Below are 62982 nucleotides of genomic sequence, written 5' to 3'. Positions count from 1 at the left end.
CTTGAAATATAGCGGATGTGACAGTTGGGTCATCTCGTCAATGACAGCTGTATTTTCCCGTGATTGACACGTGCGTCGATTCGTACACATTTTTGAATTTGAAAAGTTTTCGTATCTTATAAAAGACGATGCTTTAAACGGATGTTCAAGAAATCACCCCCAAATTACTCTATCACCATCTTCTCTATTCAATGGCTTCAAAAACGACCGAGTCCTCTTCCGCCGCTTCCATGGACGTACTACTGTGCAAATGGGGCGTGATGTCTTTCAACAATTTGGTCCATGATTATGGCATTAGGGCTGAATGGAATCCTGTGTTGCCGTCAAAAACCGACACCGCCTTTCCCCTGAAAGCAGGTAAAATCACTTTGTTTAGTGATTTTTTCAAGTTTTGCAACTTCCGGTTACCCATCACCAAATTTTTGAAATTGGTGCTTGATTTCTACCGCATCCACATTTCTCAAATACATCCTCTTGGCCTTGTGAAACTTCGACAATTTGAGTATGCCTGCGTAGCTCTTGGTCACATCCCAGAACTGATCGTCTTTAGGGCTTTCTTCGTACTTGTGTGGAAATCCCCTTTCTTTACCTTTGATCGGCGGGATACCGAAGTATCATGTCTGAGGGAGATCCCTACAAGTTCTAGAGACAAGGATTGGAAGAAAAAATTCTTCTACCTGGATGCCAGTGCTATTCCCGGGGAAATGCATTGGCAAGATAAAGGACCGAAGGATAAAGTGAAGGATGATGCTCCCCCTGCAGATTCGTACGCGTCAAATGCGCTGTATGTAAAACTGTGTGGCCGCCCCTTTGAGTGCACTATTATTCCAGAAGGGGCGCTAGTGATGGCCGGTATGAGCCTGTTATGGCCGGATATAAGGCGTTATCCCTCATTCCAACGGGAAGATGGAGGTATGTTTACATTACCACACCTGGTTAACATATTTTTAAATCCGGTATTAATTAAATCACGTATTTTGCGCAGGGGAGTGGGGGATGTTTGACTTTGTTGATCCACCACGTCACCTGGCGTTGAAACCCAACGACCGGAGACTTGATGAAGGGGAACCAGATGTGTTGAAAGTGCATCTGGAACAATTTCTTCTACCGGCGATGCCAACGGATCCCTTGGAGTATATCGCTCCCTTGTCGGGTATGGCGGCCGCTACTTCAGCATCATCAGAGAAGAAACCTATTCGGCTAAAGCTGTCTGGGAGAAAACCTGCAGCAACCACTGTCAGCGTGCCCGTGATGGAAGAGACGCCCAACGCGAGTCGTGAAGTTTCCTTAGCTTCCGACCTGACCAGTCCTGGCCGTGCTTCGAAAAAGAGGAAAATCTTTGTGGCACCTACGCTGAGCGCGTTTCAGGCGGTGCAAGCCGCATGTGCAATTTCACCAGGTATTTTATTTTAAATAACCATATGGCATACTAGTGTCCCTGCTGATAGCGTCCGTCTGGTCTTGTGGTGCAGGTACCTTTGCGGGAATATCATCCGGGGGTGTGCCATCCACTGTTGTTTCGACTATGGCGGCGTCTTGTACTGGTAGTACCAGCATGCCTACGAGTCCACAAGTTTCAGCGTCATTCGCTCCCGCTGTGAGCTGCATCATGCCCATTCCTAGTTCGACGGTATCCATAGCCGTAACTTCCGAGCCGCTGCCCTCGCTTCGATCAGGTGGTTTTGACACAACCCTTCCTGAATCGCCCAAGGACATGTTTGCTGGTTTTGACACCAATGCTGCTGCCGCGTCGACCGCGCATGAGGCAACTAGCGTGGGTGGAGGCGATAATCGTGCGTCGAGCAGCGGCATTGCTGACGATGGTGCCCGCTTGATTGATGATTTGTTTATACCTACCGTTTGTTGGGATCCTCATGCCCAGGATAAACGTTACCAGCCTCAATGGAAGATTGCTGAATCTTCCCGACTTATCTTTCCTCCAGTTGTCCAACATTGGGTTGAGAGGGCGTACCCCCCCGCTGAAGCGGCGTATGTTGAGGGGTTAAACAATGAGGATTTGATGAATTCGTCTATATCAGATTCTGTGACCCTACCTCGCCGGTTGGTAGAGATACGGCGCCGGTGGGTGCGTGATAACACCCAACTTCATGAGGCCCGGGTCATTATCCAAGAACTGAGGGATGACAAGCATCGCCTCGAAAGTCAACTGCAGACCGCTGGGTTGAAAGAGGCCCGATTTCTGTCAGAGAAGAATAAGGCCGAGGAGGATTTGCGGAGGGTAACTGAACATCTCGCTGAGGAAAGGATCTTATGGGCCCGCGATATGGCGGAAAAAGATAGGGTTTTGGCTCAAGCGAAAAATGTACAAGAGGAGTTGGAACGCAAGGCTGTGGCAGAGGCTCAGAAGGTGAGACACGAGTTATCGGCCCAATTGGAAAAATTTCGTGTTGACACTGATTTTGTGTCCCAGGTTCAGGAGCGGTACCAGGATTTGACAACCGAAGTAGAGACCTGTCATACCAAGATCCGACTGATGCAGGGAGAGTTGGAGGAGCGTGAGGCAAAATTCAAGGAGATGCAAGATCATTGTGATTCCCTTGTCACCCAAAACAATAAGCTTGCTGCATCGTCGTCTTCAAAGTTAAGGGAGGTGGAGGACGCGCTGGCACAATCCCATGCAGAGATCGATGATTTGACCAACCAGCTAGCGGCTATGCGGGGAGACAGGAATTGGTTGATAACTAATGGGCTAGTGGGGGCGTTCGAATTTCTGCGTGAGTCGTCCCACTTTACTAGCCTGATTGACCGTCTTTCCGCCGCTGCCTACCAAGCTGGTCATCATGATGGTGTACTTAAGGGCTACATGGACTGCCAGCAAGCGGAAAGAGTCCCGCCGGACTTCCAAACCCTCAAAAATAAGTTACAGGCTGATATGGCGAAGGCTCTTGAAGCTGCGTACACCGAACCTCTACCTTGCTATGGCGATCTGATGGATAAAGTTAATGAAGATGGAATAGACTCGCTACGTCTGATGCTGGACCCTGCGGACGAGTCCGAAGAAGACTGACCATTCCGTTATTCATTTGTTTTGCTCGTTGTGTACTCTTGCTGATACTGTTTAAATTGGGTTTAGTGCCCATTATCCGTTTTGATTTGACAGCCAAATTAATGCAAATGTCATGATTTCTGACACCGCCGTCGTTGAAAATATGACTCTGTGATGTGTGATGATTACTTTTAATTAATATACCTGATGTCATCACTGTCAAAACTTGTTAACTACTGCTATAAATTCACCCTTCGTTTCCATTCTTGTTTATGTTTGTGCCATGGAAAGAAAACGATACCGGCAAAGGCTTTCCGAGATCTTTCGGGTGCTTGACGCTGCTGATGGCCTTTTGATGTTACAGCATCCGGTAACAAGATCAATGCTTAGGAGCAGACGACCAATCCCAAATGCTGCTCCGGTTCGTGCCAACCGAGCATGTCAAAGCCTTGTTATCCCGGACCCTCAACCAGAGGATCCCAGAATGCAGCTATCGGCTGATGTGTTGACTGACTTGATCCAGGTGGACCCTGAACGGCGATATCGTCTGACCTACCAACGTCAGTCCGGTGGTCGGACGAAGGGGCAGCCGACGGATGCCTCTGGCTTGATGTTCCGAATGGTTGGTGGCTCAACTGCTCCCTTGGCCGTCAACCCTGTGGTGGTGGTGGAAGACGATGATGATGTGGGGGTGCCTACCCCTGCAGTGGTGACGGCACCCATCTTTCATCAATAGGTGTTTTATGAACATGTTCTGTATTTTGGTTCCCTTATGTTTGGTTTTTATTAAAAACAGGGACAAGTACTTGGTTTTTGATTTTTTGAGATAGGCTATGTATATGTAATGATGCCTATCTACTTTTTGAGGCGGTTTATGTATCTATTACCAAGATACCCGCCGTAAGCGCTTGTTATAGTTACCCTATGACTTATAATGAAAAATATTTCGTGTTTAAGGGTGTTGTTTTTGTTTCTACCGGATAATGCATTCATTGTGCGATGGTAATTTTTGTAATAGATGAACTTGCATCTTTATTAAACTTGCATTAAAAAATAAACGAAGAGTAAAAATCCCATGATGGGTTACAAATGCGAACTGGAAAAGGTAATTGACTCTTGCTGTTAGGAGCAAGGCATTACAAATAGCATTTCTTCAGCTGTGCGATGTTCCAACTGCGCGGGACCGGCGTGCCATCTAGTCGGGACAGGCGATAGGCTCCTTTGCCCAAGTCTTCCTGGATGACATAGGGACCTTCCCAGTTGGGGCCTAGTTTTCCCGTTGGTTCCGCTCGACTTGCTTCGTTGTCGCGCATGACGTAATCGCCCACCTTGAAACTTAATTTAGACACCCGCTTATTGTAATACTTTTCCAGTGCTTTTTTGTACCGTGCCTCGCTAATGGCGGCCGCCTCACGCCTCTCTTCCAATAAATCTAGGCCCTCTCTCAGCGATTGGTCATTGTTATCTTTTACTTCGAGACGGCGTAACGATGGTAACCCTACCTCAGCAGGTATCATAGCCTCCATTCCATAGGTAAGGCTAAATGGTGTTTCGTTGTTGCTGGTCTTGGGCATTGTTCGATGCGCCCAAAGGACGTGTGGCAACTCCTCCACCCACGAGCTTCCCTCGTGTCCCAGCCGTTTTTTGATACCTTCTAACAAACTTCTGTTCGTCCGCTCTACCTGCCCATTACCCTGTGGGTGTGCTACCGACGTGAAGATCTGCTGAATGTGGAGATCGGCACACCATTCTTGAAAAATTCTATCCGTGAACTGCGTCCCATTGTCACTTACCAGGTAGAGCGGTAGGCCAAACCTGCATACAATGTGTTCCCAGAGAAACTTTTTGGCGTTTTCTGCCGTTATCTTAGCCAAGGGTTTTGCTTCCACCCACTTGGTGAAGTAGTCCACCGCCACGATTAAGTATTTTAATTTCCCGGGAGCGGGCGGGAAAGGTCCCACAATATCTACAGCCCATTTCTGAAAAGGCCAAGCCGATGTCACCGGTACTAGACTATTTTTGGGCCGAATTGTTTGAGGGGCAAATTTTTGGCAGCTGAGGCATCTTCTCAGTTCTCTGACGGCGTCTTCATGCATCCCGGGCCAGTAATACCCCGCGCTATGAATTTTAGCGACCACTGCTCGAGGACCCGCGTGTATACCGCATATACCCTCATGTATTTCACTGATGAGGTATTTCGCTTCAACCGGGGAGACGCATCGTAGGAGGGGACCTAGGTAAGATTTTCGATACAGGACACCATCGCTGACCTCGTACTGCAGTGCTTTCGTTTGAATCTTTCGTGCCTCGCCCTTGGCGGGAGGCAGTTCGCCGGTTTTGAGAAAAAGCAGGATCGGGGTATACCAACAGGGTTCTTCCATTGTGACAGCGGAGACGCTACGCGGTTCAATTGAAGGTGTCTGTAATGTCTCAACCTTGACTTCCTTTTCCATGCCGGAGGTGGCAAGTTTGCTTAAGGCGTCTGCTATCTGATTTTTCCCTCTGTGCACGTGGTTGAGCGTGACTTTATCGAAAGAGTTCATGAGCTCTTTGGTTTTTGCCAGATATCTCGCCATTGCCTCGTCTTTTGCTTCATATGTTTCGTTGACTTGATTGTTGACCAGCAGTGAGTCGACGTATGCGTCGACCCTGGCTGCACCCATGGATTTTGCCATTCGTAGACCAGCCAGTAGCGCCTCGTATTCCGCCTCGTTATTGGAGCACTCGAAGTCAAAACGTAAGGCGTACATTAGCCTGATTTGGTCCGGACTTATCAGCATCAAACCTGCCCCAGACCCTTTACCACTAGACGATCCATCTGTGTACAACTTCCAAGTCTGCCTCGCTGTGCTCGTTTCTGGTATGTCTTGGACAACCGGGTCCGTGACTACCTCTCCTTCTGGTATTTCGGCTAAGAAATCGGCGATAACTTGTCCCTTGACTGCTGTGCGTTTCTGATATTCGATATCCAGGGCTCCCAACTCGATAGCCCATTTAGCCAACCGACCCGAGACCTCAGGTTTGTGCAGGATCTGCTGTAGCGGGTAATTAGTTAAGATCTGTACGCGGTGTGCCTGGAAGTATCTTCTTAATCGCCTGGTGGCGTGTACTAATGCTAATACCAGCTTTTCCAGTGTAGGGTAACGTGTTTCAGGCCCCGCCAACACCCGGCTTATGTAGTATATGGGTGTTTGTTTCCCTTCTCGTTCAACCATGAGCACCGCGCTTACCGCTGTGTGGGCCGCCGCCAGATACATTTTTAGCACTTCGCCGTGTCTGGGCGCGGTCAACGTGGGTAGTTTTTCTATGAACCGCTTCATTTCCTGCAAAGCTCGTTCCGCTTCTGCCGTCCATTTAAAATTCTTTTTGTCGAGGCAATCTTTCAGCGTTTTTATAAACGGCAGTGATTTTTCAGCGTGCCTTGCAAGGAACCTGTTGATTGCTACCAGTCGTCCATTTAGGGCTTGAGCTTCCTTCAACGTTCGGGGGGATGGCATCCGCGATATGGCGGTTATTTTTTCTGGGTTGGCTTTAAAGCCGTTGTGGGTAACTACTACCCCCAGAAATTTTCCCTCTTCAACCCCAAAAGAGCACTTCTTTGGGTTTAACTTTATGTTATGCTTTCTGAGCCGCTGGAAAGTTTCTTCTATGTCTGCCAACATTTGTTTCTCTTCGCTGCTTTTTATGACCAGGTCGTCTACGTAAACTTCCAAGTTCCGCCCGATCTGTGTTTCGAAAACCTTATCCATGAGGCGCTGGTAGGTGGCTCCCGCATTCCGTAGCCCAAAAGGCATTTTGGTGTAACAAAAAATGCCGACGTCGGTGTGAAAGGCTGTTTTTTCTTCGTCTTCTTTGGCCATCTTGATCTGGTGGTATCCCTTATATGCGTCTAGAAAACACTTGTATCGATACGGTACCAGGGAGTCAACTTTTAAATCAATTTCCGGCAACGGGTATGCGTCTTTCGGGCACGCCTTGTTCAGATCCTTGAAGTCAATGCACATCCGCCATGTGCCATCTGGCTTTTTAACCATGACCGGGTTAGACACCCAGGTATGATACTGTGTTTCTCTGAGGATTCCAGCTTCCACTAACTTGCGTACTTCCTTAACGACCGCTGCCCGGCGATCCGGGGCCATACTGCGTTTACCCTGGGCGACTGGCTTAATGCCTGGGAGCGTGGAGAGCTTATGTTCTGCTTTATCGCGAGGGACTCCGGTCATGTCGGCGTGCTCGAAAGCGAATATGTCTACGTTTCTTTTTAGCAATTGTTTCAAATTGCTCTTTACCTCTGGGGACAGAGTATCGCCGATGGTGACCATTTGATCCGGGTGGCGTGTGCTCAGTACCCACCTCTCTGGCCCTGTAACCCCTGCGGGGCCTTGACGGCATCGTTTGGTGTCCAATACTTCTCCAACTCTATCTCGAAACACCGTGGCAATACCTTGCGGTGTTGGGAACTTCATAAAACCTCTTGCCGTGGAGACTATGGCGTCTAACTTCCCCAAAGTGAACCTTCCGATGATTACATTGTGATATGACTCGGCGCGGACCACGAGGAAAGTTAGTAGTATTGTTCTTTCCTTGGGTGCTTGCCCGAAGGTTACCGGGAAGGTGATTTGACCAATGGGATCCACCTTTTCCCCTGTAAAACCCTTAATGGGAGCATGTACCGATTCGAGCAGCTTTTTATCCTCCGGTTGCATTCTATCGAAACAGTGCTCGTATATGATATCCTCTGAGCTTCCGGTGTCAACCAAAATTCGCCTCATTCGGTAATCTCCTACTGCCGCGGAAACGATCAGGGCGTCCGTGGTAAGATGCAAATCTTCCATTCGTGGTTCGATGGTCATTGTTGCCAACATCCAAGGCTCGAGGGTGGAGAAACTCCGTTTAGCCCCTCTTCCTATACCAGCATGGACCATGTTTAACTCTCGCGGCCTTTTTCCTGCCGCCTTGTCATTTTCCTCCTTGACCACCGGCGGACCCTGCTTGATATCTCGCACCAGATGTGCCAACTTTCCTGACTTTACGAAGTACTCGATTTGTTTTTTAAGCTGGAAACAATCGTTGGTGTCGTGTCCACTTCCCTTGTGGTATTCGCAGTACTTGCTCGTATCCTTGTTCGGGTTATCTTTCAGCGGCTTTGGTGGGTTGAGCCTGAGGTTTTCCGAGGCCAGAATTTCTGCCGGGGTCTTGCTTAGATTGGGATATTCAGAACGGGGTTTTGACGTTTCATTTCTTGAGTATGAGCTCCGATGCTTATCGTAACGCGAGTCTCTGTCGTTCCGCTGATATCGGTCTCCCCTGTGTTTACTTTTAGACCCCCGATTGTCTTTTTCTTCTTGGTTCTTCAAGGCTTCTTTCTTTCTGTTAGCCGCGTGGCTGGCCGCTACCGCTTTTTCTTGTATAACGTATACTTTGGCAATCCGCAGTATCTCGTCTATGGTCGGGGGTACCCCGTCCCTTCCATGCAACGTTCTTAGTAATTCGTCATCATTAACCCCCTGGAGGAAAGCTCCGCATGCCAAATCGTTAGTGACACCTGGTATCGCCAGGCTTTCTTTATTGAACCTGATGATAAAATTCTCTACCGTTTCGTTGTCTCGCCGACGGATATGGAGTAATTCATTCCTATCTTTCGTATGTCGGCGCTGTTGACTGAACTGTAGGATAAACTTTGATTCCAGATCCTCGAAACTGTCTATCTCGCCTGTGGGTAAGCTGTCCCACCATACTCGCGCTGCTCCTACTAAGGTTTGTACGAACATTTTGCACCAAAGGGGCATGGGCCAACAAGCCACCTCACCCGCACTCTTAAATAGATTAAGGTGATCATCCGGGTCGGTGAGGCCGTCGTACTTGCCGACTGTTTGGGGCATCTTTGGTTTTTCCTTAATAGGGGCTTCGGCGATACGGCGTGTAAATTTAGATCGGAATGTTGCATCTACTGGCTTGTATGGCTTGGTTAACTCGTCCTCTTCTAAGTTCACTGTTTGTGCCGGTGGGTTGTTTGCACCCGGGGCGGGACCTGTTCCTGGACCGGAGTTTTCAAAAGGAGTAAACCGGGGTCGGACCGCGTTTTCCCTGTCGTGTACGGGTTCAGTTGACGCCTGAGTATACATTGGTTGTGGACTCGGAAAGTTCCACCACGGCGGCATGTAAGCCGCGTAGGGCGACTGTGACATCCCTTGTGTCATTCCCTGAGGGGGATAGGCTGTTCCCCCGTATGATGGTAAGTACCCGAAAGGGGGCGCGTAGCAATATCCCGGGAAATATATCTGATTGCCTGGCGTGACAGGGGCATTCATTACTCCCGTTGGCATGATGACCGGCTGATGAGGCGGGGTGGACAATGCTGCCGTGAGTGCGGCTGAATACAACGGTGGCATTGGGCTGGAGATCAACGGTTGGTAGTATTGGGGAGTGTTGGTTCCAGGTGCTAAGATGCTAGGACTCGCCGAGGTGATGACTGGGGTGGAGAAAAGACGAGAAGTCTGTGAAGAAATAGCAGCCCCTAGGGCTGAAGTGCCGCTGCCTGCTCCCTCCACCCTTCCGGGTTGTGTTTGTGAGGGCATGTAAAAGTAAGGGTTTGTAACCACGGCCTGGGAAGAGACGGTGGTAACGTTACCAAACCCTGGTGGTGGCCCCTCCGCCTCGAACTCCAAATCTAACGATCTGGTAACGGCCGGTGATGATACTGGGGCGGTTACGCCTCCCGCCCCTAGCGTCAGATTATCATTCGTCGCTCTTTGACCAGCCATGTTCTGATCACTTGCCATGAAGCTCTTTGTTGTTCTTGCTTGGTCCCACGGATGGCGCCAATGAAGAAACACTGACCTTAACAACTCTGGAAACTTCAACGATCAATGACCCGAACGTGTGGCTGCAAAACAGAAACACCGTTAGGACTCGTTACAGGAATGGGGTTATTCCTGTAACCACCCTCCGGCGTGAGAATAAGTATTCGTTCTTTTGGAGAAGTATATGACGGGAAAAGTGTATGGGAATTAGATGATCGTACCTTACGTATTTGTCTTTATTTATAGGTTCTCAATTAGGGTTTCCCTTATTTTAGGATGTGCTCCGATAAGGTGGAGATTTACATGATCTTCCCGAAAAGTGGGAGATTTAGTTATGCACCTTCCTTATAGATATGGAAGGTTCTAGAATAATTCTGGGTATTTATGTAAATATAAAAGGTTGTAACCGGGTCGGGTGAGCGACGCGGGTCACACCTCGTCAATATGAGTATCATGATTCTTTACTTACAATTTGGTTTTGTATCGAACGTGTCCCTAAACTAATGTTTTTTATATACTTAATCTCTAAACCCATGATGTTAACACGATTCGGATTCAACCACCCCTATAACACACTAACGATCTAATTACAATACATCTATATTTTCTTGCATGTTATTCGTTTTATCGTGGATGATTATCAATTTCTCTTATAAATAACCATAATTATTAAAATCTGACACATGTAAAAATCCAAATTCATATCCACCAAAATTTTGGGTCATAAACCGTAAGGCTGGGCGGGGTACCCACCGAAACCCCCATCGGGGACCCCTTTTACCGAAATGGGGGGTGCTGCCAACCATTCGGGGAGGGAAATCGGGGACCACATTTGGTGGTTGTTCACCGCGAGCGGGGAGGGAGATAGATGGTGGGGCCCATTTTTCCAACCAATCAAACCATTTTGTTTTTTTTTTTTGAATAAAAAAACAAGGGTAGTTAAGAGGGGAGTGGCGCCATCAAATTAGGGTGTTAGGGGAGTTTAAGAGGGGAGTTGACGTGGCACACGAGGATTGGTTTGGCGTAAGAGAGAGGACTCACCTATTAGGTGAGCACCCCTTACACCCTAATAAACTAATAACCCAAAACTTATGGGTCAACATCGATGTTCGACTCAGATCCGAATTTTAATTCAGATCCAAAATTTTGGGTTGTAATGATCCAACCCAAAACTTATGGACCAAACATCTAAACCAACCCAAACCCAAACCCATAATCCATGTTATAAATACCATGATTGTATTGTATTCAATATCCTCCCAAAGTGTTCCTCACCATTAGAGAAATGAAGAGTCCCAATCTCTCACTCTAAAAAACCCTAAAAAACAGGTAAAATCTCTATCTCTCTCTCTCTCTAACATTTAGAAATTGTTTGATTCTTTTTGTCAAAAACTGTTGAAAAGTCTCCTTTTCTTCAACAGGTCTAGAGAGAGAGAGAGACTGATGGTGGGACATTAAAGGTAAATCCTAAATTCTTATATTCTTATTGTACTATATCCATGGCTTAGATCAGCTTCATCTTCCCGCCAAAAACCCTAAGTTTATTCTTATTTAAGTCATTTACATAACCTGTGTTTACTTAGATTGTACAGGATCTTGCTCTCTTAATGTTAGATCAAACATATATTGTGTGTGACATTTGTTTTTAGGGTTTTGAATTTTTTTTTTAGTTAATGGCAGGGTTGTCAAAGCAAACAGATGAGTCTGCATTTGATTGTTTTGAAATCCAGTTAGGGTTTTATACAAATGAGTTTCCTGTAAAATGCTGGAAATTTGATTATAAGTTTAGTGAAATGTAAAATTAATTTTGTTCAGCTATTCTTCATAGAGTTCTGTTGTAGACTAGTTTTTTTTGTTTTTTTTTAACGGTAAATCTGGATCATTACGGACCACTGGAGGATCATCGTGCCACTAGCGAAACCACCCGATTATATCCATCTTCACTAGGCAATAACAGGGCTGTCCAAAAAGCTCCCGGCTCGGAGCTCGCTCTTAGCTCGGAAAAAGCTCGCTTGATATGGCTCGGTTTGAAAGTGAGCCTAGCTCGGCTCGTGACGAGCCAAATTGGCTCGGTTTGGCTCGCTTGGTAGGTCGACTCGGCTTAGCTCGAATTATTTTACTTATAATATATTTTATTTTTGTATACATATAATATATTACAAAAAAATGATTATTATTTACATGTATTTAGGCTTATAGTTTGATATCTATGACATATTTAAAGGTTGATTGTCGTGCTAATGAACAAATATTGTATTTACTTGAAATATAAAACTTATTTTGCGTTGTTGAACGTGATTTTGGCTTGTAATATATTAGGTTGAACTTATTTTGAATATGTTCTTTTGATGTATTGAATAATATTTTAGAATACTGAATTTTGAGAGCTACGTATTAATTTTATTTTTGAAATCGAGGCAAACCAAGCCGAGCCTAGCCGAGCCAGCTCGGTTTAAAACCAAGCCGAGCCTGAGCTTAGATTTTCAGCTCGGTTTCAAATCCGAGCCGAGCCAGCTCGGTTTATAATCGAGCCGAGCCTGAGCTTGCCCTAGCTCGGCTCATGAACAGCCCTAGGCAATAATGCCTATAAACCAATTCAGGAGAAAACTTAATAAATCTTGGAAAACCCTCTTGTGAGAAACTGGGAATCAAACCCAGTACCTAGTGGTCCCTAAGCCAAGCCTTATCCCACCCTCAAGATGCCAGGAGGCAATAGGCTATAATGCAATGGGCTAGACTTTAGTAGTTATATCCTTGATTTTTAAAAGCGCGTGGCGATCCGATGCGTGTCGACCCCAAAATCCGATGCGCATGCGTTAATATATATTTTTTAATTTCTCAACTTTTAAGAACAAAGTATGAGATATTCTCTTCATTTATAGTCATATTTGTTTAATCAGACTTGAAAAACTCATACCCATTGTAATCTTTCTCCAGTTTGTTCAAACACTGGTCAACTGCATAAGGCGCCACATCAGATCACATCACGTGATGTGTGCATTATGTGCTCTAGATGCACGCATTTTAAAACCAATGTTATATCTTCTATATGTATAGCTTGATGAGTTTTGAATCTTCATTTTCAGTGAGATCAAAGGGCTCGAAGTCGGTCAATTTGCAGAAGATTGGATCAGGGGTCAAATTTTCATGGATATGAAATTGGATTTAGAAAAGTTTTTTAAGAATGTTGATATTGGAGATGAATCAGAGTCTGTGGATTTACAAAAGTTTTTCAAGGATGTTGATATTGTAGACGAGTCAGAGTTTGTGGACTTTAAGAATGATGTCCGAGCGGGTAACCGTTGTTGTGTTGGTGAAAAACATGTTGGCATTAGTGAGTCATGCGTCGGTATTGAAGAGGAGAAAAAAGTGATAAAAAAAAGAAAGAAAGAGAGTTGTTTGCCGTTGTTGGATTGGGTGAAAAGCGTTGCGAAAGACCCGTGTGATCCTGTGATTGGATCGTTACCAGAGAGTTATAAGTGGAAGGCTTATGGAAGCGAGCATGTTTGGAAGCAGGTTCTGATGGCTAAAGAGGCAATGAGTTTGAAGGTTAATGTTGATGTTGATCCGAATGCCAAACGGTCTATTTGGCAGGTAGTTCTCAGATCCCTTGAATATACCGATCATATTATTGTCATACATTTTTGTTTTATCAAATTTGTTTTCAAATGTATGTTACATAGTTGTCAATAGCGGTTACTATGGTCGTTATAGTGAATAGCGTAGCGTATAGGTCAAAGGTCGTACGGGGTATGTAGCCATAAATAGCGGGATTTCAGTTTTTTTAAATAAAAATAGCGATTAAATTTAGCTATAAAATAGCTGGATTTTAGGTTTTTGTTAAATATACATGTAATACATTAATTCAGAAGTGTGAGAAGTGTATTATAACACTATATATAACACTATATAACACCATATAAACACCGTATAACACTATGTAACATCATATAAACACCGTATAACACTATGTAACATCATATAAACACCGTATAACACTATGTAACACCATACATGTAAAATAGCGTATATACCAGGGTATTTTGATATAATATACGTATAAATTTTTTTTTTTCAATTTTTTTAGTGTATCGCTATTTACAAAATAGCACCTGCTATTTATTCGCTATTTGTCACTATTCACCATTAACAACTATGCTATGTTAAAATTGAATGTTTTACGTTTTCCAGAAGAAGCAAAAGATGCATCCTGATATGTACGACGACCAATCCAAGAAATCATACACGAGATGCAGCCAGAGGCTTATTGCCATAGAAGAGAATCGTTCTATCCTTTTGTCCCGAAAACCACAAGTTGTAGATCATGCTGAGTCATCATCGTCCCCTGTGACTGATGAAGAAGAAGACGAAGATTCTTTATGGTGTATCAATTACAGGAAAAAACGAATCCCGTTGGGCCGGTTTTTTCAAGCAGAAGTACCACAATGGGTCGGGAAAACTGAAGAAAGTGAAAGTAAATGGCTTGGTACCCCTGTTTGGCCACTGAAAGAAACCGAAAAACGAACCAGTTTGATTGAAAGGGAACCGATTGGAAGAGGACAACAAGGGTCTTGCGGCTGCCAGCGCATCGGTTCTCTAGAATGTGTTCGATTTCACGTTGCGGAAAAAAGAACGCGGTTGAAGCGTGAGTTGGGGTCTGCGTTTGCGAAATGGAAATTCGATATGATGGGCGAAGAAGTTTCACTCAGATGGACTAAAAATGAAGAGAAGAAGTTTGCGAGCATTATAAAGTCAAACCCCGAGTCTTCGGGGAGGTGTTTTTGGGATGTACTTGTGGCCTATTTCAAGAACAAAACGAGGGCTGTTCTCGTAAGAACGTCCACATGCTTCAATAAGTTTTTCTAATTAGTCTTCTATTTTCTTAATTTCTAATTCGTTCCACATGTTGGAGAATGCAGAATTGCAGATGAAGATGAAACGACCAGCGTAGGGAAGGCGTTTGGAATTGAGGACTAACCGTAGATCTAAAGACAGAAGGTGGCGATAGGCGTGTCAGAGTATGAGACAAGAAAACGATGTACGATGTATGGTCGTCGGAAATTTTAGTCTTTGATTGCTTCTCCGCGTCCGACTTCCACTGATACTGCAATTGCCAGAATGTCCGACGGCGGTGGTGATGAATTTTCCGCTTAATAGGGTTATCCGATGTGAATGTTATTCTTGATTTAAATTCTTGATTATTTTATTAGGTTTTTGTTTTTTTTTTATTTATATTCGGTGAGGTAATACCGTAATAGCCACATGGTAATTGAGAGAAACAGCACATCAACCACATGAGTAAATTTAATTCAAATATTGAAGGTTAGTTTAATAATAAATATCACTTTTTTTACATTCATTTAATTATTCTTTTTGCCTATTCACTTTTACATCTATCGTATAGGTTATTTAACATCTTTTACATATATCTGTTGTAAATACTTATCTGTTTTCAATGTTAGAAATTTGGAAAAGTGAATATAAGTTTAGTTTTAATCTACGCACAAAACTGATTTTTTTTAGTTTTTTTTTTTATAAATTTAGATATCCGTTTGGATATCCAAATTTGTATCCGAAATTTCGGATACGGATCGGATATCAATATTCACTATTCGAAATTTTCGGATATCCGAAAACCGGACAAATCCAATCTTGAACACCCCTAAAGTGAGTGTAAAAAGTTTATTGAACAACACTCAATCGACTCTATGTGAAATACGATGAACTCTCGATTTAGTATGGTGTTGTAGGCTAAAGTTTTGGCAAAATGAAAAAAATAATAAAAGAAAATTTTGTTTCTTTTTGTTTAAACAGTTATTGAAAATCATTTTATGTATTTTTGAACCAAACAAAATTAAAAATATGTTTTTGCCTTTTTAATAATTTGTTTAAACTAAAACATATTCATGTTAGCAAATAAGCAATAACAATTGACTTCCCGCCGCAACGCGCGACTAACGTCAACTCGTTATTAGAACTAAGCATATAGTATTGAAATCAAAGTTATATGGGTCTTGGGTCGATCCCGGTTAAGGTATCCAGATTACTTGGTTTAACCCGGATCCAGTTTAGCCCCGGGGGCCAATACTTCGTGAATAACGTTTCACAATTAATTAAATAGCCCTCAATGACTATCTTATTACATTTGTACCACAAGTGACACCATCCAAAAAATGACACATCTTTCAAAAACATTAGTACAACCACCATACTTTTTAAAATATTCAAAAGTTTCCATTGGGCATCAAAATATTAAACTTTTTTGAACAACACGTCAAAATATTAAATAAGTTTCTAGATTAGTAATAAACATATCGTGTGTTAAAGGGATATGACGTGTCTTCCTTTATATAAGAAACAAAGGGTTCAATTATTAAAAAAAAAAAAAATTCTAAAAAGTGTAAATATATGAGTACTAGGTTAGTTTCCCGTGTGTTACACGGGTTTTTAAGACGAAGACATTTTCCTGTAAATGCAAAACAAAGACAGAGACATTTACATACCATATTGACATAAATGAGTTAATATAAATGTAAGCCATCAACTCGTACATATTAATTAATGTCGTAGAGTTCGACACGACTCTAATATCGGTTGAATGAGGTCAATCGGAGTCTATTTGATACCCTTTGTACGACTTCTTATTTTTTGAATCTTTGTATTTGATTCTAAACCTATTATTAATATTATTGATAATAATTTTAGTTATATATATCAATAATATATTTAGTCTAACATATTAATATTATTATGAATTTCGAAACTTGTTTAGCTAGGATTTAAGATTCTATTGAAGTTTTAGAGGGTGTTTGGGGTTGAGTTTTGAAAATAGATTATGTGTTTTGAATAATCAGAATCAGATAATTAACTGTAACAAAACGTGATGTTGAAAGATAGTGTTTGGATTTGATTATGTTGCTTGATATCACAATAATCAGATAATCAACTATTTGAGTGTTTGGCAAATATATATTTAAAAAATAAGCAAGTGAAAATCTTTTTCTAAATGCAAATAATCAATTTTTGGAAAACTGCGTTTTATTGCAGTTGGGGGGAGCTGCTTTTGAAAAACTGTGTTTTGTAACTTTCTAAACGTAAATAATCAATTTTTTAATTTTTTTACCCAAATACTCAAAACTGATTATTTAGGATTTCAAAACTCAATAACCTAAAAATCTCCTTCAAAACTCAACCCCAAACACCCCCTTAATCACTCAAATGGGTGCTTATTTACTTCTTGAATAACATGTTTGACCACTATATCTTCTTTTCAATAATCATCTCCACAATCACCATATCTATAGCGTACCAAGTATATCCTTTAGTGTTTTTAAATATAATTTTCTTATTATTTGGTATATAAAATCATATTTATTCAAGCCATGTAATACACGAGAGTTTTTAAAAATATAACTTTTTTATTATTTTTATTATTTGGTAAACAATATTACATTTATTCAACCCGTGTAATACACGTGGTTTTAAAGATATAGTTTTTTTTAATTATTTGGTATATAAAATTACATTTATTCAACCCGTACAATATGGTTCTTATACATATAACTTTTTATATTTAATATATAAAATTACATTTATTTAGCCTATGCAATAAAAGAAGTTTTTAAAGATATGTTATTTTATTATTTAGTATACAAATTCATTTATTCAACTTGTGTAGTATACGGGGTTATATCCTAGTATGAAATAAAATATTGCAAATATACACGTTAATATCAGATACAAATATTGCAAATATATTCCACGAAATTTAGGATGTTACAAAGATGTAGTGTGAGAAAGAAATACGTGTAACTTCGAATTTGTTCAAGCTGCTTCAAGATAAATAAAAAAAAGGGTAACACCACATAATATTAATTAGGATGCATGATTGCATGAAAACCTCCTTTTAAGTATATATTTGTAACACTTTTTTTATCAATTATATAAACATGTTTGGCTTTTTAACGACATGAGAACATTAATATTGAATTAATAATAAGAATTTGTATTAGATTAGATTAAATATTATTATTGTTTGTATTAGATTAGATTAATTATTATTATTATTATTATTATTATTATTATTATTATTATTATTATTATTATTAATTTTAATCGATTAAATGAGAGAATGACAAGTGTCCCAAAACATGTTTCTTTTATTATATAGTATAGATTTTAAGAGTACGTAAGTTTAGCATAAAATAAAAATATCAACGTAATTTCCTCTAACTTGAAGCTCTATGACATTCGAATTGATTAAATGATTTAGAATTTGTGAACATACCTAATGTTAGCTTTCTTTTAATTAGTAACATTTGCGAAAACCCGAATAATTCATTAATCAGGGCAAATTACATAAGAATAGCAGGTAGACGAGCAACAAACTTCTAGTGTAAATTATATAAATATTTTTATTTATTGTTTTTTAATTTGTTACATAAGACAACTTTTAACCACCTCTCTCACCACTTATGATTATTATCTATCAATGCATCATATATAACTAATTACACGAGTATCATGATTCTTTACTTACATTCTGGTTTTGTATCGAACGTGCCCTCTAAACTAATGTTTTTACTTAATCTCTAAACCCGTGATGTTAACACGATTCAGATTCAACCACCCCTGTAATACACTAACGATCTAATTACAATACATCTATAATTTCTTGTGTGTTATTCGTTTTTATCATAGATGATTATCCATTTCTCTTATAAATAACCACAATTATTAAAATCTAACACATGTAAAAATCCAAATTCATATCCACCAAAATTTTGGGCCATAAACCGTAATAAACTAATAACCCAAAACTTACGGGTCAGTACCCATGTTCGACCTAGATCCGAATTTTAACTCGGATCCAAAATTTTGAGTTGTAATGACCCAACCCAAAACTTATGGACCAAACACCTAAACCAACCCAAACCCAAACCCATAATCCATGTTATAAATACCATGATTGTATTCAATATCCTCCCAAGTGTTCCTCACCATTAGAGAAATGAAGAGTCCCATACTCTCACTCTAAAAAAACCCTAAAAAACAGGTAAAATCTCTATCTCTCTCTCTCTAACATTTAGAAATTGTTTGATTCTTTTTGTCAAAAACTCTTTGAAAAGTCTCCTTTTCTTTCTTCAACAGGTCTAGAGAGAGAGAGAGAAAGAGACTGATGGTGGGACATTAAAGGTAAATCCTAAATTCTTATATTCTTATTGTACCATATCCATGGCTTAGATCAGCTTCATCTTCCCGCCAAAAACCCTAAATTTATTCTTATTTAAGTCATTTACATAACCTGTGTTTACTTAGATTGTACAGGATCTTGCTCTCTTAATGTTAGATCAAACATATATTGTGTGACATTTGTTTTTAGGGTTTTGAAATTTTTTTAGTTAATGGCAGGGTTGTCAAAGCAAACAGATGAGTCTGCATTTGATTGTTTTGAAATCCAGTTAGGGTTTTATACAAATGAGTTTCGTGTAAAATGCTGGAAATTTGATTATAAGTTTAGTGAAATGTAAAATTAATTTTGTTCAGCTATTCTTCATAGAGTTCTGTTGTAGACTAGTTTTTTTTTGTTTTTTTTTTTAACGGTAAATCTGGATATTACGGACCACTGGAGGATCATCGTGCCACTAGCGAAACCACCCGATTATATCCATCTTCACTAGGCAATAACAGGGCTGTCCAAAAAGCTCCCGGCTCGGAGCTCGCTCTTAGCTCGGAAAAAGCTCGCTTGATATGGCTCGGTTTGAAAGTGAGCCTAGCTCGGCTCGTGACGAGCCAAATTGGCTCGGGTTGGCTCGCTTGGTAGGTTGACTCGGCTTAGCTCGAATTATTTTACTTATAATATATTTTATTTTTATATACATATAATATATTACAAAAAAATGATTATTATTTACATGTATTTAGGCTTATAGTTTGATATCTATGACATATTTAAAGGTTGATTGTCGTGCTAATGAACAAATATTGTATTTACTTGAAATATAAAACTTATTTTGCGTTGTTGAACGTGATTTTGGCTTGTAATGTATTAGGTTGAACTTATTTTGAATATGTTCTTTTGAAGTATTGAATAATATTTTAGAATACTGAATTTTGAGAGCTATGTATTAATTTTTATTTTTAAAATCGAGGCAAACCAAGCCGCGCCTAGCCGAGCCAGCTCGGTTTAAAACCAAGCCGAGCCTGAGCTTAGATTTTCAGCTCGGTTTCAAATCCGAGCCGAGCCAGCTCGGTTTATAATCGAACCGAGCCCGAGCTTGCCCTAGCTCGGCTCATGAACAGCCCTAGGCAATAATGCCTATAAACCAATTCAGGAGAAAACTTAATAAATCTCGGAAAACCCTCTTGTGGGAAACTGGGAATCGAACCCAGTACCTAGTGGTCCCTAAGCCAAGCCTTATCCCACCCTCAAGATGCCAGGAGGCAATAGGCTATAATGCGATGGGCTAGACTTTAGTAGTTATATTTTAATTTTTAAAAGCGCGTGGCTATCTGATGCGTGTCGCCCCAAAAGCCGATGCGCGTGCGTTAATATATTTTTTTTAATTTGTCAACTTTTAAGAACAAAATATGAGATATTCTCTTCATTTATAGTCATATTTGTTTAATCAAACTTGAAAAACTCATACCCATTGTAATCTTTCTCCAGTTTGTTCAAACACTGGTCAACTGCATAAGGCGCCACATCAGATCACATCACGTGATGCGTGCATTATGTGCTCTAGATGCACGCATTTTAAAACAAATGTTATATATTCTATATGTATAGCTTGATGAGTTTTGAATCTTCATTTTCAGTGAGATCAAAGGGCTCGAAGTCGGTCAATTTGCAGAAGATTGGATTAGGGGTCAAATTTTCATGGATATGAAATTGGATTTAGAAAAGTTTTTTAAGAATGTTGATATTGGAGATGAATCAGAGTCTGTGGATTTACAAAAGTTTTTCAAGGATGTTGATATTGTAGACGAGTCAGAGTTTGTGGACTTTAAGAATGTCAGAGCGGGTAACCGTTGTTGTGTTGGTGAAAAACATGTTGGCATTAGTGAGTCATGCGTGGGTATTGAAGAGGAGAAAAAAGTGATCAAAAAAAGAAAGAAAGAGAGTTGTTTGCCGTTGTTGGATTGGGTGAAAAGCGTTGCGAAAGACCCGTGTGATCCTGTGATTGGATCGTTACCAGAGAGTTATAAGTGGAAGGCTTATGGAAGCGAGCATGTTTGGAAGCAGGTTCTGATGGCTAAAGAGGCAATGAGTTTGAAGGTTAATGTTGATGTTGATCCGAATGCCAAACGGTCTATTTGGCAGGTAGTTCTCAGATCCCTTGAATATACCGATCATATTATTGTCATACATTTTTGTTTATCAAATTTGTTTTCAAATGTATGTTACATAGTTGTCAATAGCGGTTACTATGGTCGCTATAGTGAATAGCGTAGCCTATAGGTCAAAGGTCGTACGGGGTATGTAGCCATAAATAACGGGATTTCAGTTTTTTTTTAAATATAAATAGCGATTAAATTTAGCTATAAAATAGCTGGATTTTAGGTTTTTGTTAAATATACATGTAATACATTAATTCAGAAGTGTGAGAAGTGTATTATAACACTATATATAACACTATATAACACCATATAAGCACCGTATAACACTATGTAGCACCATATAACACCATATAAAACTATGTAACACTATATAACACTATATAACAATATATAACACTATACATCTATCATAGACATGCTATCAGACAAAATATAGTGTTATATTTGTTATATAGTGTTACATAGTGTTATATGGTGTTAAATAGTGTTATACGGTGTTTATATGGTGTTATATAGTGTTATATATAGTGTTATAATACACTTCTCACACTTCTGGATTAATGTACAGGATCCTCTACCTTAGCATATATACTAGGGTATTTTGATATAATATACGTATAATTTTTTTTTTCAATTTTTTTAGTGTATCGCTATTTACAAAATAGCACCTGCTATTTATTCGCTATTTGTCACTATTCACCATTAACAACTATGCTATGTTAAAATTGAATGTTTTATGTTCTCCAGAAGAAGCAAAAGATGCATCCTGATATGTACGACGACCAATCCAAGAAATCATACACGAGATGCAGCCAAAGGCTTATTGCCATAGAAGAGAATCGTTCTATCCTTTTGTCCCGAAAACCACAAGTTGTAGATCATGCCGAGTCATCATCGTCCCCTGTGAGTGACGAAGAAGAAGACGAAGATTATTTATGGTGTATCAATTACAGGAAAAAGCGAATCCCGTTGGGCCGGTTTTTTCAGGCAGAAGTACCACAATGGGCCGGGAAAACTGAAGCAAGTGAAAGTAAATGGCTTGGTACCCCTGTTTGGCCACTGAAAGAAACCGAAAACCGAACCAGTTTGATTGAAAGGGAACCGATTGGAAAAGGACAACAAGGGTCTTGCGGCTGCCAGCGCATCGGTTCTCTAGAATGTGTTCGATTTCACGTTGCGGAAAAAAGAAGGCGGTTGAAGCGTGAGTTGGGGTCTGCATTTGCTAAATGGAAATTCGATATGATGGGCGAAGAAGTTTCACTCAGATGGACTAAAAATGAAGAGAAGAAGTTTGCGAGTATTATAAAGTCAAACCCCGAGTCTTCGGGGAGGTGTTTTTGGGATGTACTTGTGGCCTATTTCAAGAACAAAACGAGGGCTGTTCTCGTGAGCTACTATTTTAGCGTCTACCTCTTCCGCCGTCGGGCCCACCAGAATCGGGCTGATCCAAGTAACGTTAATAGTGATGATGATGAACTTGAGTCTACAGAGTCCATCTTATGCTCCCCAAATGTGCATCTGAAATTTACTAAAACTTTTTGATGTTTGTTGTCCTTATTATCAATTTTGAAGGTGAAGTATAGATGTCGCCCGGTTGATTAAAACCGAAGAAGTTGGGGGGCCAGATTTTGAAAACTTTAATGTTTATGGGTGTAAATGGAAAAGAGACATAGTATGAGGGCTTTGATGCTTGCATGTTTTTGGTACATTTGTTGAAATGGAAATGCAAGCACCATTTTGCTATACCATATCATGTTTTATATTCATACAAAGGTTTGATTTCTTTTTTTTTTTTTTTTTTTTTTTTTTTTGTGCTATCGACTTTCATGATGCGACAAATCAATCTTGCGCGATTCGATCAATGGGTTGGACTAGTTGGGATCAGATAAGACTCACGGCTATGCTAGTCCGAGCATTTTCAGGCTAGATCCGCACCTAACCAATGACCGTTTAGCACAACCCGTTCCATACCTGACTCAAACTAAGCTTGCATGTTATTTCTCACACTCTACAATTTAACAGCCAAATTTTATTATAAAGTTTGAAAATACAGTGAATAAACATTACATTTATTCTTACTATTAAAAAAAATCACTATTCAACTGAAACTGGTTGCATTTCTTCAGCCTCTTTCCTCAGTTTCTCAAATAAGACAGATGATAAATACCTCTCTCCAAAACTTGCATGAATAGTCTAAACAATATATGAAAATTATTATTAGTTAGTTTTTATTTTCTAAAACTAAGTTAATAAGAATATCGACCGATTATATCAATATTATCATGGTATAATTGTTAAACGAGTTCTTCCCTCAACGTTTTATGACTAGTACTTCAAAGCTATATATTTTTAGTTTTACGTTGAATTTAGCTGACCATTTTTATAAAATACTAGTTTTACAAATAATTAGTATAGGAAATACGATTTTATAACAAATATGCAACTGAAAAATGAATATATTTTATATCTTTTGAATAAATAGCTAAATATTTGTTGAAAAAAATAGGAAAATTGGTTTTTAATAAACCAACCTTTGTCCCGTTGGTAAATAATAATCTTACCTACGTAATTGGTATACAATAATCCTACCTATCAACATGTTGGTACTCAATGAATTTTTGTTAATTTTTTTTAACTGAAGTTAGTTTTTAAGTTTTATTTATTACACAAACAGTCTCTGTAGTTGTAATTTACTAGTTTTAACTATTTTATAAAATTTAATTACATGGCCCTTGACGTTTTTTTCTTTTACAAAATAGTTAAAACTAGTAAATTATAACTACATGGACTGTTTGTGTAATAAATAAAACTTAAAAACTAACTTCAGTTAAAAAAAATAACGGAAGTTCATTAAGAACCAACATGTTGATAGTTAGGATTATTGTATACCAATTACGTAGGTAGGATTATTATTTACCAATGGGGCAAAGGTTTGTTTATTAAAAACCAATTCTCCAAAAAAATAGGGAATATAATTTAATTACCACAATAAGTTTGCCTTTGTTTTCTGGCCTTTGAGCAAGTCTTAATGCAGCAACAGTATTTGCTCCTGATGATATTCCAACCTACAACAAAACAAGTGGAAATTCCAAAAATCACCATATTAGTTTTTTCATAATTTATAAAGATAATAATATTTTTCAAACTTAGAATTAGTTTCTCCCAAACAAATAAATTATTTGTCCAGTATGATGTCCTAACTCTTATGTCTCATTCATTGTCACACCTCTATTCAATAGTAAACCAACTAGGGTAGCCCAATTGGCCAGTCCCACCCTTTCTCTCCCCAGAGACCCGGGTTCGACTCCAGGGATGGTCACCAGCCACCCACCTCTTCCACGGGGAAACGGATCGACTCGGTATAGGGTATTAACCCCCAGGTGGCTATGGGACTAAGCTAACCTACGGAGTGTCACACTCCGGCGGTTGGGAGGACCGTGGAATATCCCCCCCCCCCCCCCCTATTCAATAGTATGCAATATTATGTCATATAATATCGAATCGAAATTCTTACCATTAGTCCTTCTTTCACTGCCAATTCTCTAGCCATGTTTACGGCGTCTTCACTAGACACCTGTAATGATTCATTACAGGGGTTAGACCAAATTTTGCAAACATAAAAAAGATTTTAATATACTTTAGATGACTTTTCTTTATGGTTAAAGATGTTGAGTGGTTAAAGTATCATTTAAGCATAACTATCATCTTATGTTTAACAAAACTCATAAATATATCAAATATAAGAACAAAATTTGCTAAATTTACCATAAGAACCTCCTCCATTATATCCATGTCCAAGATATCGGGTTTAAATCCGACCCCGTTTCCTGTTATTTGATGAGGTCCTGCATGATAATAATAGGGTACATAAGTTCACATGCTCAAAGGCTTTAGTTGACCCAGTTTGACCCGAACCTGTTTCGAGATAACATATAGTGTTATGAAGACCAAAATAAACTTACCAGGTTTGCCACCATTTAGTACATTGCTTTCTTCGGGCTCGAGTCCATAAATCTAAAAATAAAATACAAAAGTTGATAAATCAAGATTATGAGTTATATAACTTATATTCAATATTCTAGGACAAGTTTCACCTTAACATCAGGATTTTTTGATTTAAGATACCGTCCAACACCAGATACAGTGCCTCCGCTACCTATTCCCATCACAAAGATGTCGACTTTACCGTTGGTGTCGTCCCAGATCTCCGGTCCTGTCGTCTCAAAATGCACCTATATTCACCATCACATAATATCAGATTTACAATAAGCATCTTACTTATTTATTAAACACAAAAGAGTAAAATGCCATTTTCGTCCTGAGGTTTGGCCAGTTTTGTGACTTTCGTCCAAAGGTTTGTTTTTTCGCATCTGGGTCCAAAAGGTTTGAAATCTTGCCATTTTCATCTGGCTCGTTAACTCCATTTATTTTTCTCCGTTAAGTCGGTGGCATTTTCGTCGTTTTTGTTAACTTAAAGGGTAATTCGGTCTTTTGAATACTTGTACATTATGCTAAATGCTTGTACATAAAGTGAAAAAAAGACTGAATTGCCCTTTAAGTTAACAAAAAAGACGGAAATACCCCTGACTTAACAGAAAAAAATGGATGGAGTTAATGAGCCGGATGAATATGGCAAGATTTCAAACCTTTTGGATCCAAATGCGAAAAAACAAACCTTTGAAAGTCGCAAAGCTGGCCAAACCTCATGGCGAAAATGGCATTTTATCCAACAAAAAATTAACAAAAAGATATTGTTTGCGGGTCAACCCAACCCGCGCTAAAACTCACCCATTTCTAACTTGAACCTGTCAAGTTAAAGATGATGAAAGTTACCTTAGAGTTTGCAGGGTTTGAAAACTGTTGAAGCATGAAAGCGTCGGGTGTTTTCTCCAAAAGATCGTATGCTTTCTTAACGGTACCTCCCATCCCTTTAGCAGGGTCGGTTAGGATCAATTCGGCTCCAAACGCTCGCATTGTTACCCTTCTTTCTAAGCTTGTGTATGAGGGCATTGTCAACACCATCTTGTACCCTTTTAAAGCAGCCATGAATGCCATACTAATCCCCATGTTCCCCGAAGTCGGCTCAATCAACACCGTCTAGTATTTATGCACATTGTACACATATTAAATTATTAATCACATGTAGTTATTATTAATATTGTCACAAATCATAGTTCATGAAACTACTTACCTTTCCGGGTGTGATTAGTTTTTTCTCTTCGGCGTCGTTCATCATAGAAAGGGCCGGCCTAATGACGAATATGTAACAGGTTTAATGCGATTCGGATCGTTAAAAAAGTCAAGTCTTGAGTTTAAATAGGAATGCAAAATGAAAGACCTGTCTTTGATGCTAGAAGTTGGTTGAAACATTTCTTGCTTGACTGCTACATAAGCCCCACAACCCTCTGTGACTTTGTTCAGATATACAAGGGGTGTTTTTCCAATTATCTGTTATTTCAAGGGTTAGATTTGTAAAAATTCAATATAGACATAAGTTTTTAAGGGCTAACCATATATATTCCTATTAAAATTTATATGATATTATAATTATCCTGGGTTCGATCCTTGAGCCAAACGAGTTTTACTGATAATTTACCGTCGTGCCTACAGGCGGGTGGGTTACCAGGTTTTCCCCGGAATTGGTGGTGGACGACTCGAGTTACTCTCGGAGTACTCCGTTTGTCCAGTGAGTGCCCCGAGAGTGTTCGGGATTGCTTCGTTGGACGTTACAAAAAATGTAAGTTCTAAGTTGAAAATGACTGACTATATATATGATATTATTATGGTTATATTTTGGGTAGATGTGATGTTATATCAAATTTGAATGAAATGAAATGATGGTTGATGCCAATTTCTAAAAGTACACAGAAACAGAAAACCTTTTGAAGGTACACGAATAAAATGTGTTTTGCACTAATACATTTTTATATATACATCTTAAAATTTTCGTTTTTTTTTCTTTTAGTGCCATAATATAATAATTAACATTTTGAAATATAAATATTTTTGTATTTGCCAAATACATATTGAAAACATACCAAATGGACATAATCTATATGGAAGTTCATTACAAGTTTAAATATGATTTTTTTAGTAACAAAAAAACAAGTAGTTTTAATATTTTAAAGAATATATATAATATTCCATGTTAGTTAATTAACCAAAATAGCCCTTACCTACTTGAGCTTCTTGCCTTCTCTGTTTTAGTTTTTCAATCCTCTATATATAGACCAGTAGCGTTGGGTACGTTTGGTAACATTGTTTTTTGGTTTTGATGTATATACAAGCAAATATAACTTAAAAAATAAAATGCTGATTCTTATTTATAAAAACAGTGGATTTATTATTTATATACTATCAAAATTACTTTACATATTATCAAGAGTTAATTACATAGTTAGTCCCCGTGGTTTGCACAAAATAACATACTTAGGTACTAATAGTTTAAACTCACTTTCTAGGGTATTAACTTTTCATTTTGTAACGTTTGGAGGTATTAACTTCTAGGGTATTAACATAGATAGTCCCTGTGGTTTGCACAAAATAACATACTTAAGTATTAATAGAATGTGATTTTAAACCTACAAATAACGTTAATACCCCCAAACGTTACAAAATGAAAAGTTAATACCATAGGATGTGATTTTAAACTATTAGTACCTAAGGTTTGATCACTTTTTCCACTTTAGTCCAAAACTTAAACCTTTTGAATCTGGGTTACTATGGTTTCAATTCTGTTGCCATTTTCATCCAAAAACAAAATCTGGTTAGATTTTTCAGTTAACATCCAATTTTTTTTTTCCCTCCCTTTTAATGAAGGGCAAAATGGTCAGTTTTTTTTTAATTTGTTATAATAAAATGTTAAAAGATCATTTTGCCCTTCATTAAAAGGGATGAAAAAGACAGAAAAGCTGATGTTAACTGAAAAATCTAACCAGATTTTGATTTTGGATGAAAATGGCAACAAAATTACACTAGGACCCAAATTCAAAAGATTTAAGTTTTAAACCGATATGTCAAAAGTGAACAAACCTTAGGGACCATTTTGACGCTTTACTCTCCAACAAAATACAATCAGGAAATCTATCAAACTACTCTGTATGTCAAAAATTAACATTTTATCTTATATAATCTTTAAAGACACTGTTTTTGTAAGCAAATACATCGAGCTTTGTTTAAAAACAATAAAAAAAAACCAACTGTTTTTTCAATATAACTTATCCCAACCTGTAATATTAGAAAAATAATTAAAGTTAAAAAGAAAAAAAAATAACTATTATTATAATGTTAAAATAATAAAACTATTAAAAAATTATATATTATTATAATATTAAAATTACTATTGATTAACTTCTAATTTTAATACATGATGATGATGATATAAAATATAATCTATACATATAATAAAGTAAACCAATGTGTGACACGTGTCATTCATTGGAGGCGTCTATTTTTTGGTTTTCCCGCCTTTCTTTCATATTTATCTTCTAACAATTTATCTTTTAATTTGTAGATAATATTAAATAGAAAAATGTTTTAATAAGTGTAAATAATATTAAATAGAAAAATGTTTATCTGATAACTATAACCCTTTTATTGAAGTTTTAAAGGGTTTCACGCTTTTTTGCACCTGGTCTTTTATGTTTTAAATTCTAGGATTCGGCTAAAACACACTTTGCCATTAATCACATAAATTTTTTTGGATTTATTAAAAATTCATGACTATATTATATACTTATAAGCTTATAGTAACACGTGTCATTTATTGAAGACACATATTTTTTAAGTTTTCCCGCTTTTCTTTCATATATATCTTCTAATAATTGTAAATAATACTAAATAGAAAAATGTTAATTGAATACAAAAAATATAGGATAACATCAAATGTATATCGATTACTTAAATGAGTATACACATGTATGAGATTTTTTTACTATTATTAATAGTTTCATTATTTATCAAATATATATAAGTGTGTCCGTCTTTGATTTGCATTTACAAGAAATATTTATTATACAGGATCGGCTCAACCATTTTAGAGGCCTAAAGCAAGTTTCAAAATCGGGGCCCTTCTTGCCTATTTTTTTTCTTATCCAAAAAGAATAAACGACGGTCGATCGGCCTAACGGAGATTCAAACCCACCCCCTTAAGGTACACAGATGACATGCGCGCCAACTGGGCTACAACCTTTTAATAACAAAGCTCATACCCATATAGTATATTTTTTTTTTTAAATCTTGAGGCCCTATACATTTGGTGGCCTGAGGTCCAAGCCTCAAAATACTTGAGCTTGGGCCGACCCTGTTATTATATAGTTTAAATTGTTCAACCCGTTTAACACACGGGGAACTAACCTAGTATAATATAATAATAACAATAGAATAAATATAAAGCATGCAAACTATTGGATAACTAATTAGCCAATCCAATACAGCCCACTTGTCCTGTACATTATTTAATAATAATATCTAAATTCAGCATAAAGATTAAATTTATGACGTCATCCATTTGCATTAAGTAAGATCGACGTCGACCGGCAATCTCCGGTAGCAAATACCAGTCACACGATTAAAGTAGCCGTTAAACCAAACAAAATAAAAAGAGGTAAAATTATTTATTATTTACCTGAGAGGCATCTTTTTTAATATTAGTTCCGGGAAGAGTTTTCGGCAGATCTCTGATTCTCTGAGCGAACGACGGTTGAGATGTATACAACTTAGCTCCGATCAAATTCTCGCCGGAGATGAATATGTTTCTTCTTTTAAATAAGAGCTTTGCTAATGCCGCCATTAATGGTGGATTATTTTAGAGAGAGAAAGTACTAAATGCAAGTTAAGGAGTTACAGTGAGAGAGTTTGAGTAGTTGAAGAAGAAAGTGAGGGGTTTTATAGTGGGTGTGATTTTTAAATTATGCCCTTGAAGTTTTCTTTATTTACAAAAAGGGAACATTATGTAGTCAATTTGGGTTTTATAGGCATCTCGGGGTTTAATATAGGGGTGCTAAACGGGTGGTGTTCGCGGGTTGGCGGGTTCAACCCGACCCGAACCCGAAAATTTTACACAAACCCGAACCCGACCCGAATCCGAAAATTGTATCATACATAAGAACCCGAACACGACCCGAAGTTTCGTGGGTTGACCCGAACACGACCCGTTCAACCCGAATTTTTTAATTTTTTCTGAAATTAATATATTAAAATAAAAATTTACTTAAAAAACACAAATGTATATAATAATATCATATTTAAATTATAAAATCTATGTTAATTTCTCTTTTTATGTTATAATCATTGCATAAAATACACACCACATTTAATTTATGACATAAAATATATTGTAAAAAAATATAATATAGTATAAATGTGTTAAACGGGTCAACCCGCCAACCCGACCAGGTTGACCCGAACCCGACCCGTTAACCTAAACGGGTTCGCAGGTTCAACCTGAAACTGACCCGAACCCGTTTAGACTAAACCTAAACCCGCGAATTTCGTGTTAGGTTCGTGTCGGGTTTTCGGGTCGTGTCAGAAATTCACGCCCCTAGTTTAATACGTGACAAAATGGCTGCCATAACATATGAAAGTTCCTTTATGTCATGTTTAAACTATGTAATCGTGTTTCTTTTGATATTTTTTTTGCATATAATTTTATTTTATGTATACTATCTACAATAGTTTATGCGCTTTTATGTTTCTTCACACATATGACTATTTTATAATGTGCAAATCAGTGACTTGATGTTATATGAGTGATAACACCATTATATTATGTGTTGTGGGGCTTTAAGTCCAACGTTACGTAGATCAAGGGCTCGAACGCTGCATCGTGCTCTAGTGGAAGGACCCCATGTGACCGTTATGGGGTTTTATTACTTAAAAAAACTTTGACTAAATTGCTAAAATCGTCTCTGTCGTTTATTTACATTTGTTAGATCCATCCAAAAAATGCTTTTTTCTCATAGGAACCGCTGAGTTTTAGAAAAAGTTGCTAAATCCATCTAAAACGACTAACACTCTAACAAAACTAACTTAATAGAGGGGTAATTTAGGCATTGTCTTAACTTATTTAATTTACCCTTTTTTAACAGGTTATATCTTGCCCTCCACTCTTTTATAAACAAAACCCTAAAACCCAATTTTAATTGTATAATTTGTTTTGTTACTCACAATTGAATTCATGTATTTGGTCAAATCTCCTTTTACTTTGGGAATTTTATTAATTTTTACTTTAACTTTTACAGATAAATGAAAATCTGCAATAAAAATGGTAATATAATAAAGTAATTGCAAAATCTATTATCATGAAGTTAATAGAAAAAAAAATAAAAAAAAAATACAAGGCATGTGATTAACTTTAATTGTTCTAATTTAGACTATTCATCATTGGTTTATTTCATGAAAATCTCACTGTTACATTATCATTACAATTTTTTTTCCAATTTATTGCATGCTGATTTTAATTTTTTGCCTTTATCATCTTATCAAAATTATTTATTTTCTTTAAAGTTATAATAACATAGTGGAGAGTTCAAATGAGAAGAAATTTTTTGTAAGAAGAAAAAAGAACAAATTTCAACCAATAAGAATGCTTTATTTTACTTCATTTAATATAAGTATTTAATGTTACTATAAGGGTACATTGGTAAATCTACATAGGTCATTAATTTGTAGTCTTCCTCTTTAATAGCTAATACATTAAATTTTTTGTAACTTATCTTCAAAATATATATTTTTTTTAAAAAAATAAAATAAAATAATTTAAAGTGTAGGATAAATTAGAAGTTGTGTAGGATAAATTACGAGTTGTGTAAGATAAATTTCAACGTGTAGGATGAATTTCGAAATATGTAGGACAACTTTTTGATGTGTGTAGGCAAAAAAAAGTTAGTGTAGAGGATAATAGTCTTTATGACTAATTAATTAGTCAAAAATGATAATAAATGAGATAAGTGAAAAACTATTTAATGTTTTACAAAATTACCCTTTGTTCTTTTTCTTCTCAATTAATTTTTCTTCTCAAGTGAACCTTCCCCTAATAACATAATCTTTTCATCAACTACTTTTATATATATCAATTACTACGTGTTACCCTATACATAAAACAATTTTCGAAAAAGTTATGCCTGTAATAAATTAAAAAAAAAAAGCACGTCTTGTTAAGATGCTAAAGATAAAATTCACAATCAACTCATAAAAGTTAGAAAAATGCAGTTAGATGATGATATTATCAGAGCATAAATCAATGATAGTTGTTAAAAAAAATTAATTATTATAATACAAATTTGAAACAATTATAATTAATAATTAACTGCATTATATTTAGTTAAATTATATTGTTAGTTAAACTATTATAAAGTATTGGCTTTTAATTACTTGTAAAGAAAAGTCTCTAAAGAAAAAAACATAAAATTGATTTATACTTGTATCATCTTACCAAAATGATTCATTTGCGTAAAAGTTGTTGCAACCAAAATTCTTCATTAATTACTTTTATTTACATAAAAGTTGGCCCATAATAATCTATATCATTGGTTTTGCATTTGTCATCTTAACAAGAAATATTATTCCTATAAGTTTTAAAATTTTAAATAAGAATCAAATGCAAGATTAAAATGAAGATAAATATATATTAAATGTAATAATGATAACTAAATACTATAAATAACGTTAGTCTAAAGAATTTTCAATATTGAAATGAACTTAAACTTAATTTTAAATATTTGGTAAAAGAATAAAATAATTTGAGATGTTATCGCTTATCATAGAATTTGTTGATTTAGTTTATTTTGTTTAAAAGTAATAGTGAAAATTACCAAAGTACCCCAAGGTTAATATTGCTTCTAATGGTGTTAGTCATTTTGAATGGATTTAGCAACTTTTTTGAAACTTCAGTGGATCCTATGAGAAAAAACCCTTTTTTGGATGGATCTAGCAAATATGAATAAACGCCAGGGACGATTTTAGCAATTTACTCAAAAACTTTTAAATGATTTGTCAAAGCCCCTTTGAAGCTCCACCACAACACTCCTTAAAGCCTCATGGGAATAGAAATAAGTATGTCGATGTGTCGTTTATGTGGCGTCACATGTCATCATTTTTCTCCCTTAAAGCTCCACTAACACATAGTTTTAAGCTATGTGTTATGCTTTTATTTTTTCATTACCACGCCCAGAAATGTTTGCCATATCACGGCCATGTAGACATGAGCTCTCACTCACCTTTGTTTTTGAATTTCAGTTTCAGTATCCACTCTCTCTTAAAAGGATATTTAATTTCAATAAATCCTCTGTTAAAAGGATATTTAAATTCAATAAATTAAAAAAAGAAAGTGGTGATGTGTAGCTTTGTTTTTAGTTGAAAAGACTTTTATCTCCATAACTATAAACGATTCACGCCACCCCAATCGCGCCATCTCACGCTCGGCTTTGGGGCATGTGTAACGGCGTCTCACGCCGGTCTTTTGGCCACCTCAGGGGATGCATAATAGATGATTTGTATAAGTTTATCCTCTCTTTTATTTGATGTAATTATTTACTAATGTATGTTTTAAAAATAGTTTAAGAAAAAAGTTAATATTTAAAATTTTTTGTAGCAAAGATAATTTGACAACTATTATGTTTTCTTTTACCAACAAAATGTATTTATGTAAATTTTATAATTTGAAAAACAAGCCCATCTATTAGTTGGTGAAAGATTTTGATTCCCAAATTAAATAATACATGCCCTCACGAAGCCTCCACCTTCACATGCAATGTATCTATTCATTAGCAGCCCCCATTCAATTTGTACTTTAGTTATAAAAAATGAACGAAGCTTCATTTTAATCCAATTCATAAAATGTTGTGAAATATTAAATATTAAGACTTTGTATTACCAACTTAAATGAATTGTAACAAAACTAAAAGAAACGATTGTATAGTTTGTTAAAGGTCTATATTATTAACCAGATTATTAAACACATATATCGACAATAATACATAGACTAAATTACTTTGAGTGTTATCGATAAGTCAAGATTTACTCCCATACATAAAACCTTAGAGCATTCACAATAACCTTATTGAGTGTTATCGATAAGTCAAGATTTACTCTCATACATAAAATCTTAGGTTATAGGGTGTGGTCATGATCCTTATGGACTCCATGATCCTCCACATCAGCGCCATGTCACTTGCTTTTAATTCATCATTCAAAACCACTACCCTATGAGTATGGTCATGACCCAAACCACTATTCTTTTATTTTAATTTATTTGTAAAAAAGGAAAAAGAAATATTAAAAAAGGAAAGGAGGCTCATGGTTGCCATGGTTTAATCCATGTCAACCATGGTGGATGAAGCAAGGGATGGTGTAGCAATTTATTAATGGTCCTATATGGCAATTAATGACCCAATCATGCTCCCCACACCCTTTAGCCGAGCATCCACAATAAACTTATTTTATGGGATTTTTAAAGAGAGAGAAGGTGATGTGGATGAGAAAGATGATGAGTTGGAGGAAAGAGAGTGTGATGGTGTATGTGAGGAAAAATGAGAAAAAATGGGTTATGTGAGTGAGTGAAGAGGGAGGAAGGAGGAGAGAGAAATTGTGTTTTTATAATTTGTAAGAGGGTCATGAGAGAGAAATGGTTTTATTGGTTGGTCAAGTGCCCATATGACATTTAAAAACATCACCCAAATACATGCTTATTGTGGATGCTCTTAGTGTTTAACAGTTAAAAAACAACATAATAAATAATTGAGTAAAATGCACGGATAGTCCCTGTGGTTTTCAAAATAACACCTATAGTTCTCAACTTTTGAAAATTACACCGGTGCTCCCTGTGGTTTGACAGTTTGTTACTCGGATAGTCCCTAGAGTGGATGACGGTTAGTTTTCTCTGTTAAGTGAATGTGAAATGACAAATTTACCCTTCATTTTCTCCACTCTATAAAAACAAAACAACCCCAACCCAACCCAACCCCACCCACCCCCAGCTATGATAGCTTCTTTTCTTCTTCGAACACAAACTAATATCTTATAAAACCAGTAACCAGCAGCTATCATATAAAAGAACGCTATTCAGGTTTTATCTTTTCATCGCAAATCAATCTGTCACTTATACTAAAACCATTAGCTCTTCTTCTATCAATGAATGTCCAAGCCAAGAATTCAACCCCAATTTCAAATAATCACAGCTTCTACTACGGTTCAGATTTTGAAACTGCAACTTCAAAACAACTTTTTGTCACTTATACACAACCCCTAATATCGTCACAAATAATTCTTCTTCTTCTTCTTCTTCTTCTTCTTCTTCTTCGTACAAAAAACTGCAACTTCGATCTAAATTTCAATCACTTTTACTAAAAACTAACTGAAATCGATTGTTAACTGTCTGAAACTATCAAAATTTGATTCTTAACACACCGATACTGAATCAAAACAGTCCGAAACAACACACTGAAATCAATCGAAACAGTCTGAAATCAAACAAAATGTTATTCAATTTCACCGAAACGATCAGAAATTCGTCGAAATCACACGAAACAGTCCGAAATTCGATCCGAAACAAATCGAAACTTGATCCAAACTCATTTGATTTCACTGAAATAGATCGGTATATGAGGGTGGGGGTGAGGGTGGGTTAGGGCCCACTTGAGTTAACTTTATTTTTTAATATTTTTTAATAGAGTAAGGGCATTAAGGTCATTTCACACTCATTTAACTAAGAAAACTAACCCTCATTCACTACAGGGACTATTCAAGTAAAAACTGTCAAACCACAGAGAACACCGGTGTAATTTTCAAAAGTTTGAGAGTATAGGTGTTATTTTACAAAACTACAGGGACTATCTGTGTATTTTACTCTAAATAATTTAATCATATATTAAATTAATAATGGTATAAACACTTGAATTTGGTAGTTGGCTTGACAAACTTTATTCCCTTTTTTCTAAGTAAAAGAAAAAGAAGTACTAGAAACCTTTATGTTTGTTTGTTTTTTCTTTTTGTAATTTGTACAATACCTTCCAACTGTGTTAAGTTCCTAGTTCTAGTACTAGAATGATTTTTTATTTATTTCTAAACAACGGGAAGTTTCGGGGATTAGAAAACGTCACTGTAATCTCTATTTGTACGTATCTACCAAGCGACCTTAAAATTATAGTTTTACATTACTTTTATCTTGGTGTTTTTTATTCCGTATAAAAGAATATTGGGAAAGTTCTACAAATAATCTTAACATACTAAACATACAAATTGAAGGAAAACTTAAAAAGACAAGGTGACATTTTTGTAATTATCAATAACTATCAAAGTTACTCTACAAATATACCAAAAAAAAACCTAACCCCCCCCCCCCCCCCAAAGCTAAAATGCTAAAAAACTAAACCCCCCAAAAAACCTAAAAAAATAAAAAAAAACACAAAATTATTTTATTTTACTTTTTTAACAATTTTTATTAAAAAAATCGCTACTTTTAGTAGCAGCAATTTTTTTTTTCTAACAAAATGTAGCGATTTTTTTATAAAAAATATTAAAAAAAAATTTTGTTTTTAGGTGTTTTTTGTTGAGTTCACATTTGTATAGTAACTTTGATAGTTGGTGGTAATTACAAAAATGCCATCTTGTCTTTTTGAGTTTTCCTTCAATTTGTATGTTTAGTATGTTAAGATTATTTGTATTTGATCTTTTGCCAAAAGAATATTCATCTAAATTTAACTTTACACTACTACTTTAAAAGAAAATTAGCCAAAAAACACAACATAAAACATGGATGAAATAAAATAATATATAAAGTTTAAAATAAAAGATAAAAATATAAATAAAAAAACATTTTAGAGCATTCATAGTAATCTGTTTTGGGATGTTTTTTTACGTTTATGTCACATCATCCATTTTTATTATTATGACGGTTATTTTTCAGGGTTGTTTTTGAAGGGTTGTTTTCACACAAAAACAAGCTTTGGATCTATTCATAATCTTACAATAAGCTCTAAAAACAAATACATGACAAAATTTGCAACAAAATGCAGGGAAAATTCAATTAAAATCAAGATAAATAAATATAATTGAGATTATGAAAGGAGGTTACCATTGGGCCATTTTGAAATTATTCTCTGCCACATGGGTTGTCGTCTTCTAAATTGTATTTGCTTGGTCTCATGTCATCCTAATGTGAAAATGACATTAATGAGATCATTGTCATCCGAGAGTGACTCGAACCCACGATCATTTAGAGAGGAACACCTTTACTACGTTCCTTCTTACTAATCTTAATATCCTATTGCTCCACTAGTGTTCTACACAACAGTGTGGATGTGTTTACTATGCATTGGCGGAGCATATTGGGGGACGGAGTGCCCCGGCCTCTCCCAATTTTTTACTCGCAGTTTTAATTTTATCGAAAATTATTGATCTCTTTTTGTAGTGTAAATTATTGGATTTTTAAGAGTTTGACCACCACTGATTCAGATTTTGAGAGTCTAGCCTCCACTAATTTTTCATTCAAACTCAGCCATTGCTAGTATGTGTGTCCTTCATTAATGTGTTCTATTGATTTGTTTTAAACTTAATTTTTATATACACAATAAATTGAGGTTGACTATGTGAGTGAAAACGAACACAAAATCCAATCAAGTTTGTCCATTATCTCTAAGACTGATTTTGAAGTATAAATCTAAAACTAATCACTAGTGACCCCCATGATAGTGAAGTTGTGGAAGATACGTATGCTTTTGAAATATGAGTGGTGACATCTATTCATAGTAGAAGTTGTGGAAGATATATGAAGACCGTATGTGTTTGTTTTGTTGTACTTTATATAATAGTAGTAGTAATACAAATTATCATTAGTTTTCACATATGAGTTTAAATAAAAATGACCAAATCAAATCGAAAGTATAGTATTTTGTGTTCTATCTTTGATGAAAAAAAAATGGAACCAACACATAATTGTTTAAGTTTAGTTTATTTTTTTTAATGAACAGTAAAAGCCTAAACATCCGGAATCACTCTGGCAAATGAATCACCTTTCTGTTGGAAGAACATAACATGGGGACGCAGTCCACCCTCCTAGAAAGAAACCACAACTGAGAAAACCCCCTGGCTTAACCCATCGCAAAATTTGTCTCAAGCGAACTCCAAACCATTACCTCCCATTTGAAAAGTCACGGGGCTACCACTCAATTGGAAGGCTCGATGGTTGTTTAAGTTAATTTTTGTGTATTCCCTTTTGAGTTACATATAGTAACATTTATATATAGGACATATGCTTTCAATATCATGATTACAAGGTTAAAGAATAAAAGGAAAAAAAAAAAAACCCAAACTGGAACAAAATTAAACTTGAAATCAGTTCTGTGGCAACCATTCTTTATGTTACTTTAGCTCTAAAATGTCATAATCAAAATTCCTTTGGCAGATCTGGAAATGGTAAATGGTAAGAATTAGAAGATTAACATTCATTTATAACTCGGTTTTCAGGATTGTATCATTCGACAAAGGAGCCTGCTTTTTCTTTCCTTTGTAGAGTTCCTTTAGAAGATCGTCGTATGGAGGATCGCCTGGTCTTCGAAAAAATTGATCCCCCATCTTGATTTCATATGTTTCTGGCTGACTCAGTAAAAACTCTTTCACCTGCACACAAATGAATATTAATCTACCTAAAACTCAAACTCAGAATGTTGGAATTTTCTATGAACTATTGAACCTTTCACTATATTAGATTATCTGTTAATTTCTACTTTGATTGATGAACTAACTGCAATCAGTAATGAACAATTTTTTTACCGCACTGGCATTGAACTTGAACAGTGCAAGCAAGAACATGAGAGTATTCAAATGGTAACTAGAATGGGGACTAACCTCTAATGTGTTTTGGGCATTTTGTAACGAGAACATTACAGTAGTAATATCAAAACCCATGAAAGTGACTTCAATTGCTCCGGTTCTTGCAAGTTTGGTCCATTTCTCTGCAATATCCGATACCATATCCTGCAAATATCAGACAGACAATTTGGATACGGTTACGATATGATATAACTTATAAGATGACTCAAGATGGCTAATCTTCCAAAGAAAGTAGACGAGAAAGACAAGACTTCGGAGCAATTTTCTGATTTATCATTCGTAATGCAAAAACATAAACGAGGGCTATAATTATAGCCTTACAAACTAACCCGCTACTAACAAGTATGGAATTACCGACTAACTAGACCAGACTACATGAAATAAAAGACTAGTGTTAACAAAATAAACAAACAAAAGGGAGTGAAGGAAAACATGCAGTAATTGATGCTGTAAAGTCACAAGCAATATCACAGATTTCACTCAATTTCTGGATAATAACTTCATTTATCGAACAAGTTAATATATAGGTGCTACAAAAGACTCTAACTTGCTAACGATAACCAGAAAATTAGGAACAAACCAACAACCCATGACACCCACGACTACCTGATAAAAAAACCTAACAGACACGATGACTAGAACAATTTAAACAGAAACGCGCACGGGCTTAAACACCACATGCTGGACTCAACCTTGGGCTAAGGCCCATTATTTAACAGACCAAAAAACAAAGACAGACCCAACAACGTAAGACCCGTATCAAACCTTCCCTTAAACTGAAAATGGGTTTACCATTTCAGTTTACACCTTCAATTTCCTTAACTCCCAGCAGCTTCCTCATCATTTTCACCGGCTTGGTCATAACATCATCTACCTGATCACCAGTTGGACAGAATACTAACTGCACCTGCTCTTGATTAACTAAATCCCTCAAGTAATGAAATCGAACATCGATGTGTTTTGTGTGCATTACTGGGTTTTTGGAGAGCTTTATAGTTGAATTATTGTCACACTTTACTTCCACAGTACCAATCGGCTTATTGCTCATCTCTTGCAGCAAGCCTTTATGCCAAACACTGTGGCATGCACAAGCTGTAGCGGCAACGTACTCTGCCTCGGTGGAGAATAGAGTAACGATTTCTTGTTTTCTGGAACTCCAGCAAATAGCAGCCTCACTGAGCAGACACACATATCCTGATGTACACCTTCTATCTTCTATATCCCTTTGCGAAATCGTTGTCTGTGTAAACCTGCAACTTCAGACCAGATTTCCTTGCATATAATAAACCAAAATTATAAGTGCCTTTCACATATCGCAGCACTCGTTTGGCTAACTGCAGATGTTCTTCCTTACGATTTGACATGAACCTGGATATTAAGCATACCACATACATAATATCGGGTCATGTCACAGTGAGATACATTAGGCTTCCAACAAGCCGCTTAAATTCAGTTCCGTCTACTTCTTTTCCCCCACCGGCCTTTGTCAAAACAGTTCCTGGGACAATAGGATTTTTAACACCATTGCTTTCCCACATTCCAAACCTTTCAAGCACTTCCTTAGCATACTTCTTTTGACAAATGCTAATTCCTTCTTTGTACTGATTCACTTCTATACCCAAGAAGTATTTCATTGTTCCTAAATCTGTCATCTCAAACTCCTGCATCACTGATCTTTTAAAACTTTCACAGAGCATGCTATCATTCCCAGTGTAAATCAAGTCATCCACATAAAGGCTAACAATAACAATTTTGTTCCAAACCCTTTTAATGAATAAGGTGTTATCATACCTACTTTTTCTGAACCCTTCTCTTTGAAAATAGCCTTCAATCCTATTAAACCAGGCTCTTGGAGCCTGCTTCAAACCGTACAGTGCTCTTTTAAGGCGGTAAACCTTGTGTTCTTCTCCGCTTTTGACAAAGCCTTCGGGCTGTTCGATAAACACCGTTTCTTTCAGCTCGCCATTTAGGAATGCACTCTTTACATCGAGTTGACGCACGGTCCAGTCATTCTGCGATGCTATTGCCAACAAGGACCTGATTGTATAACAACGCGCAACAGGGGCGAAAACTTCATCATAGTCGATTCCTTTCTTTTGAGCATAACCCTTTACCACCAACCGAGCCTTGTGTTTTTCAACCTGACCTCTTTCGTTCAACTTCGTTTTAAAAACCCACTTTACTCCAATTGGTTTGACCTCCTTTGATGCTTCAACTAGCTCCCATGTCTCATTTTGTTCAATGGCTTGAATTTCATTTTTCATAGCTTCCACCCATTTGGTTTCTTTGATAGCTTCTTCGTAACTGGCAGGATCCCCAAATGAACTGAACATAGCTAAGTCAGTTTCTTCATCCGAGAATCCTTCCCTAGTTTGATAGTCTTGCATCCACACTGGAGTTGTGGTTGTTCTCTTCGACCGTTGACTACCATCTTGCTGGGAACTTGAAGCAGCGTTTGGCACACTTTCTACAGCTTCATCGTGTTCCGTATCTTCGGTGTTGACAGAAGGATTTTGCTGAATGGCTTCTTGCTCCCGTACTTCCACAGAATCATTTTCTACTCTATCATGTCTTTCTTCATTTTGTACTTCATCATCATCTGGAATTAACAATTCTTGTGAATCCAATTCTTCATGTTTCCAATCCCATTGCTTAGCTTCTTCAAAAATCACATCTCTACCGATTACTATCTTTTGTTGGACTGGATCATAGAGTTTGTATGCCTTTGCTTCCTTGCTAATTCCCAAGAAAATGCATTTATGACTTTTATTGTCAAGCTTTGTTCTCAATTGAGACGGAACGTGAACATACACAATGCACCCAAAAATCTTAAAGTAATCAACATTAGGCTTGTTTCCTGACCAAACCTCTTCTGGGATTCTATCTTCCAAGGCGGATGTCACACACCGATTTAGTATGTGACAGGCCCAATTTGCTGTTTCCGTCCAAAACAATTTTGGCATCTACTTTTCGATTAAGAGACATCTAACCGTGTTCATTATAGTTTTGTTTCGGCGTTCTGCCACTCCGTTTTGTTGAGGAGTGTACGCAGCAGTTAGTTCTCTCTTAATACCGTTTGCATCACGAAAATCATTAAAGGTCTTAGAGGTAAACTCCCCACCTCTGTCACTTCTTAAGCTTCTAATTTTAAGACTCGTTTCATTCTCAACCATGACCTTAAACCGTTTAAAAGCCTCAAAACTTTCACTTTTATTAGCCAAGAAATAAACCCATCCCTTTCGTGAGTAATCATCAACTAATACCATTACATACCTTTTACCACTGGGTGATACAGGTTTGATTGGCCCGCATAAATCAGTGTGTATCAGCTGCAATTTTTCTGCTGCTCTCCATGTGCTCTTCTTAGGTATTACCTCACGTTGTTGCTTTCCTAGGTTGCATACTTCACATACTTTACTCTGTTCAGCCACTTTTGGAAGACCCTTCACTAGTTGTCGGTACTGCATTGTTCTTATCGACTTGTTATTCACGTGTGCCCAAATCTCTTATGCCACACTCGAGATTCACCTTCTTCATCGATTTTTAAACACCTGCTGTTTAGTGGCCTCATTGTTCCATTGACAAGAAACATTCGGTTGCGAGTCATGTTTGAAGTAACTATCAGTCCTCGTTGAGGATGATAGACTTTACATGTTCCTTGCTTAATTATTATAGTCAACCCCTTCTCTTGCAATTGTCCTAAACTCAGCAGGCTCGAGGTGAGTTCAGGGACGTAATACACTCTGGTTATAACTAGAGTGATTCCTTCTACTTCCAACCTTATGTCACCGATACCTCTTACCGTCAGTCGAAGATCATTACCCAATTTAACAATATGGTTGAAACTTTCATCCAAGTTGATGAACCAGTCTCGTCTACCTGTCATATGATTGGAGCATGCCAAATCTAGGAACCAAATACCCTTCGTTGGTTCCTTGGGTGCTTCAACACTAACCATAAGTAGCAGGTCTTCTCCTTCTTCAAACTCTGCATAATTCACTGTCTTTTCTCCACGTGGACTTTCATATTGGAAATGTCCTGTTTGATGACACTTATAACATTCTATCGTAGACTTGTCGAAATTAGATCGTCCCCTTCCACGGCCACGTCCTCGGCCTCGACTTGAGGATGATCTGTCTCGTCCCCTTCCACGTCCATAAGTTGAATCATTCTCTATCTTCACACTTGATCATCGTTGTTCTTCCGGGTTAATTTTTGTTCATGCACAAGTAAGGAACTCTGCAACTCATCCACTGAGAGGGTGTCGATATCCTTCGATTCCTCAATCGTACAGACCACAAAGTTGAAGTATTCTGTCAATGAGCGAAGAATCTTTTCAACCACCTTCACATCCGGCATGTCTTCACCAAAATTGCGCATATCATTAGCTACAATCATGACTCGACTAGAATAGTCAGTGATTGTCTCTCCATCTTTCATCTCCAGTAATTCAAAATTTCGTCTCAATCGCTGCAGTTGTGCTCGTTTGACCCGAGCATTGCCTTGATACTTTAACTTCATCGCTTCCCAGATTTGCTTCGCTGACTATTTTTGGGTCATCGTCTTTAAAATCTGCTTGTCAATTGATTGGTACAAATAGTTCCAGGCCTTCAAGTCTTTGATCCTCATCGCCTCCAAATTCGTCCTCTGGGTGGGCGTCAATTGTTCTCCTTCCCTGGGTTCCTTAACCCCAATTTCAATTGCTACCCAGAACTCCTTGGATCGTAAGAGTGTTTCCATGACCAAACTCCAGTGATCATAATCTCCATCAAAACAGGGAACACTCGGGACTTGAAAGTTGGATGCCTCTTCCGCCATGGCTCTCGCTCAACTCTCTCTGATAATCTCCCAGATCGCTCTGATACCACTTGTAAAGTCACAAGCAATATCACAGATTTCACTCAATTTCTGGATAATAACTTCATTCATCGAACAAGTTAATATATAGCTGCTACAAAAGACTCTAACTTGCTAACGATAACCAGGAAATTAGGAACAAACCAACAACCCATGACACCCACAACTACCTGATAAAAGCGAACAGACACGATGACTAGAACAATTTAAACAGACACGTGCACGGGCTTAAACACCACATGCTGGACTCAACCTTGGGCTATGGCCCATTATTTAACAGACCTAAAAACAAAGACAGACCCAACAACGTAACCCGTATCAGATGCATGGGCAGTGTGGGGATGTGTGTGTAGAGTATTTCTCTAACTAGGCCTGGCCCAACACATATGGATCTACAAGGCCTATCCTATCTCCTATGTATGGGGGGCTCAATCCCGGTTAGAGAGGATCCCTGCCTGATCATTTCTACAAGGAGGATTACTCCACATATTAATACTCTCTCATATTCTATAACATGCTCATATTGAGATACTTATATATGATAAAGAATGGCTTGAGCGTTGGAGGATGGCCCCTAGGCTTCGGCCTTAGACCCTTCTAATAGGTTCTTATTGATGTTTGCTAATCCATCTCCTCAACCACTACAATTGCTGTGATCTCCATCCTAGTGGATCCATGTAGCAATAGTGTGCATGGGCGATATGGCACTTATACCAAACAATGCTATAGTAGTTTTTGAATGCATAGCATAGTTTCAAAGGCGCTAGGCGCACTCAAGGCGCACAGGCCTCGTCTGAGGCCTAGGCGCAAAGCTCAAAAAAATCAAGAGCCCGAGAAAAAAAAGGCACAATGGAAAAAAAATAAAAAAATATTTTATGTATTAGAAAAATAATACTATTCTTCAAATAAAATAAATAAAACTATTATATAACATTTAATATCATCAATTTAGTACCAGAAGTACTAAAATATTAGTGTATTCGTGTAGAAAAATAGTTTTCCTTTGATAAAAGTAGAAATCTAGCTGGAATCTTTCCGAAATTTAGAGAATTTGGCTGGAAACTCTCCGAAATCTAGGAATCTCACCAGAATGTGCGCCCGAACCATCACTGGGAGAATTAAAGCGCATTTGTCTCGACTTAAAGCGCAATTGCCTCGCCTGGAAAATGGGCCTAGGCGCAAGAGGCGATCGATTTTAACATCTATGATTGATAATTGTGTGATCCCAATTGGATCAGTTATCTATTCACCTAAAAATCACTAGTTGTAACTTTGTGCTCTTTATGTAACGCTTTCCTACCAGAGAATGACTCAAATTCATTCAGGATGAACTAATACCTACTACATTGTATCTCTAGAGAAAAATATCAAAATTCAGAATCAGATATGCAGAGCTAGTTGAGCCGTTGAGGTATCTTAGAACATGACACAATTCCAGATCGATCACTGCCAATCCATTATTAATCATACTAAAATCACCGCATTGCAACAAAAAAATAAAAAAATATAATCGATCGATCCGATTACCAAAAGCAAATATCAGATGTAATCACACGAAATAGGTTAAATCAAAATGCAGTTTCATAATCTCTTCATAATTGAAACAGAAGCAGAAGAAGATTCGAGTTACCGGAGTACGACTATCGGTTAACCGGAGCTTAACGAATCCATACGACTGTCCGACCTGACGTTTCAAAATCTCTTCCTGCATCTGAGTAATATCCAAATCGGAAAAGTTCTCAGGCGGCGGATCAAACTCTTTCTCCGTCATCTTCCTCTTCTGTCCCCATTCTATCCATGACGCATCCTCCTCGTTGTCCTCTACGTCGTGGAGGTCGTCGGGAATGTGAACTCGCTTCTTTGTTCCGTACACGCCGCTGTTACCGGCGACGATTAGGAGTAGAAAGAAGAGGAGACGGAAACTAGCCGAAAGAAACAACGCCGCGGCAAGCTTCACCGTCTCCGATCTGTTGTTAACCGCCATTGATGAGCATGTGTTGAATGTGTGCGTGTAAATGTTGTTAGCCTTTGCCTGCGCACTGGTGGTGCATGTTAGCGTTACGGAACTTGTTATGTTACATAAACGAGATGATAACTGATATGCTCGTTTGACAAAGTATTATTAAAGCATTTACAACAAAGAGGATATTTGTTGTTGAAAATATAACGAGTACATGAATATTTTAAATAAATCCGAGTAGTAAAAATACTAGACTTTTAATTTTCGGGTCAAGTTATTCTACAAAGGCTTTTAATTGTAAGAAGTGTAAGAATGATTTATAGAGTGACAAGTGTCCAATAACCTAAAACTAAACCCACTACATCACCACAAAAAACCTAAACACCCACCCCCACCACCACCCAAAAACCTAACCCCCCCCATCCCCCCCCCCCCCCGGCAAAAAAAAAAACTATACCTTACCAAAAAAACCCCCAAAAACCTAAACCCCCCCACCCCCCAAAAACCTAAAAAAAACCTAACCCCCCCCCCCCCCCCAAAAAAAAAACCTAAAAAAAACCTAACCCCCCCCCCCACCCCACCCCACCCCACCCCCAAAAACCTAAAAAAATCTAACCCCCACCCCCCAAAAACCTAAAAAAAAATCTAAAAAAAACTAAACACCCACCCCCACCCAAAAACCTAAACCCTCACCCCCTCAGCAAAAAAAAAAAAAAAATTATTTATTTATTTATTTTTAGGGTGGGTGATGTGTGTGTGGGGGGGGGGGTGGGGGTTTAGGTTTTTGGTGGTGGTGGATGTTTAAGGTTTTTTTTTCTTTTTTTTTTTGTAGTGGAGTTTTTTTTGTGTAGTGGGTTTTTTTAGGTTATTGGACACTTGTCACTCTATAAATCCTTCTTACACTTCTTACAATTAAGATCCTTTGTATTTGATCCTAATCCTTTAATTTTCATATGCTTTTAAAAAGCGATCTCATTTTCAACAAATCAAAGACAACTTATACGCCACCCTAGTCGTTGTATACATATATACACCACTTAATGTATGCGATACTTATAAATTATAATATGAATCAGTGCTCGGGCGACGAAAAGAATTGGATTCAAAATTATGGTTACTTAGTGATGGAGCAAAGACTCGAACTTGAGACCTTTTTACATTATTTTGAGATGGTTTTTGCCACTACACCACCAACATTTTTTTGCATAATAAATGTATGAATATACTAAATATATAATTTAATAATATATACAAGCTTGTAAATATTTTTCGTGCCCTTGGAAATTTTGGGCCTCGGGCGTCGGCACGGGGTTTGGCGGGCCCAGATCCGGCCCTGATATGAATGTATATGAAATGTTGGTGGTTGAAGAAACACCAGTTCAAATTTGTGGGGCAGAACTATAAATGGTATCTCAACAAGGGGTTATCTTCTGGATCTTCTCTTCAATTGATATAGTTGGGATCTCGAGAGTAATCTGCAAAACAGAACATCGTTACTCATTAAAAGAAGAATATTGGGGGGGGGGGGTTGGGTTCTTCTCTTAACTAGGCTCCGACGTGAGAATAAGTATTTGTTCTTTCAAGAAAAAAAGGAAACAAATGTGTATGTTTAGATTGAGGGAGTGATATGCTAATGGCCAGACGTCACCTTCAAGGGAATATCCGCTTGATCTCCTCTAACACGACATGTAGTGTGCGCAAAGGTGTGAGTATGTCCCTGCGTCGTGATTGCTACACGTCGCTTTCCAAGTGTACATGTTATCTCGTCTGTCATTAGTTGTTAGTGGAGATAATGGAACAGTGAAATGGCGCGCTCTAATTGGCTACACGTCATTGTCTGTTGTACTTCTTGTCCCTTGCACGAGTGATCATCATGGGGATTGCTTAGCAGAGAGCCTGCTGCCTCTTGGTTGGCTGCATGTTACTGCAGGTTGTACTATCGTTAGTGTTGGTTGCCTCCTACCAGCTTGCTAGGTTGCGTGCCCGTGGGAGTGACCCGCGTGGGAACTTTGGGACAACTTAGTGTTTTTAAGTTTATGGGTATGGTCTTGCCTGCGCATGGGTTGGGATGCGCCGTGTGTAGCATTTGGAACCATACCTCTTCAGTGGTTAGTTGGGAGGTCACACCTTTTTTTGTTTATGTAATCAACTATCTAAAACCTAACTATAAACTAACCAGTGCAAAAGTAACCACTTGTGTTTAGGGCTGTAAACGAACCAAACGTTTAGCGAACACTCCGTGAGTTGTTTGGCGGGAAGTTCGTTTATCTTCGTTCGTTTAGTTAATGAATGAACACGAACATGATATTCTGTTTGATTAACTAAATGATTGAACACCAGCAAAGGTCTCGTTCGTTCAAGGGCGTTCATGAATGTTCAGTAATATGTTCGTTTACGTTCGTTCATGTTTGTTCGTTCGTTTACATTCGTTCATGTTTGTTCGTTCGTTTACATTCGTTCGTGTTCGTTTATTTATGTTAATTTGTTAAAAGTTTTTTAATATTTTATAATATCTTAGTTAACCTCATAAGTTTTACTTTCCCCCTTAACATTAGTTAATAAGTATATTATAAAAATAGTAGATGTAAACCAATTTTTATTTTCCCCTAAAGGTTAGGATATGTCTAAGTAACTTTAGATAATTATATCTTAGTTTAGCTAAACTTGATTTTTTATTTAATGGTTGTATTTGATTAGCTGTGTCGGATGTTTAAGATTAATGGTCATTTTTTTAATTTCGTTTAATGTTCGTTTGTGTTCATTTGTGTTTGTTTGCGTTTGTTTGTGTCTGTGACAGGTGTTCTCGAACTCTTCGTGAACAGTTGGAGAACCTTAACAAACGAACACAAACATAAACTTCTATTCAACATGTGTTCGCCAGCAGTTCACGAACACCTTTATTTCTTTAACGAATGAACACGAGTATGGCCCCGTTTGTGTTCATTCGGTTTATTTACAACCCTACTTGTGTTTTCATTATAGATAAAAACTAAGCATGGCAAAATAGATTGAGGGTGGGATAGGTGAGGTAACGTGTCGGTAAATCATAGAGATGTAAAGATGATATATATAAATATATAGGGGTGGGTTAAAGTACAATATTCCTTAACGTATGATGCGTACGAGATGGAATTACACATGTTATAAAACTCAAAACCCTAATCACGCATGTTATAAAACTATTTACGCATATTATTATTTTATCTCGTACGTATTGTACGTTAAGGGATATTGTATTTTACACTTTCACTATATATATATATACACACTTTTTTTTCTTTGTTTTATATTTATTCTCCATGATGTTATTTTAAGTTGCAGAAAAGGGGTATATATATATGTGTGTGTGTTATAGGCAACCTATATATTATAGGTAACCTTTTCTACGACTTAAAATAACATCATAGAGAATAAAAATAAAACAAAGAAAAAAAGTATGACCATGAACCAATAAAATCATTTAGAAAACTTACAATAATCATGCACACGGATGATTCCACGCAGATTTAATAGGCCTTTTACTTCGACCTTGGCACAATCATACTTTGTTGCGAGGAATGGACCAATTTGTTTAAAGCAACACATACGAAATTTGTCAATGAATAATGAATATGAAGAAACACTTACCTTTACGGTAGTATCCGACTAAGACTTCAACTCTTGGCGATCCGAACTGCTAGCTACAAAACAGAACACCGTTAGAACTCGTTACAGGAATGGGGTTATTCCTGTAACCACCCTCCGGTGTGAGAATAAGTCTCGGTTTTGGGAGAAGGAAAGTATGAATGTAGAGAGAGAGAGAGTAAGACAAGAGCAAGATGATCCATACCTTAGATGTTTACCTCTATTTATAGTTTACCATTAGGGTTTTTCCTAACTTAGGATGGGCTCGGATAAGTTATGAATTTGCATGATCTTCCCAAAAGAATGGATATTTAGTTACGTGATTTATCCATGCAGAATAGAACATTCTAGAATAAATGTTTATAATTAATTATCTATAATAAAATAATAGGTGATGACCGGGTCGGTTTATCCAATCCGGGTCATACCTCGTCATGTCCCCCCCAGTCCGAAGTTATGAAATGAAATTCATGAAGTCGGACTAAAAAAGGAAAAGTCAAAATTTCCCCCTTTAAGTGTAAGTTTCTCAAGTGGGGTACCGTTATGCTTTTTGAAAAATGGCGGCGATGGGAAAAGATGTGACAGTTAAAACATCATTAAGATGACAGCTGTCACCACCCTCCTCCGACGCGTGTTTCCGTCAGTTTGTCTTTTCGAATTCGAAAAGTTGCCATTTCCGTATAAATAGAGTTCCTGTTGAGGGTTTTATTTCCATTTACTTTCCTCACTTTCTGGAAACGAAAAATGGCCTCCAAGACCGACGAATCATCTTCATCTGCCCCAACAAGTTCCGATGCTCTGTATATCAAGTGGGGGCAGGCTTCGTTCAATAATCTTCTTCGAGATTACAATATTAGGGCAGAGTGGAATCCGGTGTTCCCGTCGAAGACGGACACGACATTTCCGTTGAAGCAAGGTAAAATCACTCTGTTTAGTGATTTTTTTAGGTTTTGCAACTTTCGGTTGCCGATTACTAAGTTCTGCAAGTTAGTCCTTGACCATTATCCCATCCATATTTCCCAATTACACCCGTTAGGGTTGGTGAAACTCCGGCAGTTTGAGTTTGCCTGCACTGCCTTAGGGCACGTCCTTGTATGGAAATCCCCCTTTTTACCTTCAACAGAAGAGACACCGATGTGTCTTGCTTGAGAGACATTCCGACCAGTTCCAAGGATAAGGACTGGAAGAAAAAATTCTTTTATATCGATGCTACTGTCATTCCCGGAGAGATGCAGTGGAGGGAGATGGGACCAAAGGACAAGATTCAAGATGAGGCCCCTCCAAAAGATGCTTATGTATCCAACGCTCTTTACACAAGGCTGTGCGAGCGTCCGTCTGTATGCACGGTGATTCCCGATGGAGCCTTAGTGATGGCGGGAATGAGCCTGCTATGGCGGGATGTCAAGCTGTACCCTTCGTTCCGGAGGGATGATGAAGGTACATAGTCCTTTACCCCCGCATACACATTATTTATTATTTTAAAGTAACATACATACATGTTGCAGGGGAATGGAGTTTTTTTTTATTTTGTTGAACCTCCCCGGCATGCTGCCTTAAAGGCTACAGATCGCGTGCTTGGTGAACAGGAGCCAGATGTCCTGAAAATCCATTTGGAGCAGTTTTTGTTGCCAGGTGTGCCGGCGGACTCGGCTGCTTATGTTACAATACCTCCCCCCAGCGGAGGGGGTAGTGTCGTTGCCATAGAGAAGAAACCAGTTAAGCTGAAAATCACCGGAAGGAAATACCTGGCTGCAGGGGCGGGTGCTTCCTAGGTGAGCGTGACCACACCCGCTGGGAGTGCTGCTGAGCTGACGAGTCCAACCCACGTCTCGAAAAAGCGCAAGACTGTAACTGTTCCTGCTCTGACTGCTTTTGAGGCTATGCAGGCCGCTTATGCCCTGCCCCTTGGTAAGTAATTTTGTCTGGAGATGTTACTGTGGACTATGTTTTTCACATTTGCTGAATGTTTGATTTGATGCAGGTACTACCGCTGGGGTGCAGGTTGAGAATGTGACCCCTGCCCCATTAACATCTCTGGGAATTATACCTTCTGCTACTGGTGAAACTAGTCTTACCGAGCTGATACTTCAGGCGAGTGTTACCGCCGCTGTAAGCTGCACTATTCTGCCACCTCTGCCGACAGCTGCTGTGACTGTGACAATTAGTCCAGTATCCACACCACTACCTTCCAGCGTTACCCCTCCTCCTTGTTCAATTTTCTTGTCAACATATTCTCTACTATCTAGAAAGAAATGCCTACTGTTTCCACTGCTCAAGAGGCGATTAGTGCCGGAGGCACCGCTGCTAGTGATGCTAGGGGGTCCAGTAGTGGCATTGCTGATGATGGGGCCCGCTTACGTGATGATCTATATTTACCTACCATTGACTAGGACCCCAATATGCAGGATAAACGCTACCAGCCCCGGTGGAAAATTGCCGAGTTTTCTAGACTGATTTTTCCCCCCGTGATTCAGCACTGGGTTGAGCGGGCTTACCCCCCGGTTGAGTCGGCATATATTGAAGGGTTGAACAATGAGAACTTGATGAATTCCACTATGGTGAACTCCGTTAGTCAGCCCCGGAGGCTTGCAGAGATCCGGCGTAGGTGGATGCATGACAATAATGAGCTCCACCAAGCGCGGGCTGCTATCCAAGAGCTAAAAGACGAAAAGTACCGCTTAGAGAGTCAGCTCCAAGCCGCTGGGTTGAGGGAGAGCAGGTTTTTGTCAGAGAAAAACAAGGCTGAGGATGATTTGAAAAGGGTGACCGCCCACCTTGCTGAGGAGCGGATCATATGGGCTCGCGATATAACGGAGAAGGACCGGGTCCTTGCTCACGCTAAGAGTGTGCAGGAGGAATTGGAGCGTAAAGCTATTACTGAAGCCGAAAAGGTGAGATCTGAAATGTCTGCTCAGGTGGAAAAATTCCGAATTGACACTGACTTTGTGTCTCAGGTGCAGGAGCGATACCAAGCTTTAACCGTTGAGGTAGAAGCATCTAATGCTAAAGCCCGGGCTAAACAAGCGGAGTTGGAGGAGCTGGAAGAGCATCTTAGGAAACTCCAGCAACATTGCGACTCCCTTGTTTCAGAAAAGAATGCGCTTGCCCAATCTTCTGCCACACGCCTGAAAGAGGTGGAAAATGCTCTGGAGCAATCAAACGCTGAGGTGGACAGCTTAACGACCCAACTGGCTGCCTTGCAGGGCGATAGGAATTGGCTGATAACCAACGGTTTAGTTGGGGCGTTTGAGTACCTTCGTCAGTCGAGGCCTTTTACAGCGTTGATAGATCGCCTTTCTGCCGCCGCATATCAGTCTGGTCATCATGATGGTGTCTACAAGGGCTACTTTGAGTGCCAGCAATCGGAGAAGATTACTCACGATTTCCATACGGCGAGGGGCAAATTCCAGGGTGACATGGCGGATGCTCTAGAAGCGGCATACAACGAACCGCTGCCCGCGTATGCAGATTTGATGGATAAGGTGAACGAGGATGGCATAGATTCCTTACGCCTGATGCTGGACCCCGCGGACGAGTCTGAAGAGGAATAAGCATTTTCATTTTGTTTATCATGTATTCTATTTCCTCTTGACATTTTGTATAAACACTGTTTTACTTGGTTTTTGCGCAAATATCTGATTGGTTTGTCAGACATTTAATGCTAATGTCATGATTGATAACGTCGCCGTTCCTCTGAAATGTGGCGATTTGACATGTGATGATTGTTTTTTATTAATTGTGTTGTCGTCATCCCTGTCACAACTATTTGTCCCTTTATAAATTGAGCTTCTTTTTCCTAATTTGGTAATTCGAAAAGATGAGTCAGAGGAGTTATAAACAGAGACTTTCTGATATTTTCCGGCGTTTAGATGTTGCTAATGGTTTGGTCCGTCTCCAAATTCCGGTGATGGAGGCGATGATCAGGGGAGAAGGGTTGCCTTCTGATGCTGTCTTGCCCCGGGTTAGCCGGTCGTGCAAGAGTATCATTTATGAGTACCCTTTCCCAGCTGACACGAATGTGGCTTCACTATCGGCTGATACCTTAATGAAAATCATCCCAGCTGATCGTGTTCAACGTTGCCACTTGGTGTATGAACGCAGCCGTGGTGGTCGTTCTTGTAAGAATCCTATTGATGATCAGGGGATGGTAGCTCTACCGGTGGTTGAAGAATACATCGATGACTTGGTCGTTGATCCTCGTTTGCTAGAATGTAGTGGTGAGGCGTTGCATACCCCTGCAGAGGTAATGGCAACCCGTTCCAAGGAGTAGGTGTTAGAACATGTTCGTTTTTTGGTTCCCGTATGTTGGTGTTTAGTAACAGGGACAAGTACTTGGTTTTTGTAAGATAGTTGCATGTATTTATTACCAAAATACCTATCTTTTTCTAGCGGTTAACGTATCTATTACCAAGATACCCGCTCTTAGCGCTGTATATTTTGACCCTTTGACTTATATATATGAAAAATATTTCGTGTCAAGGATACTTTTTTACCGTTATGTGCAATTAAGATGCGATGGTAATTGTTTGTACCGTATAGTGCTGGATAAATGCGATGGTAAATTTTATTGTATAAGTAATGAGTAAACATAAAAATAACTTTTATTACTTCAAAACTTAAAAAAGGAAAGAGACATCGTTATAGATGAATTACACTTGTTTGCAAAAGAAAAAAAAACGTCCATACCCGCCGTTAGAGGCAAAGTATTACATATAACATTTTTTCAATTGAGCCGCGTTCCAACTATGTGGAACCGTGGTACCGTCCAGACTTGCTAAGCGGTAAGCTCCCTTGCCTAGGTCTTCTTTGATGACGTAGGGACCTCCCCAGTTGGGTCCCAACTTGCCTGTAGGTTCCGCTCTACTGGCCTCATTATCGCGCATTAGGTAATCGCCCTCCTTGAAGGTGTGATGAGCGATGCGCTGATTATATATTTTTCCAAAGTCTTCTTATATTTTGCCTCGCTGATGGCGGCTGCTTCACGCCTTTCTTCGAGTAGATCCAGGCCTTCCCTTAGGAGCCTATCATTATCATCGTTGGTAGTGAGACGGCGTAGCGGGGGCAATCCAACTTCCGCGGGTATCATTGCTTCTGCGCCATAGGTTAGGCTGAAAGAGGTTTCGTTATTGCTTGTCTTAGGCATTGTTCGATGTGCCCAGAGGACATTCGGCAGTTCTTCCACCCAGGAGCTCTCCTCATAGCCTAACCTTCTTTTTATGCCATCTAGCAAACTCCTATTTGCCCGCTCCACCTGGCCATTTCCTTGGGGGTGCACCACCGATGTGAAGATTTGTTGGATTTGAAATTTTGCACACCATTCTTGCAAGACCCTATCTGTGAACTGCGTTCCATTGTCACTTACCAAGTATAGCGGCAATCCAAATCGACATACTATGTGCTCCCAAAGGAACTTTTGGCATTTTCCGCGGTGATTTTAGCCAAAGGCTTGGCTTCAACCAACTTGGTAAAGTAATCAATTGCCATGATAAGGTATTTCAACTTTCCGGGGGCCATCGAGAATGGCCCCACGATGTCAACCGCCCATTTCTGGAAAGGCCAAGCAGCTGTAACTGGGATTAAGTTATTCTTTGGACGGAGTGTTTGTGGAGCAAACTTTTGGCAACTGTGGCACTTTCTGAGTTCTTCTACCGCGTCCTCATGCATCCCGGGCCAGTAGTACCCGGCGCTGTGGATTTTAGCAACCACTGCCCGGGGTCCCGCGTGAATACCACATATGCCAGCATGTATTTCTTGGATTAAGTATTTTGCTTCCGCCGGGGATACACACCGTAGGAGTGGTCCCAAATATGACTTTCGGTACAGGACGCCATTATTTACTTCGTATTGCAGCGCCTTGGTTTGTACCTTTTGAGCTTCGGTAATTCCCCCTTTGTAAGAAATTTTAGTATTGGAGTGTACCAGCAGGGTTCTTCCGCTGTGACGGCGGAGACGTCCCGCGGTTCAATAGAAGGCATTTGCAATGTTTCTACCTTTACTTCTCTTTCCATGCCCGGAGTAGCGAGTTTTCTCAAAGCGTCTGCTATTTGGTTTTTTCCTCTATGAACGTGATGGAGTGTGACATTGCCAAAGGAAGCTATAAGCTCCTTTGTTTTAACCAGGTACTTCGCCATTGATTCGTCCTTGGCCTCGTACGTTTCATTTACTTGATTATTAACCAACAAAGAATCAACATACGCATCCACTCGTGTAGCTCCCATCGGTTGGGCCATTCTCAATCCCGCGAGTAGCGGCTCATATTCTGCTTCATTGTTGGAGCACTCGAAATCGAAACGTAAGGCGTACATCAGTCTTATTTCGACTGGGCTTATCAACATTAGACCTGCCCCGGAACCTTTTCCGCTGGATGATCCATCGGTGTAAAGTTTCCAGGTTTGCCTGGCGGTAATGGATTTCGGGATATCCCGGATAGCGGGATCTTGTATAGTTTCTCCGTCAGGAATTTCGGCCAAGAAGTCGGCGATCACTTGCCCATTGACTACTGTTCGTTTTCGATATTCGATATCCAAAGCTCCCAACTCGATCGCCCATTTATCCAGTCTTCCAGAAATCTCTGGCTTGTGCAAGATTTATTGTAGCGGGTAGTTTGTTAAAACCTGTACGCGGTGCCCTTGAAAATATCTTCGCAGTCGCCGGGTAGCGTGAACCAGTGCTAGTACCAGCTTTTCCAGAGTTGGGTACCGCGTTTCGGGTCCCGCCAACACTCGGCTAATGTAGTATATGGGTGTTTGTTTCCCATCTCTTTCTACCATGAGTACCGCGCTTACCGCGTTATGAGCCGCTGCCAAATACATTTTGAGTACTTCTTCGGGGTATGGCGCTGTTAACATAGGTAGTTTCACGATGAAGCGCTTCATGTCTTGTAGGGCTTCTTCCGCTTCGCTGGTCCATTTGAAGTTTCTCTTATTAAGGCAATCCTTCAGTGTTTTTATGAATGGTAAAGACCTTTCGGCGTGCCTTGCTAGGAATTTGTTTATGGCTACTAGACGCCCATTTAATGCTTGTGCCTCTTTCAAAGTCCTGGGGGAGGGCATCTGTCTTATGGCGACTACTTTTTCCGGGTTGGCTTTAAAGCCGTCCTGGGTGACCACTACCCCAAGGAACTTGCCTTCTTCCACCCCAAATGAACACTTCTTGGGGTTTAGCTTGATATTGTATTCTCTGAGCATTTGGAAAGTTTCTTCTATGTCTACCAACATTTGTTTTTCTTACCTGCTCTTGATTACCAAATCATCAACATATACTTCTAAGTTTCTGCCTATTTGCTTTTCGAAAGCTTTATCCATGAGACGCTGATAAGTGGCTCCGGCGTTTCGCAGGCCAAAAGGCATTTTGGTATAACAAAAGATACCCACGTCAGTATGAAACGCCGTTTTCTCTTCGTCGTCTTTGGACATTTTGATTTGGTGGTAACCCTTATAGGCGTCTAAGAAGCACTTGTACCTATAAGGGACCAGGGAGTCGATTTTGAAATCCATCTCCGGTAGCGGGTAAGCATCTTTGGGACATGCCTTATTCAGATCTTTAAAGTCTATGCACATCCGCCAAGTGCCATCTGGTTTCTTGACCATCAAAGGGTTTGATACCCATGTCTGGTACTTTGTTTCTCTGAGTATTCCAGCTTCAACCAACTTTCGGACTTCTTTGACCACCGCTGCTTTTCGATCTGGAGCCATACTTCGCTTGCCCTGTGCAACGGGTTTAATGCCCGGGAGTGTCGCGAGTCTGTGTTCCGCTCTCTCCCGGGGTATCCCCGTCATGTCAGAATGCTCAAAAGCGAAAATGTCAGCGTTTCTCCTCAGCGGCTGTTTTAGGTTATTCTTAACTTTCGGAGAGAGGCTGTCCCCTATTGTTACTGTCTGATCTGGGTGACGTGTGCTTAATACCCACCTTTCTGGGCCGATGGCACCGGTAGGCCCCTGTCGGCACCTCTTGGTGTCCAACACCTCTCCCACTTTATCTCGAAAAACCGTAGCAATACCCCGCGGGGTGGGAAACTTCATGAAACCTCGCGCCGTAGATACAATAGCGTCCAATTTTCCCAGGGTGAACCTTCCAATGGTTACATTGTGGTAAGACTCAGCGCGTACCACGAGGAATGTAAGGAGTATGGTTCTTTCCCGAGGGGGTTGTCCGAATGTGACTCGGAAAGTGATTTGGCCAATGGGATCAACCTTTTCCCCCGTGAAGCCTTTAATAGGGGCGTGTACTGACTCAAGCAGTCTTCTATCTTCTGGTTGCATTCTATTGAAGCAATGTTCGTAGATGATATCATCTGAACTCCCGGTATCTACCAGGATCCTTCTCATGTGATAATCACCTACTGCAGCAGATATGATCAAGGCGTCAGTAGTGAGATGCAGATCTTCCACGCGAGGCTCGATCGTCCTGGTTGCCAGCATCCAGGGTTCGAGCGTGGAAAAACTCCATTTGGCCCCTTTTCCCTTGTCAGCGTATACCATGTTGAGCTCTCGCGGCCTTTTACTCGCTGCTTTGTCGTTTTCTTCCTTAACAAGAGGCGGTCCTTGTTTGATGTCTCGCACCAGGTGTGCCAGTTTACCTGCTTTCACAAAATATTCAATCTGCTTCTTTAACTGAAAACAATCATTGGTATCATGGCCGCTTCCCTTGTGGTATTCACAGAACTTGCTTGTGTCTTTGTTGGGGTTGTCCTTTAGCGGCTTTGGAGGGTTGAACTTGAGGTTCTCGGAGGCTAGGATTTCTGCCGGCGTCTTGCTCAAACTAGGGTACTCAGACCACGGCTTAGAGGATTCATTCCTTGAGTAGGTATTTCCAGACCTGTCGTACCGCCAGTCTGCTCTGTCTCTCTGGTATCGGTCTCCTCTACCTTTACTTTTAGAAATCCGCTGTTCTCTATCCTCCTGACCTTTCTGAGTTTCCTTCTTTCGATTAGCCGCGAGACTGGCTGCAACAGCCTTTTCTTGTATAACATATACTTTGGCTATCCTTTAGATTTCGTCGATGGTGGGGGGCACGCCATCCCTCCCGTGAAGTGTTCTTAATAGCTCATCATCGTTCACCCCTTGTAAGAAAGCTCCACACGCTAGATCGTTAGTGACACCTGGGATCGCCAGGCTCTCTTTGTTGAATCTAACAATAAAACTTTCAACCGTTTCATTGTCTCGTCGACGAATGTGGAGGAGTTCGTTTCGATCTTTTGTGTGTCTTCTTTGCTGGATAAACTGTAGTATGAACTTAGCCTATAGGTCTTCAAAACTGTCTGGGGCATCTTGGGCTTTTCCTTGATGGGAGTTTCCGCTATTCTTCTGGTGAACTTTGACTTGAAAGTTACGTCCACTGGTTTGTAAGGTCTGGTAAGTTCGTCCTCCTCTACGTTGATAGGTTGTATCGGGGGAGCGACCCCACCTTGGGTGGTACCCTGGACAACAGGGGGTTGAGCCGGGGTAATGTTTAGCGTGGAGCTGGGACCTCCACCTGGGGAGAATCGAGGCCTAGATGCGTTTCCTCTATCATAAGCTGGTTCCGCCGTTGGCGGGGTCTGACCATAGACCGACTGGGATGTTGGAAAAGTCCACCAGGGGGGCATATAACCGCGTATGGCGACTGCGGAGCATAGCCTTACGCTGCCCCTTGAGAAGTGTAAGCCGGAGTATTGTAGGGAGGTAAATACCCGTAAGGGGGTGCATAATAGTACCCGAGGAAATAAGCCTGATTTCCCGGCGTAACCGGGGCGTTCATGATTCCCGCTGGCATGACCACTGGCTGATGGGGTGGTGTAAATAGCGCCGCCGTTAGTGCTGCTGAATACAAGGGTGGCATACAAGGGTGGCATGGCGTAGGTGACCGAAGGTTGATAATATTGGGGCATGCTCACCTGTGGTATAACAGTGCTCGGGCTTGCTGATGTTATGACTGGCATAGTGTTGTGACGCATCGTCTGTGCACTAGTGGTTGTTGCTGGGGTGAAAACATTAACGCTTGTTGCAATTGGTTCAACTGATTGGAACTGCAGAGAAGTGTAGGAAAACAGGTCTGTCGCCGTCGTCCCAGAAGAAATGGCGGTGGTGCCTGTGAAGCCTGGTGGGGGTCCTTCTGCTTCAACTTCCAAGTCGAGTGACCTGGTTACAGCCGGTGAGGCTGGCATGGTGGTAACAGGGCTTGTCTCTAGCAATGGATTGCTAGTTACCATCACCTGGCTTGGTGTTACTGCTACGTTCTGATCGCTTGCCATGGGGAATCGTCTTGCTGTTACCGAAAAGGTCCCACGGATGGCGCCAATGAAGAAACACTTACCTTTACGGTAGTATTCGACTAAGACTTCAACTCTTGGCGATCCGAACTGCTAGCTACAAAACAGAACACCGTTAGGACTCGTTACAGGAATGGGGTTATTCCTGTAACCACCCTCCGGCGTGAGAAGAAGTCTCGGTTTTGGGAGAAGGAAAGTATGAATGTAGAGAGAGAGTAAGATAAGAGCAAGATGATCCATACCTTAGATGTTTACCTCTATTTATAGTTTATCATTAGGTTTTTTCCTAACTTAGGATGGGCTCCGATAAGTTAGGGATTTGCATGATCTTCCCAAAAGAGTGGAGATTTAGTTACATGATTTATCCATGCAGAATAGAACATTCTAGAATAAATGTTTATAATTAATTATTTATAATAAAATAATAGGTGATGACCGGATCGGTTTATTCAATCCGGGTCCTACCTCGTCAGAATACAACACTACAGACATGGATCTGTAGATGAACAACTCTTATGTTCCCAAATTTTCCACCCTATAACAAAAGTTGAATATTATAAAATATAATAATAAAAAATGGTTGATGAACCCATAATCCAATAAAAAACACCAATACAGTGATTAATGTTAGTTGCATTTTTAGGCATGTTTTATAGCACTTTAATATTAAAATTTCGTCACATATCATGCATATATCATAATCATACCTCATTATTTTGTAAAACACTTGTTTTTGTGGAATAGAATCGACTTTGGTTTGTTTTGATTGTTTTTGTAGGTGCGAATGATTGCGAGAGATGGCAATAAGAGTTGGAAAGAATTGGACGAGTTTAATACAATGAAGTCAAGATCTATGATGATGAATAAAAAGAGTTGAACATGAGATTTATCAACAAGATGCTGATGTTGATCGACAAATCAAAACCAAACCTTTTAGTATTGATAATTTTTAATTGTTTTGGCCCTTTGCCTTGATCTCTTACGTACACAACATAGAAAACAACACAAAATGATGGTCTGATGGAAAGTGGCCTAGAATCAACTAATGGGCCCATTTATGGGTTGGTCTTGGGCTGAAAAACAAAGGGAACGAAAAGAAAATAATTTGAAGAGTAAACTTACGTTTTGCTCCATGTGATGTGATTTGGTCGTTTTAAAGGTTTTACTCCAATCCTTTAAAAATAGTCATTTTCCTCCAACAGTTTACTATGTTTTTCCCATTTTTCTCCATGGCCTTAACTCAGTTAAATCATACAATTAAAGGTAGGGGTATTTCGGGAATTATATATATAAGTACTTAATTATATGTAAATTCCTTAAATATGTAACTTATTTTTTTTTGAAAGGTGAACTTCTTAATGGTGACCATTGTCACATCCGCAAATCGCGGACCCTCGCCAAGAACGTGGGCCCAGATAGCAAGGCCAGAGCTGGGTTAACCAGTCTTGGGTCGAAGGCTTTCCCTCGGAAACCGTACTGCCTCTACACGAGTTGCCTCGCTAGAGTAACAGCCGGATGAAAACCGGAGTGACGATCAGGATCAAACCCTCCTCGGTAGGTTTTTCACCATCATTGCGCACGGGTGTCCTACCCCCTTTCGCCACAAGCGGGAGTCGAACCGGTGACCTCTAGGAGGACAAACCGGCGCCACCTGATCTAAACTCTACCTAAATCATAGACCACCGCCACCGCTACACCTCCACTTCTTTCTCTCCCACCATCCACCACCACTAACACCTATCACAACCACCAGCAGTCGACGACAGCCAACACAACCCTAATCCAGCCACTTGCCTGAAAAACGAACTCCTTGATGTATCACCACATCTCCGGCACTGTTACGCCTACACCATCTGCCCCCACCACCTCTCTCTCCCTAAACCTGCCGCCACCACTACTCTCTAAAGCTCCAACGACGACGAGATCTGAAACTAGCGAATTCGTCGACAAGATCTGAAAACGGTCAAACCTCCGCCTCCATCTTTGTTATTTCGTCTTTGGCAACCATGACCTCCATCTCCGATTTCAGATGTTGTTTTGAGTTTAAAACCTGATGAAAGCCACCATTTTTATGTGTTGAAGGGGATGGACAGGGAAACGTGTCTCTATGACTACTGTTTCCACCATGATCAGAAACAAACGGATCTGAGAAAAGGGACCAGAAGGCACCTCTATCAATCTAATGACATTTATAAGATTTGTCTCCCCACATTCGCCTGTGAAGACAACATCATCCGTGTACATCAAATGAGCTAGACATGGCCCATTATTAAGCAATTTTATACCTTTAGTAATACCCATCGACTCTGCTTTGTTAATGAACGTTGTAAGCGCTTCCATAGCCAAAATGAAAAGAAAAGTCGATAAAGGGTCTCCATGCCTCACCCTTCTTTCACATTGAAACTCTTGAGTCAGTTAGCTATTAATTAAAACCGAAGCTCTAGCCGACTTTAAAATATCCCTCACCCATTTTTCGCAAAAGAACCAGGAAGCCCATCTGAAGAAGAACCGCATCAATGTATTCCCAGTTGATAGTATCATATGCTTTCTCTATGTCTACTTTGAATATAAACGCTTTGCCATTCGACTTACGAACCCATGAAATCAATTCATTTGAGAATTAAAGGACCACCAAGTATGTTTCGACTAGACCAAAAGGCGTAAACCTCCTACCCCCATGGCATATTCAAAATTATCAACAATAAATAAAAGCATTAAAAGCATTAGCACAACACAGAAAAAACTCTATGTTAAAACATCCGTTCGGGTTACGCACCGCGTTAAAATCACCCATTAGTTTTTTTTGAACGGCAAAACACTTTATATATATATATATAAAGAGCCAGCAAGAAGCTGGAATACAACAAAACAAAAGAAACCGAACAAGAAAGCAAAACAACAAAGACGAGAATTACAATAAGTCTAACACATCAAAACGGACCCACTTATCCCAATCCGGCTTCTTAATCTTCGCACGATTACTGATCCAAAGAAAAGCGTCCTCTTTAATATAGTCGACCGTCCTCATAATAGGAATGAACTTTCCTTCAAAGACCTTCGTATTTCTCGCACTCCAAATTCTCCAAGTCGTGGCTATAATAATAGTACTTACCAGCCGCTTCCAAATGTTACTTCCCGGGCTCTCTTTGATATACTTCACGAAGGCCAAAAGAGATGAGACGTTATCTGGAAAACGAACGCGGATCCAGGCCAAAACATTCCACCAAATCGCTCTAGACCACAAACCGTTCAGAAAAAGATGGTCTGGACTTTCCTCCTCAAGGCCGCAACGGGGGCACCCCACATCCGCGAT

General features: G+C 39.1%; 5 protein-coding genes across 6 annotated transcripts; 3 read left to right on the top strand and 2 right to left on the bottom strand.

The window, feature by feature from the left end:
* The first annotated feature begins 1633 nt into the window (after positions 1–1633).
* On the top strand, positions 1634–3059 carry LOC110864798. The gene is made up of 2 exons (XM_022113945.2): positions 1634–2368; positions 2432–3059. Exons 1-2 carry the CDS (start codon positions 1715–1717, stop codon positions 3026–3028), a joined length of 1251 nt encoding a protein of 416 aa, XP_021969637.2. The 5' UTR covers positions 1634–1714; the 3' UTR covers positions 3029–3059.
* Positions 3060–11483: 8424 nt separating this feature from the next.
* Positions 11484–15163, top strand: LOC110864796 (AT-rich interactive domain-containing protein 1). The gene is made up of 4 exons (XM_035974046.1): positions 11484–11605; positions 12897–13404; positions 14002–14640; positions 14730–15163. The coding sequence occupies exons 1-4, from the start codon at positions 11484–11486 to the stop codon at positions 14739–14741; spliced, it is 1281 nt and encodes a 426-aa protein (XP_035829939.1). The 3' UTR covers positions 14742–15163.
* Positions 15164–18802: 3639 nt separating this feature from the next.
* On the top strand, positions 18803–22898 carry LOC110864794 (AT-rich interactive domain-containing protein 1). 2 transcript variants are annotated; one of them, XM_022113940.2, is made up of 4 exons: positions 18803–18865; positions 18961–19005; positions 20629–21133; positions 21898–22898. In XM_022113940.2, exons 3-4 carry the CDS (start codon positions 20690–20692, stop codon positions 22690–22692), a joined length of 1239 nt encoding a protein of 412 aa, XP_021969632.1. In that variant the 5' UTR covers positions 18803–18865; positions 18961–19005; positions 20629–20689; the 3' UTR covers positions 22693–22898. The 2 variants fall into 2 exon arrangements, with proteins under 2 accessions (XP_021969632.1, XP_035830303.1); XM_035974410.1 differs by lacking the exon at positions 18803–18865 and adding an exon at positions 19212–19629.
* A 261-nt stretch (positions 22899–23159) lies between these two features.
* LOC110864795 (bifunctional L-3-cyanoalanine synthase/cysteine synthase 1, mitochondrial) lies at positions 23160–30022 on the bottom strand. Its single transcript, XM_022113942.2, has 10 exons — positions 29777–30022; positions 26489–26598; positions 26342–26399; positions 25984–26247; positions 25245–25382; positions 25113–25164; positions 24916–24995; positions 24665–24724; positions 24135–24215; positions 23160–23343 (listed from the first exon to the last, which is right to left on the bottom strand). The coding sequence occupies exons 1-10, from the start codon at positions 29939–29941 to the stop codon at positions 23245–23247; spliced, it is 1107 nt and encodes a 368-aa protein (XP_021969634.1). The 5' UTR covers positions 29942–30022; the 3' UTR covers positions 23160–23244.
* An 8437-nt stretch (positions 30023–38459) lies between these two features.
* On the bottom strand, positions 38460–45938 carry LOC110864793. The gene is made up of 3 exons (XM_022113939.2): positions 45467–45938; positions 38995–39123; positions 38460–38766 (listed from the first exon to the last, which is right to left on the bottom strand). The coding sequence occupies exons 1-3, from the start codon at positions 45818–45820 to the stop codon at positions 38596–38598; spliced, it is 654 nt and encodes a 217-aa protein (XP_021969631.1). The 5' UTR covers positions 45821–45938; the 3' UTR covers positions 38460–38595.
* Between the last annotated feature and the right edge of the window lie 17044 nt (positions 45939–62982).

The sequence above is a fragment of the Helianthus annuus genome, chromosome 6, assembly GCF_002127325.2.
Source record: "Helianthus annuus cultivar XRQ/B chromosome 6, HanXRQr2.0-SUNRISE, whole genome shotgun sequence".
In the NCBI taxonomy this organism is placed as follows: domain Eukaryota; kingdom Viridiplantae; phylum Streptophyta; class Magnoliopsida; order Asterales; family Asteraceae; genus Helianthus; species Helianthus annuus.
The sequence above is the reverse complement of the archived record's forward strand: the minus strand, read 5'-3'. Positions and strand labels throughout refer to the sequence as shown.

Bases quoted from the DNA above. Each gene is read 5' to 3' on its own strand.
- LOC110864798 (XM_022113945.2), top strand. From the start codon at position 1,715: ATGTTTGCTGGTTTTGACACCAATGCTGCTGCCGCGTCGACCGCGCAT. The intron at 2,369-2,431 runs GTGAGACACGAG...TTTGTGTCCCAG, and splicing joins CTGTGGCAGAGGCTCAGAAG to GTTCAGGAGCGGTACCAGGA.
- LOC110864796 (XM_035974046.1), top strand. From the start codon at position 11,484: ATGGCAGGGTTGTCAAAGCAAACAGATGAGTCTGCATTTGATTGTTTT. The intron at 11,606-12,896 runs GTAAAATTAATT...CTTCATTTTCAG, and splicing joins GATTATAAGTTTAGTGAAAT to TGAGATCAAAGGGCTCGAAG. The intron at 13,405-14,001 runs GTAGTTCTCAGA...TACGTTTTCCAG, and splicing joins CCAAACGGTCTATTTGGCAG to AAGAAGCAAAAGATGCATCC.
- LOC110864794 (XM_022113940.2), top strand. From the start codon at position 20,690: ATGGATATGAAATTGGATTTAGAAAAGTTTTTTAAGAATGTTGATATT. The intron at 21,134-21,897 runs GTAGTTCTCAGA...TATGTTCTCCAG, and splicing joins CCAAACGGTCTATTTGGCAG to AAGAAGCAAAAGATGCATCC.
- LOC110864795 (XM_022113942.2), bottom strand. From the start codon at position 29,941: ATGGCGGCATTAGCAAAGCTCTTATTTAAAAGAAGAAACATATTCATC. The intron at 26,248-26,341 runs GTAAGTAGTTTC...CATAAATACTAG, and splicing joins AACTAATCACACCCGGAAAG to ACGGTGTTGATTGAGCCGAC. The intron at 23,344-24,134 runs GTAATTAAATTA...TATATTGTTTAG, and splicing joins ACAAAGGCAAACTTATTGTG to ACTATTCATGCAAGTTTTGG.
- LOC110864793 (XM_022113939.2), bottom strand. From the start codon at position 45,820: ATGGCGGTTAACAACAGATCGGAGACGGTGAAGCTTGCCGCGGCGTTG. The intron at 39,124-45,466 runs GTAACTCGAATC...TGATATTTGCAG, and splicing joins TAACCGATAGTCGTACTCCG to GATATGGTATCGGATATTGC. The intron at 38,767-38,994 runs GTTAGTCCCCAT...ATTTGTGTGCAG, and splicing joins ATGCCCAAAACACATTAGAG to GTGAAAGAGTTTTTACTGAG.